Source organism: Rutidosis leptorrhynchoides, chromosome 6 (assembly GCF_046630445.1).
Source record: "Rutidosis leptorrhynchoides isolate AG116_Rl617_1_P2 chromosome 6, CSIRO_AGI_Rlap_v1, whole genome shotgun sequence".
NCBI lineage: Eukaryota > Viridiplantae > Streptophyta > Magnoliopsida > Asterales > Asteraceae > Rutidosis > Rutidosis leptorrhynchoides.
The window spans coordinates 138,072,540-138,140,000 of NC_092338.1; the positions used below are offsets into that span (position 1 = coordinate 138,072,540).

General features: G+C 35.5%; 1 long non-coding RNA gene across 1 annotated transcript; it reads right to left on the minus strand.

The window, feature by feature from the left end:
• Positions 1-38,783: 38,783 nt before the first annotated feature.
• Positions 38,784-41,104, minus strand: LOC139856199 (uncharacterized). The gene is made up of 3 exons (XR_011761707.1): positions 40,963-41,104; positions 40,308-40,443; positions 38,784-39,048 (listed from the first exon to the last, which is right to left on the minus strand). It is a non-coding gene; the product is annotated as an uncharacterized lncRNA (long non-coding RNA).
• Positions 41,105-67,461: the final 26,357 nt, after the last annotated feature.

A 67,461-nucleotide genomic window follows, 5' to 3' on the forward strand; every position in this document is an offset into this window, starting at 1 on the left:
AAAATTTCGGGACGAAATTTATTTAACGGGTAGGTACTGTAGTGACCCGAACTTTTCCATGATTTTATATTATATGAGATTAATATTTACATGAATAAATGTTTCCAACATGTTAAGTAATCAAACTTGTTAAGACTTGATTAACTGAAACGGATTTTGTGTTAACGTTTGACCACCCAGTTTGTCCGATGATTCACGAACGTTATAACATGTATATGAAATGATATTATATATATGAACATATATATATATGTTTAACATGATGAAATTATAATTAAGTATCTCATTATGTATTTTAACAATGAACCTTATACATAGAACAAGACTACTAACTTAAGAAATTCAAAATGATATCTATACGTAACGATTATCGTTGTAATAACGTCTTAATATTTATATATCATATTAAGATATATTAGTACATCATGTTATCATTATAATGTAATAATTTAACATCTCATTAGATATAATAATAATGGGATTAATTACATTTAACAAAATCGTTAACTTAAAGGTTTCAAAACAACACTTACATGTAACGACTAACGATGACTTAACGACTTAGTTAAAATGAATATACATATAGTGTATCAAGATGTATTAGTACACTTTTTAAAGACTTCATGACACATATCAAAATACTTCTACTTAGCAAAAATGCTTACAATTACATTCTTATTCATTTTCATCAACAATTCTACTCTTATGCACCCGTATTCGTACTCGTACAATACACAGCTCCTAGATGTACATACTATTGGTATATACACTTCAATGATCAGATCTTAGCAGCCCTTAGTGAGTCATCAAACATGTGGGAACCATAATTTAGCAACTAGCATGAAATATCTCACAAAATTACAAACTAATGGAGCCTATATGATACACCAACATTCACGTGAACTTAAACACTCTCAAACACTTTCATTTTTCAATTTTCTTGAACAAAACTCATCTCTATCAAGTTCTCTCTTGGTGTTCTAAGTGTTCTTCATCATCTTCATCAAAATCTAGCTCAATCTAGCTCTTAAATCCATACACAAACCAATTTACAAAACAATAACTCAAGAACACATCAAGAACACTTCCAAGTTTGCTAACTTACTTCCAATCTTGCAAATCCATTTCAAGTGATCATCCAACCTCACTAAATCTTTGTTATTTACAGTAGGTTATCATCCTAATTCAAGGTAATACTCATATTCAAACTTTGATTCAATTTCTATAATTATAACTATCTTAATTCGAGTAGTAATCTTACTTGAAATTGTTTTTGTGTCATGATTCTACTTCAAGAACTTCCAAGACATCCAAGATCCTTTGAAGCTAGATCATTTCTTATCACTTCCAATAGGTTTACCTACTATACTTGAGGTAGTAATGATGTTCATAACATCATTCGATTCATATGTATATAACTATATTATTCGAAGATTTCAACTTGTAATCACTAGAACATAGTTTAGTTAATTCTAAACTTGTTCTCAAACAAAGTTAATCCTTCTAACTTAACTTTTAAAATCAACTAAACACATATTCTATATCTATGTGATATGCTAACTTAATGATTTAAAATTTGAAAACACGAAGAACACCGTAAAACCGGACATACGCCGTCGTAGTTAAACCGGAGGCTGTTTTGGGTTGAATAATTAAAAACTATGATAATCTTTGAATTAAAAGTTGTTCTTCTGGGAAAATGATATTTCTTATGAACATGAAACTATATCTAAAAATCATGGTTAAACTCAAAGTGGAAGTATGTTTTTCAAAATGGTCATCAAGATGTCGTTCTTTCGACGGAAATGACTACCTCTTTCAAAAACGACTTGTAACCTGCATTTCCGACTATAAACTTATACTTTTTCTATTTAGTTTCATAAATTTCAGTTCATTATGAAACCATAGCAACTTGATTCACTCAAAACGGATTTAAAACGAAGAAGTTATAGGTAAAACAAAATTGGATATTTTTGCTTGTTTTAGCTACGTGAAACTTTGTAACAAAATTTACTAACCATAACTTAACTAACATATATTGTATTATATATGTATTCTAACATATATTATGTAATCTTGATAGACCATAGACACGTATACAATGTTTTGACATATCATATCGACTTCATCTATATATATTATTTGGAACAACCATAGACACTCTATATGCGGTAATGCTCAAGTTAGCTATACAGGGTTGAGGTTGATTCCAAAATAATATATATACTTTGAGTTATGATCGAGTGAGACTTGTATACACTGGGTCGTGGATTGATTCGAGATAATATATCAATTTATTTCTGTACTACTAACTGTGGACAACTAATTATAGACTACTAACGTTGGACTGTTAACTTAACAAACTTAAATCGTTAAAACGTAATAAAAAATGTTGTGAATATATTTCGAACATACTTTGATATATATGTATATATTTTTTATAGGTTCGTGAATCGACCCGTGGCCAAGTCTAATTCTCAACGAATTAGAAATCTGTGAAAGTGAGTTATAGTCCCACTTTTATTATCTAATATCTTTTTGGGATGAGAATACATGCAGTTTTATAAATGTTTTACAAAATAGGCGCAAGTAATTGAAACTACATTCTATGTTGAATTGCTATACCGGATATCACCCTTGTTGAACTTGGTAGCTCATGAATTAGTGTTCATTATAATTGCCACTAATTGACTCGAATCCTAAAGGTAGATCTACGGGCTTTGACATGCCCCAGTCAGAGAATTTGAACTGCTTTAGTACTTCAATTTTTCTCTACATACGAGTGGTTCTGTTTTGGGGATATTCTAGATGCATTTTGTTAATGTCAGTTACCAGGTGTTCAAACATATAAATAATTTTTATACAGTAGGCTATTTATGAGAAAGGAAATCTTGTGGCCTATTATTACGATTTGAAAAATATATAGGATAAACCTATAACTCACCAACATTTTTGTTGACGTTTAAAGCATGTTTATTCTCAGATGATTATTAAGAGCTTCCGCTGTTGCATGCTAATTTAAGGACAAGAATTGGAGTCAGCATGCTTGTAATATATTGTTTAAAAACTGCATCAGTGATTTAAATCGATGTGTAATATTATTGTAAACCATTATGTAATGGTCGTGTGTAAAACGTTATCTTTTAGATTATCATTACTTGATAATTTATGTTATAGTTTTAAACCTTTATCGATAAAATAAAGGTTATGGTTTGTTTTAAAAACGAATGCAGTCTTTGTTAAACGTCTCATATAGAGGTCAAAACCTAGCAACGAAATCAATTAATATGAAACGTTTATAATTATTATGAACGGGACATTTCACTACTGAGGTGAGTTTTATTATTCCTTCATTTTTTTTATAGGTTTTTGTTTATTTGTGATGTATATATCTATGGTATTCTCTTTAGTAAGGAATCCTTGGTAAGTTTAGGGGTATGTTTTATTCCCGAATCATAGCTAGTGTTATGACACTGCTTTCTCTTTTTTTTTTGTACCAATAGTTCCCTCACTCCTTCTAGTAAGAGAATCCCGAGAAGTCAAACTTCACTAGCATATTTGCCCCCTCTCATCCCTCATGCTTATCCATTATAACCATACCTCTATCTCCAACGGACATTCATTAAAGCATTGGGGCACTTCACTCGCTTAAAGGCTCTGCGCTCCCGCATTATGATTGATCCTGTGCAATGTTGTAATCCTGATGTTCCTTTATCCCCCGCTCCGCAGCTGCTGGAGACTTAGTCATATTTTGAGCCTTTTACGGTACTGATTATTAGGGTGCTTATATAGGTTATTCCTTGCTTTAGGTTGCCTTCGAGACTTTTGCTCTAGCCACTTTTAGCTTTTGAATGTTAACCCTTTGTGTATTCTAAAGCGTTTACTTTTTTGTTTTAGTGTTACCTTGTCAGTACTGGTACACTTAACGATGTCTCTTCTACATATTATATTTAATGTAGTTTGACACATGTTTATCAAAATTTGTAGGAAGTGTATTGATTATGGTAGGAAGTTTATAGGCTTCAACTACATTCTACATTTACTTCAACCACAAACTTTATTGACATAGTTAGGATTTTAATGATAAACTCTCCTTAGGTTCATTGCATTCCAAGCACGTGGGATAGGTTTCCCTTCCGCTGTTTCGTGCATTTTTGATCCTTTACCAAGCACTTTCGAGATTACACAGGGGCCCTCCCAAATAGGTCCCAATTTTTCTTGATATTCGGCTTTACTTGTGCTGTTGAGTCGTAGGACATAATCTCCCACTTTGAAAGTCGAAGGTTTGACACGTTTATTGTAGTATTTTTCGGCCACTTTTTTGTATGAGGCTTCGCGTATCAGTGCGGCTTCCCTTCGTTCTTTCAGCAAGTCTAGGTTGACTCGAAGATTCTCTTCGTTATCCTTTGATTGGTAGTCTGATCAGTTAGCACTTGTATCTCTGCTAGGAGCATTGCTTCTGTTTCATAGGCTAAACTATACGACGATTCGTCGTTACTCCTCTTCAAAGTGGTTCGGTGAGACCATAGTACCAAAGGTAGCTCGTCTATCCATCCCTTTTTGCATTTCCCCAACCATTTCTCTAATCCTTTCATGATGTCTCGGTTAGTGACCTCTACTTGCCCATTTCCTTGGGGTGGTATACGGAGGTGAAGTTCTGCTGAATGCTTAATCTCTTGCAGAATTTTTGGGAATGCTCCTTCTGCGAATTGCTTCCCATTATCAGATACTATCTCATGAGGTATTTTAAACCAGCAGACGATGAATTCCCAAACGAAATTTTCTACGTGTTTCCCCGTTATTGTTGCCAGTGATTTTCCTTCGTTCCACTTGGTAAAATAGTCGACGACCACAAGCAGGATCTGATTTTTCCTGGTGTTTTAAGCAATGATCCTACTATATCGATTCCTCACTTCATGAATGGCCAAGCAGATGTCACGAAGACTAGTTCTTGCATAGATTTTTTTTGCACTTTCGCATGGATTTGGCAGGATTCGCACATTTACAGTATTGACACTGTATCTTGATGCATGGTTGGCTAGTAATATCATGTTCTCATGATCTTTGTTACAATTGACCGGGGGTCTGCGTGTAGGCCGCATATCCCTTCATGCATTTCCTGTATGATGATCAAAGCTTGGCTGAGCCCAACATCTCGAAGCCACGATGTCACCCTCTCATGCATTAGCTTGTACTTTGGTGCTTTTACTCGGATCATTCTAGCTTTGATTTTATCATCCGGCAGGATTCTGTATTCCAGGTATTCCCTTATCAGAGTCATCCATGTTTTTTCATCTTCTTGGATTAGATCATCTACCTCTTTTTCTGAAATTGATTTCTCTTCGAGTACTTCCACTAGCACCTTCTTTTCCAGATATTAGAATGTAAGCGAAGCGAGCTTGCTCAGTGCATCGGCCTTTTTATTTTGGCTCTGTCGTACGTGTTCGATGGCAAAGCTGTTAAAGCCCCCAATCAGTTCTTTCGCTTTGGCAAGGTATTGTTGGATGGATTGCTGTCTAGCTTTAAATGTACCCATGACTTAGTTTGCAACTAACTATGAATCGACAAAAGCTCGTAGGAGAATGTTCATCTCCTTTGACAATCTTAGGCCCTCGAGCAGCTCTTCGTATTCGGCTTCGTTGTTAGTGGTTTGAAACTCGAAGTGTAGAGCGTATGTGAACTCTTGTCCTTCGGGGTTGACTAACATTATCCCTGCTCCTGATCCATCGGAACTCGATGCTTTAATGTACAGTTTCCATTCTTCTTTCTCTACCGTTTGCACGATGACTTGGGTTGTAATTGCAATTTCTTCTGCATCGTTTATGGCTATTTCGGCCATGAAATCTGCTAATACCTGCCCTTTGATTGAGCACCTTTCTTGGAATTCAATATCGTGCTCTCCTAATTCGATTGCCCACTTGTCCATTCTTCCTAACTTTTCGGGTTTTGCAAGTATCTGACAGATTGGTTTGTCGGTGAGTACCACTATGGGGTGAGCTTGGAAATACCTCTGCAGGTTTCTTGCTATATGTACTAATGCCAGCATAAGCTTCTCCAGTTCAGGATAATTTACTTCAGCATTTTGGAGAACTCGGCTGACGAAGTATATTGGTGTTTGTCTTCGTTCTCGTTCAGACACTAAGACTGCACTTATGCACTCCCTTGAGGCGGCTTAGTATACATATAGAGTTTCCCCTTTTAAGGGTGATGTCAACTTCCTCGCTCTAAACTATTTTCTCCTTATTGAGGCACCCCTTTAACGTTTTGAAGAAAGGAAACTGTGTGTCTACTCCAGGGGAAAGAAATTGACTTAACAAAGCGAGCTTTCCATTTAGGTTTTGCATTTCTTTGACGATGGTTAGGGGTTGCAACTGTTTTAGTTTATCGACCCTTTCCGGATTTGCTTGAATTGCCTTTTGGGTGATGTAGTATCCTAGGAACTTTCCCTCCTCAACACCAAAAGAACACTTTTTTGGGTTGAGTTTCATACAAATTGATCGAAGCGTATTAAAGGTCTCCTGTATGTCTTTCAATAAATCCGTCTCTTCCCGACTCTTAATGACCATGTCATTGACGTAAGCTTCAAGATTCCAACCAAATTGTTTATGAAACACTTTAGGTCCACTAGTCTCTAGTACGTTGCTCCGGCATTCTTTAGCCCGAATGGCATCTTTTGGTAGCAGTAGATTCCCTTGCTTGTAAAGAATGATGTTTTCTCTTCGTCTTCTTCGACCATTTGTATTTGATGATAGCCTTTGTATGTATCTAGGAAACATTTGAATTTATATCCGTTTATGAACTCTACTTTCTAATCAATCTCCGGCAGGGGGTAGCAATCCTTAGGGCACGCTTTGTTGATATTTTTGGAGTCCACACACATCCGCCATCCTCCGTCGGATTTCTTTACCATCACCGGGTTTGCTACCCAAGATGGGAATTTGGCCTCCCGGATTATTCCTGCTTTCAACAGTTCTTCCACTTCTTTGCATGCATCTTCATCTCTTTCGGTTGCTAAATTCCTTTTCTTTTGATGCACAGGCTTGGTGTTTGTGTTCGTTGAGACAATGTTCCATGAAAAATAGTAATCCCAGTATGCTGATGGATCTTGGGATCCCCTTCATATCGCTATATTCCCATGTGAATATGTCGAAATTCTCTTGTAGCAGTTTTCGAAGCTTTTGCTTCAGTTCTGGGGGCAGACTACTTCATATGCTAACTTGTTGTTCGGGGAACATGGGGTTAATGAATATTTTTTCCTCCTGTGTTTCCTCTACAGGTTCCTTCCCGAATCTTTCATTGGGTTCCTTTGTTAATTTTTAGATAGATAGGACTACTTTTTCTTGGTCATAGGTGGAGACAAGTGTCCCAATTCCTACGGAGGTATGGAATTTGACTAGATGGTGCACCGTTGACACTATCATTCTCATTTTCCTCATATCCCCCTTCCCCAGCAGGATATTGTGTGGGGAAGTAGATCGTACTACAACGAGATCTAGGGTTTCCGTTCTTGTGTAAGGCGGATCCCCATCGTAAAATCTAGTTCAATCTCTCCGAGCGGCCAACACCATTCTCCTAAGAATCCTATCAAGGGGGTCCGAGGAGGTGTCAAACGAGCCTTAATATTTATACTAAGCTGGACGAATCAGTGCTCATACATAACATCGCAGGCACTTCCCCCGTGTAGGTATACCCTATGAACTGTTCTATTGAAATTTTTTCCACTTATGGTGACAGGCAGTTCCGACGGGATGACCGTGTCTAGGGATGGGAAGGTTATGTCTTCATGTTCCCTCGCTCCATACCTTCTTTGTCTTTTTAGGTAAGGTGTATGGGAGTCTATTGCTAATATAGCCTTTTCTTTGCATTGTTTTTTCTGGGGAGACTCTAGTCCATGTTTGTCATTTATTCGCTCCCTCTTTTTATTGTTTCGGTCTGGCTTATTTGCAGATGGTTGGTAATGGGTGAAGGGAGTCTCCAAGTCTTCCCAAGGATTTGCTATGTTTTGCTTTTTATCATTTCAGTACAGTTCTTTCGATGATGTGTCCACTCAGTTGATTGGTAATTTGACATGTTCTAAGCTGGGCTATGGCCCGGATAAGCTTCGAGTGCTAACAGGATGTCTTGTAGGAGAAGCGTGGGCATTATTCCTACAAAGGTGGGGTTTTGGTACATGGATGATAGGATCTGGGGTTCTATATATTGATTTTGGGACGTCAATCAATTCCAGCTTGGAGGCTAAAATAAGGCGAAAGTTCTTAGTGCCCGGGATAAGTCAGCTGTAGGAATTTCTGAGGTTACCCGATGCTACAAATTATGTGTTATTCCTATATATTGCTAAGTTGGCATCTTCGTTTCTATTTCCTTGTTTCTTACTTCAATTTCGTATGTGAGAGCTCTCCTACTCTGAAGGATTCCCGTAGCTCTTAGCTCTTTCATGATTGTTCTGATGTGATCATAGTTGTTCAGGACGAATGTTCTATTTATGAGCGGTAGTGGTTCCTCAGATTTGTGAATCATGATTGTGGATAGGGTAGATGTGATCGATGTGGGTGGTAGTTGTGTAAACATCCTCACTGTTACAGATTCCACTTGTGGTTGATTTTAGGTTGGTGTTTCTCTGGGTGGCATGGACCCAGGTGATGTGTGACTGGAGTTGTTCATGGTGCCGACTTTGTACATTTTCAAACAGAGTATATATTTTTGTGTCATACCGGGTGTGCCAATTGTTTGTACAATTCTTGGCGGATCTTATCGAAGGGATAAGTATGCCAACGCCAGGTCATGAAGAAGATAAAATGTGGGTGAATTTCTCTTTGTTGGCGATTCCCCGAAGTTAGCAAGTGTGGTAACTGCTTTACGCCACCGATAAAGAGTTGATAGTATGAGGATATGACATCCGATTGATTAAATTCTATGAGAACATCTCTCATTTGGTTTTCCTATTTATAGAAGAGTTTTGCCTTCCTTTGAGGTTACTAGTTTCCATGCAATTTGGAGGGATTAGTTGAATTTCTCCTTTTGACTTCTTACAAAGTGAAAGTCATGTTGTCTACTTTCCTTCTTTGTTGGGCCGCCGGTCTAGTAATGGTGGATAACTATTTCTTGATTTCACTGCAATTGAGATTTGGTGCGTGATATTCAATGCCACTGCTCCGTCATGGTGTGGCTTCGTATCCTTTCTTCGTAATTTACTTCGTAGGGGATGGAGTACACTATCATTGTTGAATGTATGTTGATTTTTCACTACAACAAATAAGCTTATTCTTCACGCTAATTTCTTCACGCTTATGTTGATTGTACAATATTTTTTAACTTTGCTCACTTCTATAAATGTAATGATTTATTATCACAGTTTTAAATGAATAGTAATAATTTTTCACATATATAAGTGATTAAAAATAATTACATAATCACGATCGTGGAAATTCTATTCACTTTCCTCTCGCCTATAAACTATATACGCTTTTAAGTGATTAATAATACTACTACATCTTCTATACGTAAGAGAATGGGCATTTAAAAGCGTGAGTAAATTGAAGTAAAGTACACATGCAAAAGAGTGAGTTTTTGTATGAATTGAATCATTAATCTTTATTCAACATACGAATAGCATGGATATGTACGGAAAAAGGAGGTCCCCAAATGAAGTTAAAAATTTCATCCCAATTTATTAGACCAATTCCATTGGCAAGCCCTCACAGCCTCCATCTGAGATGTCATTTGAGGGCACCGTTGGCAATTGCCATGCCCTAGGCCGCCCTCCGAGAACCAACCCCAGTTCGTCCTGGTCAATTTCTTCCACATGCATGTTCGAGGACGCTGTTTATACCTTTTTTTTCTTTTTTATTGTATTATTTTGTGTGGGTGAAACTAAAGATGGAGTTACAGTGGAGTAGAAGATGGCATTTTAATGGGTTTGTTGCAAATGTATAAAGAAGAAGATGAAGTGTGAATTGCAGTATGTGTTTATTATTATTTTAGCAACCTCAACCACACATCAAATTGTGGTATACAAAGATACACGTACATTTTTTTATTTTTAATTAGTAATATTAAATAAATATTTAATAATAGTTGATAATTAATAATGATAATAGTATTTAATAATTATTACATGTAATCACTATTATTATTTATTAGTTATTTAATAATAATAATAATAATAATAATAATAATAATAATAATAATAATAATAATAATAAAAATAATAATAATAATAATAATAATAATAATAATAATAATAATAATAATAATAATAATAATAATAATAAATAATAAAATTTGAGAAAGTATGTCATGGTTGGCAATGATGTATTATGGGAGTGTTATAGGGAGAAGTGGTGAGGAATGATGAGAGAGAAAGCTGATGTGTCACTGAGGAAGTGTTGAGGAAGGTGTTGATCAAACCAAAATCGTTTAGTTATGAATAGATTTCGGGTTTGAGTGCTTGATTTGGGGAAAAGAGTGGATCGAATGTTTTAACTCCAATAATTGTGCGAACTCCAATTTGAAATCTGGATTTCAAGGGCGTAAAACAATCGATTTGATTAACCTTACTCGATCGAAATTGAATAAGTTAATATCTTAAGGTGATGATTAATTTCGATAATGACCGGAGTATTAATCGGAATTGTATTAACGATCGGAGAGATGCTACTGTAATTAATTTGGGCAGAGTAACATTAATGCATCCAGTGTTGTGGAATAAATGATCTTGTTTACTTATTTATGGATGTTATGAGGGAATGGTGATGTGGCACCTGTCCCTTTCATGGTTGTAACAAACTTTGCCAATCCCGAGGGGTGATGTGGCACCTGTCTTTTTCATGGGAATGATCGAGCAGATCCTAACAAACTTTCCTAGATTCGTGGGCTGACATGGCATGAAGCTTGTCAGTATGTTCATTCTGGGATCAAGTACTCGTTCTGGGACAGTGCACTCACTCCGGGGTGAAGTGGCTGCTCCAGGATAATGCACTTGCTCCGAGACAAGTGCTTGTCCTGGGACGTTATCCTTGTACCGGGTCGAAATATTAAACCGTGAAGCTGTAGTAGTTCCAGTAGCATGGTGGCCCTGACTAGGTCATTACGAGTGAATGCCTTGATTAGTCGGGAGGGGCTTTGCTTCGTATTTAATCCAAGTGTTTCTTCACGGTGTTTGTCATGATCGGGCAAACTTGCTGTCGGTTTATTAACAGGCTAGGTGATGCCTCTGCATCCGGCTAGGTGATTCCGGTAGTGTGTATGCTTTTCTGGGATGGATGGCGTTCCCAGCTAGCCGTTTGTCCGCCGTAGTCCTTCCCGGGTGCATGCATAAGTTACCTTCTAGTCAGGTGTGACGACCCGGAAATTTCCGACCAAATTTAAACTTAATCTTTATATAATTCTGACTTGATAAGCAATGAATTTAAATAAAACTTGAACCTCCAGAAAGAGTTTTACATAAGCTTTTGGTCACCATTTTATTCCGACGATTCACGAACGTCATAACTTGATTTAATTGTTTAATTGCTTAATTATTGTGTATATATATGGATTTATATATATTTAACTTGAAAATATGATAATTAAATATCTCATTAAGTATATTAACAAAGTATTATATATATATATATATATATATATATATATATATATATATATATATATATATATATATATATATTTCATACTATACTAATTTAAAGAATTTTTGAACAATATATATGTTACTATTTAAACGACGTAATTAACTTATGTTAAAATGTATTTACATATAATGTATTACGAGTGTAAATACATCTTTATAAGTATTGAATACACATTATAATATACCAATACATATAAAGGATATCTATACTCGTATTTCCGTTCAATTTCCTCAAGAATTCTACTCGCATTCATATGGTATTTTTACACGTATTATACACAACTTCTAGAAGTATTTACTATTGGTATATACCAATAGAAATCTGCAATTATTATTGTAATATGTCATCCATGACCTAATCAATTTAATATGTCATGCATGACTTAATACAATTTAACTTATCTTAGATATTTTCACTAAAAGCCAAAATTATAAGCTTATAAATAAGGACCATTTTAACTCATTTTTACTCCACATTTTCTTAAACTAAAAACACACACTTGAATGCTCTCATATCATACTTCAATCTCAACAACTTTCCTCTTCATAATCAAGGTAAAATACTTCTCAAAATCCTTATTCAATTCCTTGTATAGTTGCTATCTTATTATACTTATAAAACTTGTAAAAACTAGAACTTGTTTTGGTGAACACCAAGCTTGTTTGAAAACCTAATCTAATCTTTCTAACTTAACTCTAATAACACTTATTTATATTCATTATGATGTTATATTAAGTTAATATAAGAACTTATAACTTGTACATATGAAGAACACCTTGAAACTTAACATATATCGTTTAATCTCCATTCGGTAATAAGCGGGCTGTTTTGGGTTGGGAATTAAAAACCTATCTTAGACTTTGAGTTCGATGCTAAGACTTTGGAAATATGTTAATATATGTAAATAAGACTTCCAGTATTTTTTTATGATTTTAGACAAAGTGAAAGTATTTTATCAAAAATCATATATTGGGTGGATGCCGGGATTTTTCCAAATCTGTCCACCGACACAAAAAGAGGGTAAAGCTCTAAAAATTACTACTTGGGATGAACTTTTCGAATTGGTTTTGTAAAATTTACTTCTTAAGAAATCCATAGCAATTTTATTCACTTTAAACATAGTTGTAATGAATATTTGACGAGCAAAACAAAATCTGCTAAAATTAACGTTGTATGGACGAAATTTATATTATAAAAACTATATTAACCATATCCTTGTTAAATTTTCCTATATCCTATATATATATATTTGGACATGTTATCAGTATTATAACAAAATATTATAATCTTGGTTAATTATGTGATTGTATATATGTATAATAATATTCTTGGTACGTCCTAACAAAATAAGTATACGATACGTTTTGATAAATCCTAACACAATACGTACACAATACGTCTTAGTTAATTCTAAGACAATACGTATACAATACGTCTCTGGGTTGATGCAAAGACAATACGTATACAATACATCGTGGGGTAATTCTAAGATTATATATATATATATATATATATATATATATATATATATATATATATATATATATATATATATATATATATATATATATATATATATATAACGATTATTGGACTGTTGGACTTTTTGGATTATTTTGGACTACTAACAAAGGACTACTAACAATGGACTACTAACATAAAATGTTAAAAATTATTATATAAGTATTCTATGAACTTGCTTTATTTTATTCATATGTCGTATTATTATCTGAATCGTTATTATTGTTATAGGTTCGTGAATCCAAGGACGACGGTTATATTTTTAATAAGTTGAAAACTTATTATTATTATACTTTTACTATTGTGAGTATATAGTCCCATTTTAAACTCTAAAAATATTTTGGGATGAGAATACATGCATTTTATGTTTTACGCCATGGACACAAGTACTTAAAATATATTCTACGTTGAGTTGTACCACCTTGCATATCTTCCCTAATAGCTTGGTAACTAATATTTACATGTTGTAAGAACATGTAAGCACGAATCCTATTGATAGATCTATCGGGTTTGACAATCCCAACCGAGCTAGTCTCTCTAGTATCGTAAATGGTTGCATAGTACTTCATTTTTACTACACTTGGTACAGTGTAGGGAGATTTCATAATATAGGGAATATGCCACATTTATGGTTAAGTATGGTTACTGAAGCGCTCAACAACTTATAGAATACTTTTATACACTTGCGAGTGTACATATATTTATAACTATGAAATCTTGTGGTCTATATTTATATCGATGCTAAACCTATATATCTCACCAACCTTTGTGTTGACCGTTTACGCATGTTTATTCTCAGGTCCTTAAGAAAGTCTTCCGCTGTTGCATTATCTGAGCAAGATGTGCATGGAGTCTCATGCTTTTGTTTAAATGAAGTGTTGCATTCAATAAAACCTTTGTCATGTATTATATTCGAAAGTTATGTCATGTGTGTAGTATTTGATAACCGATGTATCATGGGGATTATTTCTTAAATAATCGCCCACTTGTTTAAGACATGCATTATGTATAATAATGGTGTGCTTTTTATGAAACGAATGCAATATTTTTCTAAAACGTATCATATAGAGGTCAAATACCTCGCTATGGGACCAATGAATAACGTACTGCGTTTATAGTAATATGGATGGGTCGTTTCAGTTGGTATCAGAGCAGTGGTCTTAGCGAACCAGGTCTTGCATTAGTGTGTCTAACTGATAGTTGTTAGAATGCATTAGTGGGTCTGGACTTCGACCTTAGCTATATGTCAAAAGTTTTGCTTATCAATTTTTGTCGGAAATTACTTGCTTATCATCTTAAGTCTAGACGCATCTTAGTGCATTCATTGCATAGATAGTGTATAGACAAATTCATATCTTTGCATATCTATTACAGTAAACTTTGTCTGACATCTTTTGAAAAATCCTCCGTAACTTATGGGATTCTGGTATTATAAATACATATGTAAATTATGTATTGAGGAATACCAAACTAGTCCTATAATTTATTTCATTTCACAAATCTTTTCCCTACTCTGTATGAGATGGATCCTTCAACTGGTTCAAGTTCATCGGATTCCGACAGCTATTCTGATATGGATATTCACCTGAGCTCCGAAAGCAGTGTAATCGGAATGGATCAGCCAATTATCCATCATCTATTCTGAATGGATTGGGGATGGGTTCGTAGTAGACTCAGTCAATGGAGATGAGAAGAAAACGATCCTTTCCACCCACCAAATTTCCCTCTCGGCGAAGAACCTGAAGCACTTACCGGCGAACCAGTCCGAAACACCATTTTCACCCTCATTTCCAGAGTATCTCGCCAAGATTATATATTATCTAAACTTCTAGATCTTATTCATCCTCTCGTTCCAACCGCCAATCATCCCGGTGTATTAGAAGAAGTCAATGAGCTTCGCGCTAGAGTGGTGGCTTTAGAGAATATGATGTAGAATTTACATGCATCACAAGCCCCACAAGGACCAACTGCACCACCTGCATCTACACTAATGGTACCATTACCACCACTAACAACATCCGCAACACAAGCCCCAACATTACAATCTGTCCCACGAGCATCAACGTCATACACCCTGTAGATATCAAGGAATACCAACAACATCAAACGATGAAGTATTGATTCATAACTTCATCGGAGAGATATTCTACGGTGATTATGTAATCTCTAAAGTTTTAGATATTATTTATTCTAATCATAACCATAAATCAAGATGAGTGGATGGATAGAGATGATAGAGGGGAGAATAGAAACTCTGACAGGAATGGTGCGTGCGTTACAAAATAGACTTGTTATACAAGCAGCACCAGCAGTACCGACAACATCACCAGTACCAGCACCACCTACAACATCACAAGCTCCGCCAGTTCCATAATCACCGACATCATCACAAATCAAGAACGAGCATATTGTATCAACGAGTTATGATCCTCTTCGATTTAATGCAATAATCTGTCTCGATTTCTCTGTCGGATATTTTACTATAAATCAACCTCCTACGTTTCCTTATTTCCACATCTCCCATCTTTTATACTTTCTTCCTTTCTTCGTACTTCAAAAACATTCGTCGATATGCTTCACTCATATATTATTGCATTAGATTACAAAGATTTTCTTTAATCCAGAGATCAACCATGATGACGTCAAAAGATAAGACGAATCCCTATTTTCTCATTACACTCTTTTACGATAGCTTCACTCATACATTTCGAGTAATCGAATTATTTTATCCATATTTCTCAATCATGATAAAACCCTATGAATCAACTTATATTCGTCATAATAACATTCTTATTGTTAGCCATGACGACCTCGATCAAATTTCGGGACGAAATTTCTTTAACGGGTAGGTACTGTGACGACCCGGAAATTTCCGACCAAATTTAAACCTAATCTTTATATAATTCTGACTTGATAAGCAATGAATTTTAATAAATCTTGAACCTCCGGAAAGAGTTTTACACAAGCTTTTGGTCACCCTTTTATTCCGATGATTCACGAACGTCATAACTTGATTTAATTGTTTAATTGTTTAATTATTGTGTATATATATGGATTTATATATATTTAGCTTGAAAATATGATAATTAAATATCTCATTAAGTATATTAACAAAGTATTATATATATATATATATATATATATATATATATATATATATATATATCCATACTATACTAATTTAAAGAATTTTTGAACAATATATATGTTACTATTTAAATGACGTAATTAACTTATGTTAAAATGTATTTACATATAATGTTATATATATTTGGACATGTTATCAGTATTATAACAAAATATTATAATCTTGGTTAATTATGTGATTGTATATATGTATAATAATATTCTTGGTACGTCCTAACACAATAAGTATACAATACATTTTGATAAATCCTAAGACAATACGTACACAATACGTCTTAGTTAATTCAAAGACAATACGTATACAATACGTCTCTGGGTTGATGCAAAGATGATACGTATACAATACGTCGTGGGATAATTCTAAGATTATATATATATATATATACCGATTATTGGACTGTTGGACTTTTCGGACTATTTTGGACTACTAACAAAGGACTACTAACAATGGACTACTAACATAAAATGTTAAAAATTATTATATAAGTATTCTATGAACTTGCTTTATTTTATTCATATGTCGTATTATTATCTGAATCGTTATTATTGTTATAGGTTCGTGAATCCAAGGACGACAGCCATATTTTTTAAAAGTTGAAAACTTATTATTAATATACTTTTACTACTGTGAGTATATTGTCCCATTTTAAACTCTAAAAATATTTTGGGATGAGAATACATGCATTTTATGTTTTACGCCATGGACACAAGTACTTAAAATATATTCTACGTTGAGTTGTACCACCTTGCATATCTTCCCTAATAGCTTGGTAACTAATATTTACATGTTGTAAGAACATGTAAGCACGAATCCTATTGATAGATCTATCGGGTTTGACAACCCCAACCGGGCTAGTCTCTCTAGTATCATAAACTGTTGCATAGTACTTCGTTTTTACTACACTTGGTACAGTGTAGGGAGATTTTATAATATAGGGAATATGCCACATTTATGGTTAAGTATGGTTACTGAAGCGCTCAACAACTTATAGAATACTTTTATACATTTGCGAGTGTACATATATTTATAACTATGAAATCTTGTGGTCTATATTTATATCGATGCTAAACCTATATATCTCACCAACCTTTGTGTTGACTGTTTAAGCATGTTTATTCTCAGGTCCTTAAGAAAGTCTTCCGCTGTTGCATTATCTGAGCAAGATGTGCATGGAGTCTCATGCTTTTGTTTAAATGAAGTGTTGCATTCAATAAAACCCTTGTCATGTATTATATTAGACAGTTATGTCATGTGTGTAGTATTTGGTAACCGATGTATCATGGGGATTATTTCTTAAATAATCGCCCACTTGTTTAAGACATGCATTATGTATAATAATGGTGTGCTTTTTATGAAACGAATGCAATATTTTTCTAAAACGTATCATATTGAGGTCAAATACCTCGCTATGAGACCAATGAATAACGTACTGTGTTTATAGTAATATGGACGGGTCGTTTCATCAGGTTACTGAGGTGATGCTGGGAAAACGTCCTTTTCCAGGATAGGCTTATGACGGATAAAAAACCCTAGCCGGGATGCTGCTAATTAGTGTCTTTTTGAGGCAGATCATTATACGTATCATGAAGTCCCCCCAGTTTGGTGAGGTCAGCTGGACAGCTGCGTTGCCAAACTTAAAGTGTCATACCCCATGCACGTGATTTGAGATGTAATTAATGCGCGTTGCATGCTGTCTTAATCGTAGTAAAGTGCTTTGCATGTTTCGATGCATCTTTTTGAGTTTTGTGGGGCCCGCGTAGAATACTTGCCTATATAAACGACCACTTATCTTCACTTAAATTTTTCCACTTTCGATAATCTTCATTTTGCATAATACAGAGAGAGTTTTCTTATCTTCCTTGATTTTAATCTTTCTTTATTCTCTTCTTCGTTCAGTATGCCTCCCGGACCGGCTAATATTCTTCATGACGTGTTGCGTGCACCTAGTAACGTTGATCAAGCCTATCTTGATATGGTTTATTATGTATGCCCTCGATTACGAGAGCTGGGGCTGATGATACCCAGATCGCAATAGCGTGCGTGTGAGCCCCCACCAAATCATTGTGCTATTTATTTAAGACCGTTTGAGGTCTCAAATCTTAGGTATCCATTCACACGTTTCTTCATGAAGGTCCTTAATTTTTATAACCTCGGCGTTGCGCGTTTGTATCCCAATGGCGTTCGTTCAATCGTTTTGTTCGAAATGTATTTCAATGGTTTGGGGATGGTCCTGAGTTTGAACATTTTTCGGAGTATATTCTGACTGACATCATACCGTAAAGGGTGGTATACATTTACTGATGAGATTGGTTTCCTTGGGGAGCCATCAATGATTGCAGATAACTGGGTGCAATCATTTGTGTTTGCGAAGTGTGTCGATTTTTCGATGATGGACGCGTAGTCGTATTTGTTTAGATCCGTGACTGTGTAGGAACTGAGATAGCTATCAGAATTAGGTGAGGAGATGGTTGACCAATTGAGGGATCTAAAAATCCCTCGAAGGATGTATAACGAGAATGTGTTGGTGATGGCAAATGTCAGCAATAATTGGAGTCATTTAGACAGGATTCATGTTGCTCGTAGAGGTGGAAGAGGTATGCATCCTGTGATTTTCCTACCTTTTCATAATTGTGATTTATGGAATGACATATATGAGTTTTGCAGAGTTGACCGTGTCGGAGATTCTACGTGCGACGAGCTGAACGGGATGGTCTTTACCGACAAAGTGGTAGAGGGTGCACCCCGACATCTACCAGTCATCAACGGGCACCGAGGGTGGCCTCGGTGACTACCAATCTTCGCCGGGCGCCATCTCCTGATGACTTGGAGTCTTCTAATGGCGGATCTTCAGATGGTGGATTGATTCATCGTATGAGGCATCGGGTTAAACCGATTACTGCGAATGAGGGTATGTATTTGACGTATTGTTGTCGTCTTCTTTTTACTCAAATGTTGTTTACTGACCATGCCTTTTGTGTAGGTTGTGCTGCTGTTGTTTCGGCAGAGGCACGGGCATCTGCTCCCACGATACCTCTGCTAGAGGGGGCTGTTTCCCGAGAGGCAGTTGAGCCTGTTGAGAGGGTTGAGCCGGTTGCTAAGGAGGGCGGGTGACCGGTGGAGAACCGGTTGTTGAGAGGGAGTCGGTACAAGGACACCATCCCGGTAAGGAGCCTGCCAGGGAAAGGTCAGACTCTCGCCCCCGGTTAATGACAAATGCCTGGGAGAATGTGTATATCCTGCCCGACTTCAATGTTGAGCCGTTTCACGATCTTCTTCGTTGTGAATCGTCAGACTATCCAATTTTTAGGGAGTATCTGGATTTTATCACTTTTCCAGCTCTGTAAACAGCTCTGGCTTCTCTTTCTGTGACACATACGTGTCATCTGCGTTCCCAATTTGCCGTGTTTGCACAACATCTTACGGCGGATGAGCTAAGCCGAAGTGAGGCTGATACTCAACGCATAAATGAGCATAGTGCGATGTTTGAGAGTGTCAACTGGCATATGGCGGAGGTATCGAGCGACAATGCCCGTCTTGAGAGAGAGCTTGCGTTGGCAAGGGAGGCGTTGGCCTCATCCCGGGATGAGTTACGGGCTTCCCGGGATGCACTGGAGGCCTCTAAAGCAGCATTGGCCCGGGAGGAGGAAACGGTCTCCCTTCTCACTGATGATAATAAGAAGTTATCAGAGAAAGTGTCAGCAACGCTGGGTGAGCTTACCCGCCAGCAACATGGTATACCCGTACTTTTTTCGCGCCTACTGAAGTCCTCCATTGTTCATCAACCGTTCAACGCCTTTATCGAGGCTATCAAAAAGTTAACTACTTTTGAGGTGTTAAGGTGAGTGCAGTGTTTCTTGCCGGCTGCTAGCGTGGCCGAAAAAATGAAGAATGATTTATGCGCTACTTGTGTTCAAAATTTCCGGCGAGCGCATGAGGCTCTCGGCCAGATTAGTTTTGATGATTTGAACAAGATCTGTAGGGATGAGAACTCCTCCGTGGAGGATATTGTAAATTACCAACCGTAGAGATATGCACTCGGTTGTGTTTTGTTATGAATGTAATGTTTTCACATGTTGTTATTTTTCGTGTGCAAACTAGTTTATTTTCATTTGAGTTGTATGTGGTGTCATGTCAAAAACGTAGATATCTAGACTACGCGTGAGTATGGTCGAGATGTTTATACGGTAAAACCGGACCATCAATGATATGGTCGGACACTCTCATCATCCGAGAAGGTTCTTGGAGAGGTGCCCTCCTACCAACGAAAGCTAGAAGTCATTTCTTCTGGCGGTAGGTCTGAAATATGCCAAAAGACTTTTGATTGTGTTTGTGTCATATTCAGAGTCGGTACAGTGTATAAGTATATAAAATGAAACTTTATTGATGACTTATACATAAAAGTAATTTAAGTACATAAGTGTGCTGTATCGCTGCTATCCGGGTGGGTGATCAGTCCTCCCGGTTAAAGGCAAGTTGCACATGGTATTTCTTTAAATGAAAAGCGTGCCAAGCGCTTTGTATCAGAATTTCGTCTGGTGTTTCCAGCATAGTCAGTTACGCCGACAACCTTGTAAGGTCCTTCCCATCGTGGGCCCAGTTTTCCGACGTCGTGCTGTCGGTTGGCCTCATTGCTTCGTAACACTAAGTCATTTAGCTGAAAGTCCAGTGGTTTGACTTTTTTTTCATAGTGGTTTTCAATTTTTTGCTTCTTTTTGGCTTGCCGGATATACGCTATTGTCTGCCGTTCTTCGAGAGCATCCAATTTTTCTCGTAATGCTTCATCATTTTGTTGTTCGTCGAATGTTGTTATTCGGTTGGTTGGGACAAGCACTTCAGCCGGGATAACCGCTTCAGTGCCGTATACCAGACTGAAGGGTGTTTCGTTTGTACTATCTTTGGGTATTGTTCGGTGCCTTTATTCCGGCTACGATGTCCCTGTTAGTGACTTCAACTTGACCGTTAGCCTATGGATATGCCACGAAAGTGAACAACTGCTGTATATCCATGTCTACGCACCAATCTTTAAAAGGATTGTGTGCAAATTGTGTGATGTTGTCGCTGACTATCTCGCGTGGCATGCCCAAACGACAAACGATGTCTTCTCATACAAAGGTTAGGATTTTTCTTCTGTAATAGTGCTTAGTGGTCTTGCTTCGACCCACTTTGTAAAGTAATCAATTGCGACGACTAGGAACTTGACATTTCCAACACCTCATGGGAATAGACAGACAATGTCGATTCACCATTTGCAGAACGACCAAGCAGCATATATTGGGACCATGTTGCGGCGAGGGGATCGGTTGACGCGAGCATGTATTTGACATGCCTCACAGTTTACGATTAGATCGTATGCGTCTTGGTACATGTGTGGCCAAAAATAACCCATTCTTCTGATCCTGCTGACTATTGTTCTGTAGCCGGAGTGTGTCGAGCAGGCTCCTTCGTGCATTTCATGTATGATCTCTTTGGCCTGCGTTGGACCAACGCATCTTAAATAAGGCTCTGTGAACGATTTTCTATATAGGATGCCATTTTTAAAGTAATACATTAGTGCTCGCATTCGTATTCTACGGGCTTGTTGCTTGTCTTTCGGGAGGGTACCATCGGCAAGGTATTTTATGAAAGGTGTCATCCAACATTCTTCTTCTGTTGTGATTGTTTCCATGAGGTTATCCTCGTCGGTTGACTTTCTTTCTAGTACTTCCACCATGAACTTTTTGGTGAAGGGATCATAAAGCAAATAGGCAAGCTTGATCAAAGCATCTACTTTCTTGTTATGGTTACGGGGGATTTGCTTTATTTCAAATGCCGCGAAGGTTTTGGTTAATGTCTTTGTAAGCTCTAGGTATTTTTGCATCGATGTGTCTCTTGACTCGAAACTGCCATTTAACTGGCTTGCTACCAGTTACAAATCGACATAGGCCGTGAGTTGCTATACATCAATGCTTTTTTTCAAGCGTAATCCGGCTATTAGAGCTTCATACTCGGCCTCATTGTTTGAGGAGGTGAACTTTAGCCGGATGGCGTAGGTTATTTCTTCTCCGTTCGGGGAAACGAGAAGTAGACCTATGCCGACCCCTTCCTCGCTTGATGCTCCGTCTGTGTATAACTCCTAGATTTCGTCTGTTTCCCTTCTCGTAACGGTAGTTACTTTGTTTGACCATATCAGAAGGGAGCTCTACCAGACAGTCAGCGACGACCTGGCCCTTGACTGAATGTATCGGGAGGAAGGTGATTTCGTGCTCGCCAAGTTCTATTTGCCCATTTCGCCATTCTCCCGTAAATCTCCGGTCTAGTCAGGACGTGTTTGATCGGTTGGTCCGTGAAAACTTGAATCGGATGTGCTTGAAAATAGCGCCGTAACCGCCTTGCCGTGTGCACTAAGGCGTAAATTAACTTTTCCATAGTTGGGTAGTTTACTTCCCCGTTCTGTAACACTTTGCTTACGAAGTATACCGACATCTGAATTTTACCACTGTCGGCAATTAGTACTGAGCTGATTACCTCGGAGGAGGCGGCAAGGTCTATCCTGAGAGTTTCTCCCGGTATTGGTACTGAGCTGATTACCACTGGAAGGCCTTCTCGGCTTCGTCCGTCCAAACAAAGTCTTTCTTGCTCAATCAACCCTTTAATGTTTGGAAGAATGGGAGTGATCTGTCGGTAGCCTGTGACAGGAATCTTGTTAGTGCCGCTAGCTTCCCGTTTAAGCTTTGCACGTCTTTTTTTCTCCTGGGCGACTGCATGTTTTTGCTTGCTTGGAGTTTCTTTGGGTTTGCCTTGGTTCCTCTCGGAGTAACCGTGAAGTCTAAGAAACGGCCTTCCTCCATTCCAAAGAGCATTTTGACGGATTTAACTTCATATTGATTTTGCGTAGTGAACCAAACATTTCGATGATATCTAAAATCATTTGTTCTTCTGTTTTACTTTTGATGATGATATCGTCTACGTATGCTTCGATGTTTCGTCCGATTTGGTCCTGGAATGCTATGTCTATTACCTGTTGGTACGTTGCTCCGGCATTCTTTAATCCGAATGGCATTTTGGTATAGCAAAAGATGCCTTTGTTTGTGAAGAATGCGGTTTTTTCTTCGTCGGCCTCTGCCATTGGGATTTGTTGGTAGCCCCTGTACGCATCCAGGAAGCTCATAAATCTGAAACCAGATGTGACGACCTGGAAATTTTCGACCAAATTTAAACTTTAATCTTTATATTATTCCGACACGATAAGCAAAGTTTGTTAAGTTAAATCTCAAGAATTTTAAACTGTGTTCATACATTCATTATAACCTCGACTAAATTCCGAAAATTCCGACGATTCGCGAAGGCACCGGACTTTTGACGGGCCAGCCCTGATGTATATATATATTATAACTTGAGAATATTAATAAAGTATTAAACGTATAATACCTTACACGAACGTATTTGTTTCAATATGATTTTCGATGAAATTAAAAAAAATATATTAAATGATTGAATTATCAGAAACATTGAATTATGATTACAAGTCTCTGTTGAGAGGTCCACTATGATTTGAGAAAATCTATTCCTCTTAACGATATTCAGAATAATTTGTAAAGCTATTTATAAATAAAAACAAAAAGTGTCATTTACGAAAGTTAGACAAAAGTTAGTGGAGAATTGGTTTCCATAATATTCTATTAATTTAGTTTCAAAAGTACAAAAAACGTTTTTAGTTTAAAAAGAACTTTATTATTAAAACGTATATATCTTTTATAAATATCTAGAACCACTTTTGACAACTCATTACTTAACCAGTATGATAAAGATAAAGATATTTATATTTTATTTTATTAAATATATATAACGATTTAAATTAATATTATATATACTTATACGCGTATTATACGTATATAGTTTTATACTTTTACTATACTTTAACTTTACCTTTACTTTACTTTTATTTTACTTTAACTTTAATAATTTATACTTTAATAATTCATACTTTAATAATTCACTTTAATAATTCATACTTTAATAATTTACTTTAATAATTCACTTTAATAATTTATACTTTAATAATTCACTTTAATAATTCACTTTAATAATTCATACTTTAATAATTCACTTTAATAATTCACTTTAATAATTCATTTTAATAATTCATACTTTAATAATTCACTTTAATAATTCAAAAATCTGTTATAAATAGAATTCAATAGGTTTCATTATTTCATAGAAACTTGAAAATATATTTCTCTAAACTCTCTCAATCGAATTACATATATATATTTTTTTTGTATTATTTCAAGATATTATTAGTATACATAAAATATTACGACGGAGTGCTGTCCGAGTGATTTCAAAATAGTTTTTTTGAATGAGTCGAAGCTAAGGAAATTATGGGTTATAGCTATGGAGGTGATGGGTATGGTTCATGGGTATGCTCGTGAGGTCAATCTAGTGTTTATCATCTCCGTTGCGTCTACGTACTTTCCTGCAATATTGAATCTCAATATTGATACGTTCGTGAATCCGAGTCCAACCTTGCACTTGTTAAATGACGTTATATGTATTTTTACTACGAAATACAGTATTGTGAGTTTCATTTGCTCCCTTTTTAATTGCTTTTGCAATATATATTTTTGGGCTGAGAATACATGCGCTGTTTTATAAATGCTTTACGAAATAGGCACAAGTACTAAAACTAATTCTACGTGGGTTTAAACCAGAAACATACCCTTAGCTTGTTAACATTAAACTACTTGTCTATGTACGGTAGGCGCGAATCCTAAAGATAGATCTATTGGGCCTAACAAACCCCATCCTGACTATGGGATGCTTTAGTACTTCGAGGTTATTTTAAACACACCTGATCTGGTGTACTTCAGAGGGTAAAACATGAACGTTAAGGCTTGTTACCGGTTCCTACAACTTATAGAATACTTTTATACACTTGCGAGTGTACATATATTTATAAACGGAAATCTTGTGGTCTATTAATATATTGAAATGATTGTTATGATAAACCTATGAACTCACCAACCTTTTGGTTGACACTTTAAAGCATGTTTATTCTCAGGTATTAAAGAAATCTTCCGCTGTGCATTAGCTCATTTTAAGGATATTACTTGGAGTCATTCATGGCATATTTTGAAAGACGTTGCATTCGAGTCATTGAGTTCATCAAGATTATTATTAAGCCAATTATAGTTGGATGTATTATGAAATGGTGTGCATGCCGTCAACTTTCGTTGTAAAGAAAGCTTGTCTTTTAAAAACGAATGCAATGTTTGTAAAATGTATCATATAGAGGTCAAATACCTTGCGATGTAATCAACTATTGTGAATCGTTTATAATGTATATGAACGGGTCCTTTCAGTTGGTATCAGAGCGGTGGTCTTAGCGAACCAGGTTTGCATTAGTGTGTCTAACTGATAGTCGTTAGGATGCATTAGTGAGTCTGGACTTCGACCGTGTCTGCATGTCAAAAGTTTTGCTCATCATTTTTTGTCGGAAATTATCTGCTTATCATTCTTAGTTTAGACACATCTTATTGCATTGATTGCATGAATAGTGTATAGACAAAATTCATATCTTAGCGTATCTGCTAATTCATATCTTAGCGTATATGTTACTGTAAACTTTGCTTGACATATTCCGTAAATTCCTCCGTAATCTACGAAACCTTTTGCTCTATATAATTAGAATACCACCTGATAGCCGGAAAATTATTTCATATCGAAAAATTTTTTATTCAATCGTACGAAATGGAATTCATCATTAGTTCAAATCCATCGGATTCCAAAATGGAATCCCACTCAAGTTCCGAAAGCAGTGTGACCGGAATGGATCTACCAATTAGTCATCATCTATTCTGGATGAATTGGGAATGGGTTCGTAGCCTCCTTAATCATTGGAGACAAGAAGAAGGTGATCCCTTCCATCCACACATTTCCCTCTTGGCGAAGAACCTGAAGCACTTACCGGCGAACCTATTCGAAACACCATTTTCTCTCTCATTTCCAGAGTATCTCGTCATGATTATATACTACACCAAATTCTAGATCTTATTTATCCGCTCGTCCGAACCAACAATCACCCCGGTGTAATAGAAGAAGTCAACAAGCTTCGCGCTCGGGTAGTGACTTTGGAGAATATGGTGCAAAGGTTACAAACACCAGCAGCAGCACCAACAACATAACCAGTACCACCAGCAACAACATCAACAGTACCATTACCACCACCAACAACAACCGCATCGCAAACCTCAACTTCACAATCTGTCTCATGAGCATCGACGTCATACGCCCTGTAGATACTAAGGAGTACCACAACGATGAAGTATTGATTCATAACTTCATTGGGAAAACATTCTATGACGATTATGTAATTTCTAAAGTTTAGAAATTATCTATCCTAGCCTTAACCATAAATTAAGTGAGTTTAATTTAATATTAACTCATTAAATCAATATTACATCTGAAGAAATATACACATATATTTCCATAAAGACTGTAATAAAATTCTTTTGTACAAAATATTAATTGTGAATTTTTTTTAACGGGTAGGTAATACCCGAGAGATATATAAATTCACAATTAATATGTTACATTCTTCGAATCTGATTCAGCAAATCATCCATTATACTCCCTACTTTCACAACAATATACATTCTTTTATAGAAATCAAAACAACCATACTCATTCAAAAATCTAATTACATATTCTGATTTTGAAATCGCCGAATTCAATTCAAGTTATAACCGGTATCATCACTCTTAGATTCTTACATCTTTCAAAGCTATACTTTAACTTCAAAACTGTGTTAGAACATCGTATGTATATTAATGATTATAATCTGTGTTCAAGCCCTTCGAAATACCTGAAGACACTTCAAATAATGAACAATCGAGATGATGATCCAACCACATGTTATCCACAGTTACGTACCTGAAAAACTCTTGAAACCAAAGTCATAATTTAACATGTATCCATGTCAGACCTTTTGGCATTTACTAGCTAAAATAACTTTTCAATCCCTTCTAAAAATAGACGGTTTTGTCACAGCTCCAGCAAACCAACTTCAATTGTTCAATCGAATAAGCCTTATTATAATGATTACCTCTTCATCAATATTACCGGGGAACCTTTCATATCTCGCCACATTAGCAGTAAACTTATTAATAACTTCATCGATCTTTGACTTTCCGAAAAATCTTTATATTTATCAAAAACCCATCATTTACTCATCTGCATCTTGTAACGAGAATTGCCATACGAATCATCGGAAATTAGCAATCAGTATTTTGAAATCTCGCAGCATGTCTACGCCAACAATTATATGTGTCTATCTTCTGGACTTATATACTTTGAATGTGAAGTTTCTGAAAAACACCCTAAACTGCGAACTAGTTCTCGAAATACTGATGAAGCAGCAAAAACTATAAACGACCTTAACAGTAAAAAGTTTGATGATAAAGAGCAGTGTGTTGGCAAAGCTCAGAAAAAGAGAATATTTGGTACTGGAAAATACGGATTGAGCAAACCATGAAGAAGGCTGTGGATAAATCACAAGGACGAAATCTACCTTCAAAGAATCTAAATGATTCCGTGTCTGCTGAAGTCATTATCGAATACCTTGCTCCTGACTCTAAACCCTTACGGACAATATTCTTCATCATCCTCTGATATTAGAAATTTTAAGATATCATCGTATCTTTCATTATAAATATTCTCCATATTTCTGAAGATATTTCCATAATTATTCTTATCTGAAATCATTTACCTCTTCGTGCTGTCTATATTACATCATAAAAGAAACTATTTTAGTTTCTAAATTCTTAAACTTTAAAATTTAAAATAGGAATATTTTTGAAGTAGTGTTGTGAACTGAAGCATGAACTAGTATAATATAATGACACTTGATCAATGTGATTATATTACAGTAAATCATGCTGAGTTTCTAAATGGAACGTGATGATTCACAGATCATAACGTCATCATGTGCTATGTTACACGACTCTTGTATTCTCTTTAACCTCTAAAATATCAAGAAAATATTTCTTGATGATTCGGCCTTTTTCGAGGTATTCTAGTAATTTGACAAGTCAAGATCGTGCCATTACAATTTACTTCTTAGAACATTAACAATGTTCATTCCGAAATTCATATATGCGAATTCTGGACCATTACAAGCGGTGCATGATCGCAAGAAGAAGAAACGAAAGGACAAAACTCCGAAATAGAAATTGGGGTATAAATCGCAGCAAATAAAAGAGAGCATTAATTGGGGATGACAATGATTATAGAAGAAGCAAGGACTTTGAAATATAAGGGAAGATATAAAACCCAACAACAATCCAGAAATCACAAACCTTATATATCAATGCATATAGCAATATAAAGACACGGGAGAACTAAAAACACTATAAAACCAAGAGTATAGTAGAAGTAAATAGATTCTTTCGGAGGCAGATGAAAAAGAAGAGCGACAGATATGAAAGTGAGGAGTATATCAAGAATCAGCACTGGATGAAGCATATTGACAAATACTTTAAAATATGAGTTGAGAAGGTGTGAGTTGTAAGAAAACAAATGAGGTGGATTTATAGTGAAATATCCGACAGAGAAATCAAAATGGATTATCGCATTAATTCGAAGAGGATCATAATTTCCTTAATCGCCGAATAATCAAATCCAATATAGATTACAAAGATTTTCTTTTCAGAGATCAATCGTGATGACGTCAAAAGATACGACGAATCAATATTATCTTATTTCATTCATTTACGATAACTTCACTCACACGTTTCTATTAATCGAATTATTTTATCCATTCTTCTTGAACATGATAAAACTCTATAATCGTTATAATAACATTCTCATTGTTAGTCATGACGACCTCTATCAAATTTCGGGGACGAAATTTCTTTAACGGGTAGGTACTGTGACGACCTGGAAATTTCCGACCAAATTTAAACTTTAATCTTTATATTATTCCGACACGATAAGCAAAGTTTGTTAAGTTAAATCTCAAGAATTTTAAACTGTGTTCATACATTCATTATAACCTCGACTAAATTCCGAAAATTCCGACGATTCGCGAAGGCACCGGACTTTTGACGGGCCAGCCCTAATGTATATATATATATTATAACTTGAGAATATTAATAAAGTATTAAACGTATAATACCTTACACGAACGTATTTGTTTCAATATGATTTTCAATGAAATTAAAAAAAATATATTAAATGATTGAATTATCAGAAACATTGAATTATGATTACAAGTCTCTGTTGAGAGGTCCACTATGATTTGAGAAAATCTATTCCTCTTAACGATATTCAGAATAATTTGTAAAGCTATTTGTAAATAAAAACAAAAAGTGTCATTTACGAAAGTTAGACAAAAGTTAGTGGAGAATTGGTTTCCATAATATTCTATTAATTTAGTTTCAAAAGTACAAAAAACGTTTTCAGTTTAAAAAGAACTTTATTATTAAAACGTATATATCTTTTATAAATATCTAGAACCACTTTTGACAACTCATTACTTAACCAGTATGATAAAGATAACGATATTTATATTTTATTTTATTAAATATATATAACGATTTAAATTAATATTATATATACTTATACGCGTATTATACGTATATAGTTTTATACTTTTACTATACTTTAACTTTACCTTTACTTTACTTTTATTTTACTTTAACTTTAATAATTCATACTTTAATAATTCAATTTAATAATTCATACTTTAATAATTCACTTTAATAATTCATACTTTAATAATTTACTTTAATAATTCACTTTAATAATTTATACTTTAATAATTCACTTTAATAATTTACTTTAATAATTCATACTTTAATAATTCACTTTAATAATTCACTTTAATAATTCATACTTTAATAATTCATTTTAATAATTCATACTTTAATAATTCACTTTAATAATTCAAAAATCTGTTATAAATAGAATTCAATAGGTTTCATTATTTCATAGAAACTTGAAAATATATTTCTCTAAACTCTCTCAATCGAATTACATATATATATTTTTTTGTATTATTTCAAGATATTATTAGTATACATAAAATATTACGACAGAGTGCTGTCCGAGTGATTTCAAAATAGTTTTTTTGAATGCGTCGAAGCTTAGGAAATTATGGGTTATAGCTATGGAGGTGATGGGTATGGTTCATGGGTATGCTCGTGAGGTCAATCTAGTGTTTATCATCTCCGTTGCGTCTACGTACTTTCCTGCAATATTGAATCTCAATATTGATACGTTCGTGAATCCGAGTCCAACCTTGCACTTGTTAAATGACGTTATATGTATTTTTACTACGAAATACAGTATTGTGAGTTTCATTTGCTCCCTTTTTAATTGCTTTTGCAATATATATTTTTGGGCTGAGAATACATGCGCTGTTTTATAAATGCTTTACGAAATAGGCACAAGTACTAAAACTAATTCTACGTGGGTTTAAACCAGAAATATACCCTTAGCTTGTTAACATTAAACTACTTGTCTATGTACGGTAGGCGCGAATCCTAAAGATAGATCTATTGGGCCTAACAAACCCCATCCTGACTATGGGATGCTTTAGTACTTCGAGGTTATTTTAAACACACCTGATCTGGTGTACTTCAGAGGGTAAAACATGAACGTTAAGGCTTGTTACCGGGTGCCTACAACTTATAGAATACTTTTATACACTTGCGAGTGTACATATATTTATAAACGGAAATCTTGTGGTCTATTAATATATTGAAATGATTGTTATGATAAACCTATGAACTCACCAACCTTTTGGTTGACACTTTAAAGCATGTTTATTCTCAGGTATTAAAGAAATCTTCCGCTGTGCATTAGCTCATTTTAAGGATATTACTTGGAGTCATTCATGGCATATTTTGAAATACGTTGCATTCGAGTCATTGAGTTCATCAAGATTATTATTAAGCCAATTATAGTTGGATGTATTATGAAATGGTGTGCATGCCGTCAACTTTCGTTGTAAAGAAAGCTTGTCTTTTAAAAACGAATGCAATGTTTGTAAAATGTATCATATAGAGGTCAAATACCTTGCGATGTAATCAACTATTGTGAATCGTTTATAATGTATATGAACGGGTCCTTTCACCAGAGAGGGATTCAACTTTCCAGTCGATTTCCGGCAATGGGTAGTTGTCCTTTGAGCATGTTTTGTTAATGTCTTTGTAGTCGATGCACTTGTGCCAAGAGCCATCTGCCTTTTTTACCATCACGGGATTTGCCACTCATGTTTGATATTTTACTTTCTTCATTATGCCGGCGTGAACCAGGCGTTGTACCTTGTCATCCAGGAATTTACTTCGTTTGAATGACATTGCCCTTTTCTTTTGGACAACCGGTGAAACATTTGGGTTCACATTTAGCCGATGTTGTGCTATCTCGCAAGGGACCCCGGTCATGTCAAACGGCTCCCAAGAAAAGACATCGATGTTTTTCGCTAGGAGTTTGGAAAGTGTGTCCATTGCGTTAGCACTCAAAGTCACTCCGATCTGGATTCTTTGTTCCGGGTATTTAGGATTTGGTGACACATAGCCGTCATCATGCACTATGATGTGGTCTGCACCTTTAAATATTTGCAAACACTAAACTGGCTCCATTTCTTGTGTCCGGATAGTTGCTATGCCGACTGGAGATTTTAGCATGTCGTGTACTGTGGACGTGATTGCTCCAAATTTTTGCATGGCATTACGCCCAAGGATGACGTTGTACCGTGAGTCTATTTTGACGATAGAGAATTCTATGTCCGCAGTGCTTTGAAAAGGTAGTTTACCTAGTACAATTTCCAGTGTGATGGAACCTACTGGCCAGGTTGCAGCACTTTTGAATCCTGCTAACGGTGATGTCGCGGCTTTCTTTAATCGGCGAATGCTCTCTGGTAACTGCAGAAAGCAGTGTTCAAACATGACCTCTGCTCCTGCACCGGTGTTAGTGTATATTCGTCCAATTTGGCAATTGGAGATGTGTGCCCGAATGATAACAGGATCTGAAGATGGGTTAATATCAAACAATGACGGGAAGACAATTGGTTCGTGCTTCCATTCATCTAACACCCCTGATTTTTGTCGTTGTCCAGCGACCCATGAGTGAATCATGCACACCTTAGCGTCAGCTGTGTTATTTAGGTTTGCTTCTTCGTCTTCTAGCTCGTTATGGTGAGTGGGGATTAATTTCGTACCTTTAGATAGCGCCATTTGATCACACCAAAATCGTCTAGTTATGAATAGATTTCGGGTTTGAGTGCTTGATTTGGGGAAAAGAGTGGATCGGATGTTTTAACTCCAATAATTGTGCGAACCACGATTTGAAATCTAGATTTTAAGGGCGTAAAACAATCAATTTGATTAACCTTACTCGATCGGAATCGAATAAGTTAATATCTTAAGGTGAGGATTAATTCCGATAATGACTGGAGTATTAATCAGAATTGTATTAACGACTGGAGAGATGCTACTGTAATTAATTTGGGCAGAGTAAGATTAATGCATCCAGTATTGTGGAATAAATGATCTGGTTTACGTATTTATAGATGTTATGAGAGAATGGTGATGTGGCACCTGTCCATTTCATGGTTGTAACAAACTTTGCCAATCCCGAGGGGTGATGTGGCACCTGTCCTTTTCATAGGAGTAATCGAGCAGATCCTAACAAACTTTCCTAGATTCATGGGATGACGTGGCGTGCAACTTGTCTGTATGTTCGTTCTGGGATCAAGTACTCATTCTGGGACAGTGCACTCACTTCGGGGTGAAGTGACTGCTCCGGGATAATGCACTTGCTCCGAGACAGGTGCTTGTCCTAGGACGTTATCCTTGTACCGGGTCGAAATATTAAACAGGGAAGCTGTGGTAGTTCCGGTAGCATGGTGGCCCCGACTAGGTCATTACGGGTGAATGGCTTGATTAGTCGGGAGGGGCTTTGCTTCGTATTTACTCCAAGTGTTTCTTCACGGTGTTTGTCATGATCGGGCAAAATTGCTGTCGGTTTATCAACAGGCTTATTTGTGTTGATATAATCCTTATCTTCTTAATGCCTCTACATCCGGCTAGGTGATGCCAGTAGCGTGTATGCTTATCCGGGATAGATGGCGTTCCTGGCTAGCCGATTGTCCGTCGTAGTCCTTCTCGGGTGCATGCATAAGTAACCTTCTGGTCCGGTTACTGAGGTGATGCCGGGAAAACGTCCTTTTCCAGGACAGGCTTATGCCGGGAAAAAACCCTAGCCTGGATGCTGCTAATTAGTATCTTTATGAAGCGGATCATTATACGTATCATCAGGCGTCATGGTTGAGATTGGTCTTACAGCTCTCAGTTTTAGGTCATATCTTCCCAATTCAGTTAACAAAAAAATTACACATCTTTTCCAATTTATTACAGCTCTCGATACTTTCTTCCAATGTTCTCAAATCTGACCTATTGAAAATCATATATGTCGGGCATAATGCAAGCTATGTATGTTTTTCCTCTTAAAGTGGGATCTCCGTTATCCCTGTGTACTGATGTTTATGAGTTTAAATTAACTCCACTTCAGTCGCCCACCATACTTACTGACAACAATGGAATGAGCATGCTTTAAGCATCTTTCAACTTTCCAGCTACATCCATTAATCTACTCCTAATCCTCTACTAACTTTATGATTTTTTATATCTTAGGGTTTTCATTTCATAAATTTGAACACTTGAATACCTCAGAACTTCAATTTGCATTTTGTTATTAGGTCAACAATCAGTAATCCCTCTTTCTTATTAACTTTTATCGCATTGCATTTTATGAATGATTACCGATCCACTTCGAATTTGCAAAATCTTGTGAGTTTTTGACTAGTTGACCGTATTTGACCGATGTTTGACTTTGTTTTTATCGCTTATCAACTATTTTGTTGAAGAAAGTGTTGTTGTTTGAATGGATAGTTTTGGGTTTACTGTTAATTTGCATTATGAATGTAATTTGTTAAAGTTATGTGATGACTTTATTGTTATTATTTTGAATTATTACCTGAATTAGTACTCACTTTTATAGTCTGAAAATTTGAATAACATACAGACTGAGTATATAGGAAGTTCTATGCATTAGGAAGTTGTAATTGTATAGTTTTAACTACTAAATTATACATAGAGTTTATTCTATAGTACGGAGTATCTCTTAATATGCACATGTTTGTATATGTATTTGTAAAATTCTTTATGACTTCTTATTCCATATTGTTCCTATGATAGGGGATGACAAAATATTTGTTGACATTTGCTACAATTGGCTCTGAAAAGATAGCAATATATTGATGATATCGCTGATATATAATCTTAAAATGCATAAAACTTGGATTAATGCTCAAGAACAAGCAAAGCCTTTATAGATGGAGTCAACTCCTTTATTGATTTTGCTCGTGTTGGAGCTATAAGAGGGCGGATTGCATGTCCCTGCCATAGATGTTGTAATGATAAATGGTTCAGTTTGGATGTTGTACAAGTGCATATACTGACTTATGGTTTTTTACCGGGTTACACAACACGGATGTTTCATGGAGAGAATTATAAACATTCGTCGCTATCTCCATCTACTTATATACAAGAAACTTTATGCGTTGAAGATGACATAAGAGGCATAGTTCGAGATACTATTGGTGTTAATGACCAAAACTCTCAAGAATGCGATGGTAATGACCCAAACTCACAAGAGTGCGATGATAAGGACCCAAACTCACAAGAATGTGATGATGGTCACCCTAACTCACAACAAGGCAATGATAAGTTAATTAAATTCGATATATGAATTTATTATATCCAGGTTGTAAATATTCTAATTTATCATTCACTCTACATATATATCACATCAAGTGTTTAGGTGGAATATCTAATAAGTGTTTTGAGATGTTGCTAGAGCTTCTACGGGATGCTTTTCCTCACTTGACATCACTACCGTCACCTGTTAACGAAGCTAAGAAATTGACTAATGATTTAGGACTTGGTTATCATAAAAATACATGCATGTCCTAATGATTGTATAATTTATTGGCGTGAGATGGAAACTCAACAATCATGTCATATATGTGGTGCTTCTAGACATGAAAATGAATTGGGTGACGAACAGGGCCAAAGTTCTAACTCACGAAAGTTAAATAAGCCTGCAAAAGTCTTGCGTTACTTTCCTTTGATTCCAAGGCTGAAAAGAATATACATGTGTGAAAAAACAGCACAGGAAATGAGGTGTCACGATACAGGTCTTACGAATGATGGGAAATTAAGGCACCATGCAGATGGCCTTGCTTGGAAGGAATTTACTGTTCGGTATCCGAAGTTTGCCTCAGACCCTCGAAATGTTAGACTCGACCTTGTGAGTGACGGATTTAATCCTTTTCCTACGATGAGTACATCATATAGCACATGGCCAGTGTTGTTAATTCCTTACAATTTACCACCTTGGTTATGTATGAAACGACAGTCTTTTATTCTTTCAGCAATTATTCCGGGGGAGAAGGCCCTGGAAATGATATACATGTCTATTTACAACCTTTAATTGAAGAGCTTAAATTGTTATGGGAGGGTGTGGATGCCTACGATGCTTTTTCTGATCAACGATTTAATTTGAAAGCTTCACTTTTATGGACCGTGAATGATTTTCCCGCTTATGGAAACTTATCAGGTTAGAGCGTGAAGGGTCGTGTGGCATGACCGGTTTGTACAGAGTCAGCTCGTTCGATTTGGTTAAAGCGTAGCAGAAGATTTAGTTCTATGGGACATCGTAGATGGCTTGAGCGAAATTACAATTGATGGTAACTCCTGCTGCTATATTACAGTTCTGCTACTCAATCGATCTCTCTTTTCGCAACAAATTAATTCAACTACTCGATCGATTCTTTCAGTAAGTATGCCGATTCATTCATTAGTAGCTTTTCGATAATTTGTTCAAAAATTGTCGATTCATTTAATTTTTTGATATGTATGCGTTAGTTTTTATCTAGTGATACTGATCGTGATTTGTTATTTGATGATAATTGATGTTTGATTCAATCATTATTTGGTATTTGATGATAATTAATGTTTGATTCATTTAATTTATTGATATGTATGCGTTAGTTTTTATCTAGTGATACTGATTGTGATTTGTTACTTTTTCTGATTATTATTTGATTTCCAATTTATAAACTATAAAAGTCTGTGATATACATTGTAATATAGTGAAGCGTTTGTATCTAGCCCCATTATAGGTAGTTAGAGGATGTTCGGGTCTGGAAGTCGTCTGCAAAAGTATGAAACACAAAAACTTCAACATAATCCCCAACCTCCATTATCTAAATCAAATCCTTCTTCTCCTGCCTTTCAATCTTTCTTACATACACCATTTCGGCCTTTTAATTCACAAATGTCCTTGTCTAAAAAACAATTCCATACATTTAATCCCCAAGTTTCCTTGTCTAAAACACCATTTGCATGTTGTAGCCAGCAATCGTCTTTTACTAACATACAATTTCGACATTTTCTTGCTCCTGATCATGATAACTCATCATCATCAAGTTATAACCATGAACAATCCTCATCCTCTAAAGAAAAACGTTTTGAGTCAACTTTGAATGCAGAAAATAATCAACTTAATGAACATGATAACGAGGAGGTTGAGATAATAGGTAAGTTTTCGTATTTTATTACTAAAATGAACTTTTGCTTTTCTAATATTATTGCTAATAATGACTTGAAATTGTGTAGATACGAATGGAAATTTTATTAGAAAACAAAGAATGACAGAGAAAGATGTAGCTAAGCTAGTAACTGGTGAAAAAGTGTTGGTTTATCTCAATGAATTTGAGCAGCAAACCAAGTATGGAGTATAACATCCCGTTTTCCTTATACGTGTTCAAAGGTGCGTATTTTAACCTTGTGAATGTTTAAATCTTAACCGTGGTCGATCAAAATGATTTAAATGTGGGAAATGGGACCAAACTGGCAAGTTATTGTGTTCGGGTTAAATGTATCGCGTTTGGGCTCGTCGCGATACGCGTCACGTTTGACTGAAATGCGACATCTTGAAACCCCCACTTCTATCATTTTATTGCGTCTGAGTCATCGCATAACGCGACAGGGTGTTGCGAGACTCGACAAAGTCGCTGAACTAACCATTTTAACCCGTTTTTAAGGGTATCTTTTTGGGTGTTTTGTTCTTTTCACTTGGTGAACGGTTTAAGGACTTAAAAAATGATACAAGCTTATCCTCAACTCATTAAACACTCTTTCACCTACACCAATTAAATTCTAGAGAGAGAGTTAGAGTTTTAGAGTGAGAGATCTCACTTTGGGGAAGAAGAAGACCAAATCTTGCCCGAGTCCGAGTTTTAGAGTTGTCCCTACATCTCTAGCTACGTTTTGATAGTGTTGGTAAGTTTTAACTCTGAATTTCGAGTTCAATTTGATTTATAGCTAGGGTTTGTTCATTTAAAGCTTATAAGACCCATTTTAGGGTTAAATGGGTGAATTTGGTTAAACTTGATGTATGAAAACCCTAAGGTTTGTAATCTAGGGTTGGTCATCTAAATTGGGGTTTGTAAGTGTTAAATGTGTTGTTCAATCATTAACATACATATGTGTTAGTGAAAGAATTGTTAATGGGTTCAAGTTTGACCCAATTGTGAGTCTTGATGTTAAAATGAGTCAAATGGGTAATGGTTGACCTAGTTGGGCAAGATGGGTATGAAAATACCCTAAATTGGGTTAGTTGGTGTTATTGGACTTTAATCACTAGCTTTTAGTGATTAATGATAAGTCTTGACCTTGAATGGGCGGTTTTGGTGTAAATGGGCCATTTAATGCAATTGGGTCATTAAATGCACAAGTGTTAAGTACCGGTGTCTAGTCCAACTAGTTTATGTGCTGATTAGGTACTTAATGTATTAGGTACTTTGCTTTGAAGCTTATGGAAGTGCTAAATCATCACCGAAGTGATAAGGTGAGTGGAATAATTATACATGTGTGTATGTAATGTATTTATTTGTACAAAATTCGATGTGGGACTCAAGTTCAGGCGTGCGATACCACATCGGGTTGACATGTGATATGGGTTTAAAGTTCAGGCATTCTATACCATATCAACATGTGTGTGTGTGTGTGGGCATGAGGTGTGGGATTTAAGTTCGGCGTTCGATACCACATTTCACGTAGCGGGTGGGATTAAAGTTTGGCCTTACGATACCACCTAGGGGTTAGTGATATATGTCATTGTACACTAACGGTTGTTATGAACACCGATGGGAAATGCGAGTACCATTCCCTTGTACGATTGGTTAACCATGGTGGTGTGTTGTAGTGCAGCATATTATATTTGTTCGTGTTATATGCTATTACTAGATTTTAAGAGCCCGTGCGTTGCACGGTAGCTCTAAAAAATAGTTTTCAGAATCATTATTGTTTGTACAGTATTGTTTGTTGTTGATACCAGTTGTACAAACTCCAAAAAAAGGAATCAACATATCACAAGAATTGACTTCATGTACTACATTTCTTGAATTATTCTCACTACCAATACAGGTTAATAGGTCAAATTTTCCACCTTCAACTAAATATACTACTATGTTAGACTAATAAGTAATAAGTAATGCATTAATAGGTAAAAGGACTGCGGTGGCCATGTATTCCAGATATAAGCTATTGCTTTACTTGATATTAGCAAGTTTCCAACCTTGAATACTGCATTTTTAAACTACTGGTCAAGAATTCCTTCGGTTTTTACAAACTTATAACCCTGCAAATAACATTAAAAGTTATGTGTTAACAGTTTTATGAGCTCGTCCATTGAACGGAAGTCGTAAAATTGCATTTTCACATACTCGTGAATATGCGTGTCATATATGATACTACGGGTGTCATGGTAACTTTATGTTGTATGTAGGTTGAATTCTAATACAGTTTCTATAAACCATCATCTTAATAGTATAAACATATGCAGCATATTCGTAAATGGGTCAAAAAAATTTTTAGGATAAGGGGACTTTGCCTCGAAAAAATCTATTAGAGAATATAAAGGTACAACTACAACGGGCTTACAAACGGGCTTACATGGAGTTTTTAGTGAACGCGGGAAACACTTTTACAAATGACACCATGATGACAAAACGAATGACCAAAACAAACTAATGCGGCGAATTAGTGAACGTTCCAAGTTCTACAATCATAAAAATATTGGAGCATACAAATAAAATAATACCACAAAACATAATACAAGATAGTCAATATATGCTTCAAGTTTGTTCCATAATTAATAATTTGCATCCTTCTTTTGGTCTTAAAAGTATGAGTTGTCTCGTACATTTGCCAAAGCCCAAGTGACCCATCTCAAATAACAGCAACAATTGGATAACCCACTCATAATTGGCCCAATTGTAATAAATAGCATAGGAGCCCAATCTATTACCAAAACTATAAAACCGGCCCACGACATGAATATTCAACACTTGTTCATATGGACGCAGCCTTATAACAATTATAATACGGTTGGCCCACACAAAATGAATTGCACCGGCCCACTCATACCCCCTTTTAAAGAACTGGCCCAAATTCGATCTAGTCTTTTTCTTAATCCTTGACCTATGAGCTGAATTTCGCTAAACCAAACCATAATGTCTATACAGCCCAAAGTAATGAAATAATTGGACCCGTAATAACTAATGAATTGTAGGCTATTTTAGGGGCCATTTTCAGACATCAATAAAGAGAAACTCCATTTAAAAACAATAATGTCACTAATTAACTTGGCCTTTTTATGATCTGCTAACATGGTAAATTCCATAAGAAAAGCCAAGGCCATCATAATAACAACATAACACATACAACCATAAGCAATCTCCCATAAACTGAGACTATGACTTTTTATGGTCAAAAAAGCATCATTAAACCAATAATGGGCAACTTGAGACTATGACTTTTTATGGTCAAAAAAGCATCATTAAACCAATAATGGACAACTTGACTGTTAAATTCAACACTGCAACAAATAAAATGAACCTGGAAATCACTTTGGATGTGAAGGCAGCTCTAATGGTAGTTGACATAACCTTTGATTTCAGAGACATTCCAGCAAGATATAACCTTGATAATCCAGTAAGATGAGCTCCAATGGGTCAAAATTGACACCTCTAGTCTAGACAATAAACATAAATATTCCTGAGATTACTTGTTAAAGATGCTTTCTAGAGCGACCCTGAAAGTCACCATGCCAAGACGTTCAGAAGGAAAAACAGCATGCATTAAATAGGTTCTAATTACTAACTTAGAAAGTGGAAAAATATTAAACTACATTAAATATAATAATTACAAAGAGCGAGTAAAATGGGTGGTGAGTGGGTTGATTGTTAACAGAAAAGCTTGAACACAATGTTAAATATAATTAGAAAGTACTTATCCATATTTCAAATTCGATAATCATAAAAGTTTTTTATAGAAAAAATAGTAGGAAGTACTATTAATTTAATACTACTTAAGAGTGACTTTCAACTAACAGTCCTGTTCTTTTTTTTTTTTTTTTTGCAATTCTTTTCAATTTAACTGTAATGTAAAAAAATTGACCTAAAATGACCGACTCGTAAGTTAATGGGTGAAAATTGCCACCCAAATGACTCTATACCCCGTTCGTCAACAAAATATGAACGTAATTAATAACCTCATATTCAAGATCATCAGCTGCAAAAAAACATGTCCGGTTGATGCTCATATTTCTCACCCTGAAGACCACCCGATCTCAAAATATCACAAAGAACCTCCAAACTATTCCCTTGCGGTATCTTCTAGACCTCGTGTAATATAGGATTTACTAACATTTATGTGACTGGTTCTATACCTGCATTATAATGATGAAATTAAATCCTGTATTTTTGGAACAGATGTGTGAATATTACATAAAAATCTGAATATATGATCATCTTACCTTGCGCATAGTAAGGATGGATTGGTAACACACATTTTCAGAAAGCCTTTTACAGTGTATGATGTTTTGCTAATCGTTTGTGAATAACACCATCTTTTTAATCTTTACTAATCGCCAGATTTCGTCTTCTAAGGCGAGTCAATTTATCAAATTTAGTTACAATAGTCTTGTGAAAAAACATTACAATAGTTAGTTAATTTATCAAATTTATTGTTGGGTAATTTAAACTCATTTGCATACAATTAGCTCGACTTGATTTGGGGTTAATCTCATAATGATAATAGAGCGAGTCAAATGGATGGATAAAGTCAAACATGCTAATATAGGTGTTTTTATGTCTAACCTCCTGAATAATATTATATAACTTAATGATAACCATTGTAGTATAATATTGTTTTTGAATTTGAAATTTTAACTAAAGCATAAACTATTTTTAAAACATTTTAAAAGGGAATCCAAAGTGTTTCTGAGTCAATATGAGTTGATGCAGTCTGACCCATTCTAAAATGACCTGTTTCAACCTGAAATAATTTAGACTCGTTTCGACAAGAACTAATTTTGACCAGTTTCAACCTTAACTAATTTTGACCCGTCTTAAACTGAGACAAATTTGACCCGTACTGACGTAAATTAGTTTTGACCCGTTTAACCCGAAACTGCTTTTAACCCATTTTAACCGCAATCACTTTGACACGTTTCAATCTGAACAAATTTTGACAAAAGAAAACTGTCAAGGATGGTTACCATTAATTTCTAAAAGCATTAACATTATCCAAACCCCTTTTGAACCCCCATTCTAATAACCTTAACCTTGATGGCACACTCTATTCTTGATGGGGTAATATCTTGAACCATTACAAGATCGGGTTCTATAATCTGTCAACAAATGGGTAAAGGCTAGTAGAAAATCCAATTAATTTATACAAACCAATGAAGGAAACCAAATCATTAGTTTTAGTTTTTTATACAAAAAGTCGATTTCAACATAAACGAATTAGTAAAAACAAAATACAGTACTTATATGAGAGCAATATAACACAAAGCAAAATCATTTATCCATCATATCTTTCTTCATTTTTATGTTCAAACCCAAAATACAATAATCATCTGGAATCATAATCGAGGAAGAAGTATACAACAACAACAACAACAGACCCAATCCCACATGTGTGAAGTATGGGGGAGGTGGGACGTAGACAATCCTACCTCTATCCTAGAATAAAGATAGATCAAGAGATTGCTTCCAAGTGAAACACTCACAAGAGTAGAGAAAGTCCTCCCTCTCTCTATTCGACAGATAAAGAGATTGCTTCCAAGAGGACCTCCGGCCAAAAAAAGTAGGAAAATCATTAATAAAAAATGCTTAATAGAAGATAAATCAACAAATTCTTTTTATAAAGATTCACTCACTTGCAACAATTTCCAATGCTAGAAAGATACCAAAATGTATTTAATTTATCAGTTCAACCCATGTAGTAAGCTCTGTCAACCAAAGACAACTACAAAAGAACACATTATGTGAATATGTAGATTTGATGCCCTCTAGAAAAACAGTACCCTACACAATGATGTAACCAAAAATTATATTTCAAAGTTGATTATTTTGATGATAACAACAACGTAAAAAAAATCATAAAAAGACAGGTATATGCACATCAAGTCGAAGCCAATAACATCAATGATGGATAGCTTTAAGCTATCATCCAATAAGTCAGTGATAATAAGTTCCCACAGATTTATACAAATGGACATAACATTATATGTAATTTATAAGATAATTGCCAGCATATCATACATCATAACATTTTTTGAATAGTTTACAACATGTTGAATAACGTATCCGCTCATTCTCGTCATATACAAATCCAAAATTTATATAATCATTTATATAACATACTCGAACAAATCTCAAGTTAATAACTAAAAATGTATTATATGTTAAAAATAGTTCCAATCAACTGCCTTTCAAATAAAAAAAAGTTCCAATCAACATAAAAGAATATAAAATCATTGTACAAATTGAAAAATTGGTATTCATGAATGTTAAAAGATGAATTCATTAATACTATTTGAATAGAATAACGAAACTGTTTTTAAGAATAGAAGTTACATACATGGCAAGAATTAATGTAACTAATTTTAAAATTTTGACTAATTTTGAAACTTTAATCAATTAATATAACTAATTTGAAATTACAGAGTTAGGGTTACATACAGTAATGACATGTTTTTGAAGAATCACCAATTTCCGGTGTGATTGTATTCATATTCACCATTACATACATCTATTGACCCATTTCAGTTGTTGTGTAATACATAATGACATTTTTTTTATTGATACGAAACCCTAGAGTTGACGGTGTTTAGCAAACAATTCAATAGAAACGTAGGAGATGAAGATCAGTTTTGCGTTTTGTATGATGAAGATGATTGATGAATCTGACAGATAAACAGATTGTATGAGAGGAAGATGTGAAGCGGTTACTTAGTGAAACTCTAAAACTGATTCAAACCTATACGTATTGCTCAGAAAAATGTCCTGGATTAATTGGTGGTATCGACGATTCGAGTTACGGCCGGTACAGGCCTGCATCGGTGGTGATAATGGTGACTGGGTTTTTTTCTGATAGGAGAAAGAGAAAAGAGATGGTATTTATAGTTGTGAGAATACAGAGTAATTTTATTGGGACATGTGTCCTTTTGTCAATAGGTTTGAAGGGAAAATTGCCACCAATAGGATAATTACACGTGGAAGTGAATGGATGGAGTGATTGACAGCTTTACACGTCAGCAAAACCTTTACGGTTTGTAATATGTAGAGATTGTGCTAGCTTGTGTTATCGGAGATTTAGCGTTTACTTTGCGATGGTATGCTAATTATATTGCTAGCATGTATGCGGTAAATGTGTAAGTGATTGCAAGTATGTAGGTTATATATATATATATATATATATATATATATATATATATATATATATATATATATATATATATATATATATATATATATATATATATATATATATATTGCATTCACGAAACTTTTGATACGAGTTTGGAGAAGGAAAAAGGGGTTGCCGGGAATTAGATATTCCCATGATGATTGTGTAGCCATAGCTTTTGGAAGACGTCCTATTGTTTTGGGTAGTTTAGCCCCAAACCATGCTCGTGTGTCGTTTGGTTTTGGTAAATTATAAAATGTGAAAACTTTGAGGTAAGTTTATAAAAAGCTATAAAGGTAAGCATTAAAAAGGGTGTGCTTGAATTGTGGAAAAATAAAAAGTTTGGGGTGAATTTGTGAAATTTATAATACATTTGATTAAGGGCATTCGTGCCTATGATGTAAACTTTAAACTTGTTGAATGTTTAAACATTTTGTATGAACCGGTTGTCATCATGTAACCAATTAAAGTGGCATGTTATTGGCTTATTATTTTAAAAAAAAATTTCGGGTGTAAAGACGGGTTGGGTTGTTTCAAGTGGTTATTAGAGCATGATCTAAGGGATTTAGGCGACTTGAGATAGGTGCCTAGACTTAGACTTTATTGTGTATGCGCTTTGCGTAGGACTTGTAGGAGGCGGGTCGGACCGGGTTTGGTTAGTGCCTATGTTTAGGTGAACTAACTTTGCGGTAATTGTTTTATTTTGTGTTTGCGATCATCGAGCAAGATAGACGTTGTACTAGCGAGTTGATGCGACGTGTTCGCGTAACAATGACTAGCTACCATTGTTACGAGTGCATATCGTATTAAGCAAGCAATGTACGACAATTTTTGAGCGAGATGGGGTAGTGTGGTGTACTTATGACGTTCTCATTTGTCCCGTTGTTTAACCTATTTCGTTTTATAGAATGAAGATGAGAAACGGTCATGATTCCGATAATGGAGGTACGAGCGAAGACTTCGACTTCACGGCTAAGGTTGAGGCCATCTTTAAAAGTCAAAAAAGCGGAATTTCTTGAAGATGTTAGAAAGGTCTTCCAAGAATTAGTTGATTAGCAAATAACCGAGTTAATCAATGAACGAATGAATGACGCGATAAAAGAGGCATTCGAGGCTAGAAACATTTATCCTCATGGTGAAGGGGGTGAGGGTAATGGTGGACATGGAAGGCGAAACTTCCATTACAAGAATTTCAAGGATGCTCAACCTCCTATGTTCAATGGGGTGAGGGATCCATTGAAAAGCACATGTTGGATCTCCGACATCGAGGGGGCTTTCCGTACCGCCGAATGTCCTTCAGAGAAGAAAACGAGATATGGTTCTAGCATGTTGCGTGAAGAGGCTAAGTTATGGTGGGATGATAAAATTCAATTGTATGGTGAAGAGCAATGTATGAGCTTGTCGTGGGAAGAGTTTAAAAAGGAATTCTTTGATGAATATCGAACTCAAGCCGACATTAATAAAATCCAGGATGAGTTGCGCGATTTGCGACAAGGTTCGATGGACTTGGTTACTCTCAAGTCTACCTTCTTGTCAAAGACTCGTTTCTTTTCGGAGTATGTTGGTGATGACCGAATGTTGATGCTAGATTTTTATCGTACTTTAAGCGATGAGTTGAAACTTAAGATTAGTCGGGGAATGGCTAAGTCTTTTGAAGAGTTGTTTGAGTTGGCTCGGGTTTTGAACCGGAGGTCCCAAAAAGAAGTGATTTCTCTTTCTCTAAGAGAAAATTTGAAGCTACTAGTCATTCTAACAAGAAAAGTAAGGGTGCGAGTGAGAGTGTCGGTAGTGTGAAGAGAGGTGTCTTCGGTGGTCACATGGTCACTTGCTACAATTGTGGGCAAAAAGGTCACATCTCTCGGGATTGCTTAAAGCCGGCTAATAATAAAATCACTTATTTCTATTGTCAAAAAGAACGGCACCGAAAGACGGAGTGTCTCTATTTGCGTACCGACTAAGTTAAGAAGCTAGAGAAAGCGGCGGGTACAGCTAGGGGACGAAATTACTTGATGACCAATGATGAAGCCAAACAATCCAATGAAGTTGTCTCAACTACTTTCATGGTTAACTCTAATCCGGCAAGGATACTTTTTGATAGTGGTGCTAATTTGTCGTTTGTGTCTCCAGGATTTGTGCCTAAACTTAATAAACCGCTAGCTAAGTTAAGGCATCCGGTAGAAGTCGAAATAGCGGATGGAAAGACGGTGCTAGGATTGATGTTTGTAAAGATTGTAATGTTGTGTTTGGTACCGAAACATTTAAAATTGATCTTATCCCGATGACTTTGGGTGAGTTTGATATTGTGGTGGGTATGGATTGGCTCGATCATTATAGAGCCGATATTGCATGCCATGAAAAGTTTATTCGGGTAAAGACCCCAAGTGGGGGAGAGTTAATTATTCATGGTGATAAGCGAAGGAGACTCGTACCATTATGCACTTATGCACGGGCGCGACGTTTCCTTAATAGTGGTGGCATGATTTTTCTTGCCCATGTAGTTAATACCCGTGAAGAGCCACCATCCATTAGTGAAATTCCGGTGGTTAATGAATTCGAAGACGTTTTTCCGAATGAGTTACCGGGTGTTACGGTGGAAAGACAAGTTGAATTTCGCATTGAGTTGGTTCCGGGGGCTACACCCATTGCTAAGACTCCTTATCGTTTAGCGCCAACGGAAATGCAAGAGTTGTTGAACCAAACCCAAGAGTTGCTTGAAAAGGGTTTCATTCGACCGAGTGCCTCGCCATGGGGTGCTCTGGTTTTATTCGTGAAGAAGAAAGATGGTAGCATGCAGATGTGCATTGATTATCGGGAGTTGAACAAAATGACGATCAAAAATTGTTATCCATTGCCTCAGATTGACGATTTGTTTGACCAACTCTAAGGCGCGACGTATTTTTCTAAGATTGACTTACGGTCCGGCTATCACCAAATGCGGGTCCGTGAGGAATATATTGAGAAAAAGGCTTTTCGAACTCATTACTGGTATTTCAAATTCGTAGTTATGTCTTTTGGTCTTACGAATGCACCGGCGGCATTCATGGATCTTATGAACCGAGTGTGCCAACCTATGTTGGACAAGTCGGTGATTGTGTTCATTGACGACATACTTGTCTATTCTAAGAGTATGACGGAACATGAACACCATTTGCGCAAAGTGTTGAAGATGTTGCGAAAGGAGAAGTTGTATGCTAAATTCTCCAAGTATGAATTTTGGCTAAGGGAAGTGCAATTCCTTGGCCATATTGTTAACAAAGAAGGTATTCAAGTAGATCCGGGGAAGATAGAGACGGTGAAGAGTTGGGGACAACCGACTACACCTACGGAAATTCGAAGTTTTCTCGGATTGGCCGGTTATTATCGTCGGTTTATCCAAGACTTTTCTAAGATCGCTTCTCCGTTAACAAAGTTGACGAGGAAGAATGCGAGATTTAATTGGGAAAATGAGCAAGAGATCGCTTTCCAATTGTTAAAAGAGAAGTTGTGTTAAGCTCCGGTTTTGGTGTTACCGAAAGGTGTAGAGGATATGACGGTTTATTGTGATGCCTCATTAAATGGGCTCGGGTGTGTTCTAATGCAACGGGGTAAAGTCATCGCTTATGCCTCTCGACAATTGAAAGAACATGAAAAGAGATACCCGACTCATGATCTTGAATTGGTGGAGGTGGTGCATGCGTTGAAAATTTGGAGCCACTACTTGTATGGTGTCAAGTGTACGATTTATTTGGATCACAAGAGTTTGTAACATCTCTTTAACCAACAAAATTTGAATTATCGTCAACGTAGATGGATGGATGTGGTAAAGGATTATGATTGTGAGATACTTTATCATCCGGGTAGGGCGAATGTGGTCGCGGATGCGTTGAGTCAAAAGAATCAACATCCAGCAATACGAGTAGGATCGTTACACATGATTATTACTAATGATTTTCTTGTAAAGCTTGGTGAGATCCAAATTGAAGCTTTTGTTAACAACAAGCATGAAGAACGAATCATGGGGCAAACGGAGTCTATTACCTTAGGCCCGCATGGTTTGTTGTCTTTTCAAGGAAGAGTGTGGGTGCCTAAGATGGGCGATTACCGACAAGTGCTACTTGATGAAGCACATAAGTCAAAGTATTCCATTTATCCGGGTGCGACAAAGATGTTCCTTGATTTAAAGAAAGAGTATTGGTGGCCCGGCATGAAACGTTATGTTGTTAAGTATGTTGAACAATGCGTCACGTGTTTTCAAGTTAAGGCCGAACACCAAAGGCCGTATGGTATGTTACAACTGTTAGAAATCCCGAAGTGGAAATGGGAGCACATTACCATGGATTTAATTACAAAGTTACCAAAGATGGCGAGAACCCAATTTGATACGATTTGGGCAATAGTTGATCGGTTGACGAAAAGTGATTTGTTTCTTCCTATCCGGGAGATGATATCGTCGGAGACTTTGTTTAAGTTGTTTATCAAGGAGGTGATATCAAGGCATGGGGTTCCTATATCTATTGTTTTGGATCGAGATACTCGTTTCACGTCTCGGTTTTGGAATAAGTTTCATGAAGATATGGGTACTCAATTGAAGATGAGCACGGCGTATCATCCTCAAACGGACGGTCAAACTCAGCGTACGAATCAAACGTTGGAGGATATGTTACAAGCGTGTGTTATTGATTTCGGTGGTAGTTTGGATGAGCACTTACCTTTGGTGGAATTCTCATACAACAATAGCTATCATGCTAGTATTGGAATGCCATCGTATGAGATGCTTTATGGGCGAAGGTGTCGAACTCCTATTTGTTAGGGTGAAGTGGGACAAAGGGAAATCGGGAGTACCGATTTAGTTTTAGACACGAATAGAAAAATTGAGATGATTCGGGCTCGACTTTAGGCGGCGCAAGATAGACAAAAATCCTATGCCGATAAACGAAGGCGACCGATTGAGTTCCAAGAAGGTGACATGGTGATGCTTAAGGTTTCACCATAGAAAGGTATTATTGGGTTTCGAAAATGGGGAAAGTTAGCTCCTCGGTTTATTGGGCCTTTTAAAGTTTTGGCTCGTGTTGGTGAGGTTGCTTATAGGCTAGAGTTACCCGAAGAGCTTACGGGAATTCATAACACATTTCATGTTTCTCATCTCCGTAAGTGTCTTGCGGATGGCTCGACTTGGGTGTCGTTAGATGAGATTGCTCTAAACAACAAATTAGAGTATGTCGAAGAACCGATTGCAGTACTAGATGAGAAGGTAAAGGTGTTGCGAAACAAAGAAGTTAAAACGTACAAGTTGCAATGGCGACATCGAAAAGGTTCCGAGTTTACGTGGGAACCCGAAGAGTTTGTTTTGGTGTATCTTCCGGCTTGTCATGCGGCTTGGATCGTGAGGACGCGCTCCGATTCAAGTAGGGGAGAGTTGTAACATCCCGTTTTCCTTATACGTGTTCAAAGGTGCGTATTTTAACCTTGTGAACGTTTAAATCTTAACCATGGTCGATCTAAATGATTTAAATGTGGGAAATGGGACCAAACTGGAAAATTATCGCGTTCGGGTTAAATGTATTGCGTCTGGGCTCGTCGCGATACGCGACACGTTTGACTGAAACGCGACATCTTGAAAACCCCGAATTCTGTCATTTTATCGCGTTTTGTTTAATGTTATCACGTTTGAGCCTTCGCATAACGCGACAGTTGTCGCGAGACGCGACAGAGTTTCTGAACTGACCATTTTAACTCGTTTTTAAGGGTATCTTTTGGGGTGTTTTGGTCTTTTCACTTGGTGAACGGTTTGGGGACTTAATAACTGATACAAGCTTATCCTCAACTCATTAAACACTCTTTCACCTAGACCAATTAAATTCTAGAGAGAGAGTTAGAGTTTTAGAGTGAGTGAGCTTACTTTGGGGAAGAAGAAGACCAAATCTTGCCCGAGTTCGAGTTTTAAAGTTGTTCCCTACATCTCTAGCTACGTTTTGATTGTGTTGGTAAGTTTTAACTCCGAGTTTCGAGTTCAATTTGATTTATAGCTAGGGTTTGTTCATTTAAAGCTTGTAAGACCCATTTTAGGGTTAAATGGGTGAATTTGGTTAAACTTGATGTATGAAAACCCTAAGGTTTGTAATCTAGGGTTGGTCATCTAAATTGGGGTTTGTAAGTGTTAAATGTGTTATTCAATCACTAACACACATATGTGTTAGTGAAAGAATTGTTAATGGGTTCAAGTTTGACCCAATTGTGAGTCTTGATGTTAAAATGAGTCAAATGGGTAATGGTTGACCTAGTTGGGCAAGATGGGTATGAAAATACCCTAAATTGGGTTAGTTGGTGTTATTGGACTTTAATCACTAGCTTTCAGTGATTAATGATAAGTCTTGGCCTTGAATGGGCGGTTTTGGTGTAAATGGGTCATTTAATGCAATTGGGTCATTAAATGCACAAGTGTTAAGTGTTGGTGTCTAGTACAACTAGTTTATGTGTTGATTGGGTACTTAATGTATTAGATACTTTGCTTTGAAGCTTATGGAAGTGCTAAATCATCACCAAAGTGATAATGTGAGTGGAATAATTATACATGTGTGTATGTAATGTATTTATTTGTACGAAATTCGATGTGGGACTCAAGTTCGGGCGTGCGATACCACATCGGGTTGACATGTGATATGGGTTTAAAGTTCGGGCGTTCGATACCATATCATCATGTGTTTGTGTGTGTGGGCGTTAGGTGTGGGTTTTAAGTTCGGGCGTTCGATACCACATTTCACGTAGCGGGTAGGATTAAAGATCGGGCGTACGATACCACCTAGGGGTTAGTGATATATGTCGTTGTACACTAACGGTTGTTATGAATACCGATGGGAAATGCGAGTACCATTCCCTTGTACGATTGGTTAACCATGGTGGTATGTTATAGTGTAGCATATTATATTTGTTCGTGTTATATGCTATTGTTGTGCTAGCTTGTGTTATCGGAGATTTATCATTATACTTTGCGATGGTATGGTAATTATATTGCTAGCATGTATGCGGTAAATGTGTAAGTGATTGCAAGTATGTAGGTTATATATATGTGTATAATTATTGCATTCACTAAGCTTTTACTTACCCCTCTCGTTGTTTACTTGTTAGGTATGAGTTTGGAGAAGGGAAAAGGGGTTGCCGGGAATTAGATATTCACATGATGATTGTTTAGGCATAGCTTTTGGAAGACGGCCTATTGTTTTGGGTAGTTTAGCCCCAAACCATGATCGTGTGTCGTTTGGTTTAAAACTATAATTTTAAGGTCGAACTTGTAATACATTTGATTAAGGGCCTTTGTGCCTATGATGTAAACTTTAAACTTGTTGAATGTTTAAATGTTTTGCATGAACCGTTCGACATCATGTAACCAATTAAAGTGGCGTGTTATTGGCTTATTATTTTTTTTTAAAAAAAAGTTTCAGCTGTAATGATGAGACGACCCGTCCTAATCCATAACGACGAATACATTTACATATGGATACATTACGAGGTTCTGATCTCTAAATGATACATTTTACAAAACATTGCATTCGTTTTTAAAAGACAAACTTTCATTTACATCAAAAGTTGACAGGCATGCATACCATTTTATAATATATCCAAACTATAAATGACTTAATAGTAATCTTGTTGAACTCAACGACTCGAATGCAACGTCTTTTGAAATATGCCATGAATGACTTCAAGAAATATCTCTAAAATGAGCAAATGCACAGCGGAAGATTTCTTTAATACCTGAGAATAAACATGCTTTCAAGTGTCAACCAAAAGGTTGGTGAGTTCATAAGTTTATCATAAAACAATAAAATTTAGTAATTTCGATAGACCACAAGATTTCAATTTTATAATCAACAAACAGGATTTACACATCTGTATACAAATCCATTCATACGAATAAACACCTGGTAACCGACATTAACAATAATGCATATAGGATATCCCCAAAGACACAGGATTAAGACATCTGTATACATACAGGATTAACACATCTGTACAAAAATTGAAGTACTAAAGCATCCAAACTCTCAGGATGGGGGTCGTTAGTGCCCATAGATCTATCTTTAGGATTCGCGTCAATTAGGGGCCAGTTCCCTAATTCTTAGGTTACCAAGCTATAAGGGGGTGATATCCGGTATAATAATTCAGTCGTAGAATATTTTTAAGTACTCGTGTCTATTTCGTCAAACATTTATAAAAGCAGTTCATGCATTCTCAGTTCAAAAATATAGATTGCAAAAGCATTTAAATAAAACAGTTGTATAGCAGTTATAAAACAGCGCATGTATTCTCAGTCCCAAAAATGTAAAGAGTAAAAGGGAATCAAATGAACTCACAATACTGTATTTCGTAGTAAAAATACATATGATGGTATTGACAAATGCAAGGTTGGCCTCGGATTCACGAACCTATATTAAGTATATATATATATATATATATATATATATATATATATATATATATATATATATATATATATATATATATATATATAATGGTCAAAATCTGTCTAACAATTAAGGTCGAGTCATAGTGTACCATAATCCTAATGCTCGAGACTGATATGCAAAAGTTAACAAAAATCAGTTTGACCCAAAATGACTTTCAAAATCTATACATGTTTATTATATACCTTAAATATAGTCATTTTATATATTTAAATATATTTATCAGATTTTATTAGAGTAAATAATACAAGTCATAAATAAAAATTTATATTAAATTTATATATGATAAAAATATACATTTATATATCTCGAGTAATAAAATTTATAAAATTCACTCAAAATCATAAACATATAGTGATATGTATTATTAATGTAATTATATTACGTGTGGTAAAAATATCTTTGTATCATATATTTATTTGATAAAATAATATTGATAATAATAATAATGAGTAAAAATTGTATTATTTTGTAATAATAATAATGATAATATTAACAAAGATAATGTTATTAAAAGTGTTTAATATAAATAACAAGGGTAATAATAATGATGATATTAATAATACTAATAAAATTGATAATAACGATAATTTTAAATAAAATGGTAGTTTTAAATTCTATACATTTAATAATACTATATTCTTAATAAAAACGATAATTCTTAATAATAATAAGTTTTAATAGAATAATAGTTTTAATAAAAATGATAAATTTTAAATGATAATTGGTACTATCGATACTTTAATATTAGTAAAAAAATTAATATAATTTATCTTAATAATAATATTTACTATATATAATATATAATTATTATAATAAGAATAGTAATAATAATATTTTAAAAATAATTATATCAAAATGATAATTTTTAATAATAATCCTAATATGATAATAATGATAATATTTTATAATAAAAATGATATTTCTATTAGAAATGATAATTTTAATAAAAGTGATAATTTTTAATATTAATGATACTTTTAATAATAATAATAATGATAAAATAATAAAATGATAGTTTTTATAAAAATGTTACTTTTTAATATTAACGATAATTTCAGTAATAATATCAATACTACTACTACTACTACTACTACTACTACTACTACTACTAATAATAATAATAATAATAATAATAATAATAATAATAATAATAATAATAATAATAATAATAATAATACTAATAATAACCTTAGTGATAATAACGATAATGATAATAATAATAATAATTTATAGATAATAATAATAACGACGATAATAATAACGACGATAGTAATAATAATAATAATAATAATAATAATAATAATAATAATAATAATAATAATAATAATAATAATAATATTATTATTATTATTATTATTATTATTATTATTATAGTTAACGATAATTCAGTTGACCATATCTTTAAATCCGTTCCTCGAAATCACACGACTTCTAAATGACAAGTTAATAATTTTTTGACAGCTTTCCAACGACATGTATATCATATAGGTTATATCAGTATTATATGTATTAAATTCATGATTCATCAAACACTATTTAACAACGAAATAAAACATACAAGCATGCATGATCATATATACTCGAGCACTAGTCAGGGATACACTATTAATATATAAAAGATAATATATGAATGCTCACGTATCAATATTGTGATTCAATATTGCAGAAAAGTACGTAAACACAACGGAAATGATAAACACTAGATTGACCTCACGAGCATACCCCTGAACAATACCCATAACCTCCATAGCTATAACCCATAATTTCCTTAGCTCTATCCCGCTCGAAAAACCCGTTTGAAATAACTCGAGCAAAACCTCGTCGTTGTATTTTATGTATAATACTAATAATACTACTACTACTAATAATAATAAGATTAATATTAATCTTAATAATATATATATATATATATATATATATATATATATATATATATATATATATATATATGGAGTAAGATAGAGAGATCGAGTGATATATGATAAATGAAATCGGCCGAACAATGATAGAGCTTTATAGCCTTTTTCTGAACCCATGACTCCGCGATTGTGGAGGTTGTAAAGGTGTGAAGCCCGCGATCGTGGCACTCCAACATCCAGCTCAGACACGATAATCTGGTGGGCTGCCGACAGTTTTTATTATATTTAATATAATATATATAAATTATATAATTAATTATATATTATATTATATTTACGTGCATAGTTAACCTGTAATTTTTGTTCCAACGACTTGTATGATGATGCTCGACTCATGTCCAGCTTCCGATTTTTTAAATGTATATTCGTACGTTAAGAAAACTTGTACTTTACATTTCGTGACTCGTACCCTTGTCAAAATATAGGCTAAAATTATTGATAAACCATATTACTGGAAATATAACTTGAACATTCAAGTGTTTTGGTTAATTGCTTATTTAAATCAACTTTTCATTGTTTATTAAAATATATTTAATAATATATTTAAAATATTAGTTAAATCAAAATGTTTAATATTACACTGTAAATATATATATATATATATATATATATATATATATATATATATATATATATATATATATATATATATATATATATCTTCATATAGGAAAATAATTTATATAATTGGAATATTTATTTAATATAATATTTAGTTTTTCAAAACTAATTCTATTTCAAAGTTCGTTTTATATAATTTAAACTCGTTTAAATAATAGAAGTTATTATATCAAATAATGTTTTTAATAATATGAAAACTTAATAATTAATTTACCAACGCACACGAGGCAATCACTGTAAAGCATGCTTTTGAAAATTAAATAAGAATCTCCAATAACTTTTGACTAACTCTTATTAATGACACTTTTGTTCTTACTTGTAAATCACTTTACCAAAAATTCTGAATACCGTTAAAAATGAAAGGTTTCCTAAATCAAAGTGGACCTCTCAACAGAGACCCGTAATCATATCTCAAAGTATCTGATAATTCAATCATTTGATATTATCTTCTAATTCCATCGATAAACATATTGAAACAAATACGCTCATGTAAAGTATTATACATTTAATATTTTGTTAGCATTTTCAAGTTATAGTATATATATATATATATATATATATATATATATATATATATATAATCATATCCATTTATATAATGGTTCGTGAATCGTCGAAATTTGGTCGAGGTTAAATGAATGTATGAACACAGTTTAAAATTCTTGAAATTCAACTTAACAAACTTTGCTTATCGTTTCGGAATAATATAAAGATAAAGTTTAAATTTGGTCGGAAATTTTCGGGTTGTCACAAAAGACGGGTTGGGTTGTTTCATGGAGGGTCACTATGCGCTAGATTTGTGGGAAAATGTTTAAAACAACAACGTTTTTGCCCCATTGAGTTAAAGTGTAGCGACTCGACCAAATCGACATTGACAGTGCCGTCTACTTAGGTCCCACTACGTGGTCATAAGTCTTTAAAATAACGTTTGACCAAAATATGTCGCATTCATTTCATATGTAAGGATGTTTCAAAGTTTACAAAGTAGTTCAACGACTAAATAAGTTACAACATTTTAAATACAAATGAAACCTATGCGACACAATATAAGTTAAGTCAAAAGACGCTCCATGAATGTATGTATACTCGACATCCAAGCAAGTATCAAAATATAGTGCGGAAGCATGTATCACATAGCGTTCAAGGACCTGAGAAAACATATAGAAAACTGTCAACGAAAAACGTTGGTGAAATCATGGGTGTATTAGTAAACGTTATTTTTGAACCACAAAATTTTGTATTCCAATAACGTTGATTAGCTAAATCGCTTACATTCCAAAGTTGTTATTCGTTTGTGGATCACCCAATTATCAATACTTAACTGTTCACGTACCCCATTATCATAGTGTTAGAACCTACACTATATACTCGAAAATATATTTCATCCGCTAACGGTAGCGAACCGTCCGAATGAAGGCTTGTCAAGCCCATGTGATCACATAACATAAGTTCACGTTTACATCCTGCAAGTGTAACTAATGATAATTGAATTAAGGCCTTTTTGTTCTAACTCTCACGTGGAATGTTTGTTTTTGTACTTGTGTTCAAAGCATAAAAGTATTATATGTATATGTTTCTCATCCCATAGTTTAAAGAGTAAAAGTTGTTGAAAAGGTAGGACTATGATCTCACCTTGTTTGCACGAATATAATGTACTTCACAAGTAAATGTGTGCAAGAACGAATGCTAGTCTTGACCTAAACAAATAGGTTGTATCAATATTGGTAAACACGGTCGGTCAAAGTTGTTCAATTAGTCCTATGGCTCGTTACGACTCAATTATATAGCATGTAAGTCACGTTGTCAAGTTTCATGCAAGATATAAGCATAAAAGAAAGATTATAATGCTTAAACAAAGTATTGGTTAAGTTTGAATAAAAGTCAACTTTGGTCAAAGTCAACGAAAAAGTCAACACGTTCGGGTCAGGTCTCGAACTATTTTTCTAAGCTAATTATTCATATATAAGCATGTTAGAACAAGTTACATGTTAATTGGAGGTGCGTAGCATAGCTAGAATTTTTCATGTAAAAGTCAAGTTAAACAGCCCCCGAACAAGGCATATGTCGCGCCGCGACATTGGGTGGCCACGCCGCGACACTCAACGTGAGTTGGTGCCTGGGTCGTTTCAAATGTCTAAGTCTCAAACCAAAATTCATTCAATCACAAATAACGAACCGTAAACACTTAAAACACGTATCTTATATCGTTGGAAAGGTAATTTAACTAGGAATACAACCAAACATGTTTCATCAATCAAATTCATCATTTGCAATAATCGAATTTCAAGTTGAATGATCAATTAATGCTCATCATAAATGCCTCAAGTTCATAAATGCACATTGATGATTCGGGAATTAAATGCACACATGTGATACGCCATTTCGTAAGTAATTACGCATATAATACAACTAAACACTTATAAACAACATTGCAAAGCATTCAATGCATCAAAAGTTCATTTTATTCCTATCAAACCCTAGCTCAAAATCATAAATTCATCAATGATGTTTATGAAGTTTCTCCAAGTCAACCTACATATTAAATTGAAGCTAGTGATGCTAGTAACACATTTAATACATGCACTTTTAACATCTAACAACATTTAAACAACTAAATCCCAAGATCAAACACACCCATTTCAAGTTCATGCTAGTTACTCAAGATAACAAGATCGAGCATGTAATTCACATATTCATGTTAGGCTTGAGCCATATACACTAATTAACACTTTGATAAGTCAAAAACATCAAGAACAAAGAATCTAGTGTTTTTAGAAAGTTACCCAAAAGAGATGAAATCGGTATGGAATTGAAGAGGAAGATGCAAGGATTCCAAATATGTAATTTGTTTTGAAGAACACTTGCTAGATCGATTATGGATGATGAATCTTTGATTTGAGTTTTTGAGAGCAAAAGTGGAAGTATTAAATGAGATGGGGAGGTGAATGATTGAGTGAAGGAGAAGGGTTTGACTAGTTGACCTAGTCAAATCTTTGGCCTCTTGACAAGTTAAGTCCCTCAAGTTTAAAAGCGGGTGCGTGAATGACCTAAACAAAATATTTTAAAACCGCGTATTAACGGAAGATGTTATAATTATATGACGGACTTTAAAATAATTAAACGGAAAGTAAACGGAAAAAGACGGGATGTTACATTACCTACTCCTTAAAAGAAATTTTGTCCCGAAATTTAAGTAGGCATAGTAGTTGTTGTTTCTTCCTCGAGATCTTACGTTTCCAAATCCACGAATAAATGAGGGTACTTCCTTTTCATTTGATCTTGTCTTTCCCAAGTAAAGTGGGGTCCTCTTTTGGCGTTCCAACGGACTTTGACAATCGAAATTTGGCTTTGTTTTAGCGTTTTGACGGAGTGGTCCACAATTTCAACTGGTTCTTCCACGAAATGCAGTTTGTCATCAACAGTAAGCTCCTCGAGAGGGATGACGAGTTCGGGCTCGGCAAAATACTTATTCAAATTTGATACATGGAAAGTAGGATGTACGGAGCTCAATTGAGGTGGAAGATCTAAACGATAAGCAACAGTTCCAACACGCTCCAAGATTTCGAAAGGGCCAATATACCACGGATTTAGCTTCCCTCATTTCCCGAAACGGATTACACCTTTCCAAGGTGCAACTTTTAACATTACATGATCACCCACTTGGAACTCAAGATCCTTACGTCTAATGTCGGTATAGCTCTTTTGACGACTACGGGCCATCCTGAGCCTATCTCGGATTTGAATAATCTTCTCGGTTGTTTCATGAATGAGTTCGGGACCGGTGATTTTCTTGTCGCCTACTTCGGCCCAACAAAGAGGAGAACGACATTTTCGGCCATATAGAGCTTCGAATGGTTCAACATTAATACTCGTGTGATAACTATTGTTGTAAGAGAATTCGGCGAGAGGCAAGTGCTTGTCCCAAGCTTTTCCGAAATCGATAAGGCAAGCTCGTAACATATCTTCCAAAGTTTGAATTATGCATTCGCTTTGTCCATCGGTTTGTGGATGATATGCCGTGCTCATGTCTAATAGTGTTCCCAACGCTTCTTCTAAGGTACGCCAAAATCTAGAAACAAAACGGTCATCTCGGTCAGAAGTAATCGATAGAGGTACACCGTGACAGGCTACGATCTCTTTAATGTAAAGTTGTGCAAGTTTTTCCATTTTGTCAATTTCCTTCATGGCTAGGAAGTGGGCGGATTTTGTGAGACGGTCAACAATAACCCAAATGGTATCATAACCGCCCGCCATTCTTGGTAGTTTGGTGATAAAATCCATCGTTATTCTTTCCCACTTCCATTGCGGGATTTTGGGTTGTTGAAGCAATCCGTACGGTCTTTGATGTTCGGCTTTGACTTTGGAGCAAGTTAGGCATTTTCCAACATAAGTAGCGACGTCCCTTTTAATGTTCGGCCACCAATATTGTTCTTTGAGGTCGTGGTACATCTTATTGGCACCGGGGTGAATTGAATACCTTGACTTATGGGCTTCGTCTAGAATAAGGCTTCGCAAGTCCCCATAACTAGGCACCCAAATTCTTCCGGCGAAATATCGAAGTGCGGTCTCCTTAACTTCGAATCATGAGGCGAGGACGTTCAAGCGTTCGAGAGAGATATTTTCATCCTTGAGAGCCTCATCTTGGGCTACACCAATTTGGTTATTGAGATTAGTGTGGATGGTGATGTTTAAAGCTTGGACACGAAGAGGCGCCGCTCTTTCTTTTCGACTTAAGGCATCGGCTACTACATTTGCCTTCCCGAGATGGTAACGAATCTCACAATCTTAATCATTCAAAGTTTCAATCAACCGTCATTGTCTTATGTTTAGTTGCTTTTGATCGAAGATGTGTTGGAGGCTTTTGTGATCGGTGAAAATAGTACTTTTGGTCCCATAAAGATAATGTCTCCACATTTTGAGTGCAAAGACGATGGCTCTGAGTTCAAGATCATGTGTCGTGTAGTTCCGTTCATAGATTTTCAATTGTCGGGAAGCATAAGCAATAACCTTCTTTCTTTGCATCAATACGCGCCTAAAACCATGTTTCGAGGCATCGCAATTTACAACAAAATCATCATTGCCTTCAGGAAGCGACAAGATATGGGCAGTGGTTAACTTTTTCTTCAAGATTTGAAACGCGGATTCTTACTCGGTTGCCCAAACGAATTTCCTTCCCTTATGAGTTAATGCGGTTAAAGGACATGCAACCAAAGAGAAATTTTCGATGAATCTACGATAATACCCGGCAAGGCCTAAGAATTGACGAATGTGAGTAGGAGTAGTAGGGGTTTCCCATTTGCCAATGGCTTCGATTTTTGCGGGATCGACCTTAATACCTTGATCGCTTACAACATAACCAAGAAATTGAACTTCCTTCAACCAAAATTCACACTTGGAGAATTTGGCATAGAGTTGTTCTTGTCTCAAGAGTTAAAGAACAAGTCGGAGGTGGTGTTCGTGTTCTTCTTCGCTTTTAGAATAGACCATGATATCATCGATGAATACAATAATGAATTTGTCGAGATACAGTTTGCACACGCGGTTTATAAGATCCATGAACACCGTCGGTGCATTGGTTAATCTGAATGGCATTACAAGAAACTCATAACTACCGTAACGTGTCCGGAAAGCGGTTTTGGAGACATCTTCCCCCTTAACCCTTAGTTGATGATAACTCGAGCGGAGATCGATTTTTGAATATACACAAGATCCTTGTAGTTGATCAAAGAGGTCGTCGATGCGTGGAAGAGGATATCAGTTCTTAACCGTCAATTTGTTTAGTTCATGATAATTGATACACATTCGTAGGGATCCATCTTTCTTCTTAACGAATAAAATCGGAGCACCCCGTGGTGAATGGCTAGGTTGGATAAAACCATGGTCAAGTAGTTCTTGAATTTGACTTTGTAATTTTTGCATTTCAGATGGAGCAAGTCTATATGGTGCACGTGCTACGGGTGCGGCTCCCAGAATAAGATCGATTTGGAATTCTGCTGGTCGATGAGGTGGAAGACCCGGCAATTCGTCAGGAAATACATCAAAAAAGTCACGAACAATTGGCACATCATCGATATGCTTTTCATCGGTCTCGACTTTCTTAACGTGGGCTAGGATCACGAAACAACCTTTACGAAGTAATTTTTCAACTTTAAGGCACGAGATGAGATTGAGTTCGGTGCAACTCTTATCGCCATAGACAATCAAGGGTTCACCATTCTCGATAGAAATTTGGATTGCGTTAAGATCACAAAGGATGTGAGATTTTATTTTTGCTATCCAATTCATACCAATTATTACATCGAAGCACCCTAGTTCCATAGGTATCAAGTCAATTTCAAACTCTTTACCCAATAAGTTTAACGTACACCCCCGATAATATTTTTCGGCACTTAATAGTTTTCCGTTGGCCACTTCAATAGTATAAGTAGTATCTAGGGGGAGTGGTGGAGCGCGAAAAGCGTGAGTCAAAGTCTTGGATACAAAACTCTTATCGGCACCCGAGTTGAATAAACACAAAACATAAGTGTTGTTGAGAAGAAATGTACCCGTGACTAGTTCATTGTCATCTCGGGCCTCTGCGGTGTTAATGTTGAAAGCTCGGCCGCGTGCATTGGGGTTGAATTTCTTCTTTGGGCATGCATTTCTAAAATGACCCGGTTGGCCACATTAAAAAAAGCACCCGTCTTTGGTGCATTGGGCCCCTTTTGAGCGACGGGGGCGGCACTTCTACAATCATTTGCCACATGACCACTTCTTTGACACCGGTGGCAAAATAGCTTGCCACATTCACTATAGTGATTCTTGTGGCATTTGTTGCAAAAAGGTTGAGTTCCGACATAACTTTTCTTGCCGTCGGAGGTGAAAGGCTTCTTGGTGAAGTTGTTGTTGTTGTAGTTGCTTGATTGAGTGACTTCCCATTTTCTTTTGTTGCCACCCGATTTATCCTCGGCCTTAGGTGCCGGCACTTCGATTTCATCCACCGTTTTTATCAATTGGCTGGCCATCTTTAAAGTTTCTTGTAGGTTAGCGGGTTTGGATGACATCACCCCGTGTCTAATGCTCTTAGAGAGGCCATCCATGTAAAGTTCAACCCTTAGGGGCTTAGGAGTCACGAGGACCGAACACATTAGGGCTAGCTCAGAAAACCGTTGATTATAAGTCTTGAGGTCATTTTCGACCGCTTTCAAACTTTTTAGATCGCTTTTGAGCCTTCGAGACTCTTCACGCAGGAACTATTCGGTGATCATCTTTCCTCTTAAGTCGACCCAAGAGAGTGCGTGCACTTCATCGGTACCCACCGATTGTACATATGTATTCCACCATGTGAGAGCAAACCGGTGAAAGTGTGAGTGGAAAACTTGACCTTATCTTGGTCCCGGTAACCGCTTATGCTAAAGACGGCTTCCATTTGTTCGAACCATCGGGTGAGAGTAATCGGTCCCCCGGTTCCATCGAAAGTATGAGATTTGCATCCCATGAAAGTTTTGTAGGAGCACCCCTCATTTGAATTACCGGCTCCGTTGTTGTTGTTGTTGTTGTTGTTGTTGTTGTTGTTGTTGTTGTTGTTGTTGTGGTTGTTGTTATTGTTATTGTTGTTGGAAGAGTGACCGGCCATGGCCGCATCTACAGCGGTGGCTATCATTCATTGAAGAGCTTGTTCGGGAGTTTCATTGCATGGAACTCGGCGAGGTGGCATTGTTCCTTCAAGACACAAGAATATCGTTGATTAGTATTCTTAATAATACTAATCGTGATATGGAATAAAGATAGATAGAAATTTTCCTTGACTCGCCCTAAATTCTTTATGTTATAATGTCGAAACGTCCATATGAGTCACCGTAATATAATACCGGCAATTATATTACCCTAATTCATATGTGCATTCGACATTAACACTTAAGGTCAAGATGGCATGTCAATCAAATTAAACAACATGAGATTAAGATGAAATAGGAGTTAGATACGAATAGAAGAGTTCAAGTATAAATGCACAAGTAGTCAAGCAAGTCCTACTTCAAGTCTATATGCCGGTTGTAGTCTAGACTCACTAATGTACCCTATGACTCGGGGTTGACACCAATGAACTCTAAATCCCTACAACCAACGCTCTGATACCATCTGTAGTGACCCGGCCAAATCGTCATTGATGGGGCCTTCTACTTAGGTCCCGTTACGTGGTTATAAGTCTTTAAATAACGTTTGACCAAAATATGTCGCATTCATTTCATATGTAAGAATGTTTCAAAGTTTACAAAGTAGTTCAACGACTAAATAAGTTACAACGTTTTAAATACAAATGAAACCTATGCGACACAATATAAGTTAAGTCAAAAGACGCTCCATGAATGTATGTATACTCGACATCCAAGCAAGTATCAAAATATAGTGCGGAAGCATGTATCACATAGCGTTCAAGGACCTGAGAAAACATATAGAAAACTGTCAACGAAAAACGTTGGTGAAATCATAGGTGTATTATTAAACGTTCTTTTTGAACCACAAGATTTTGTATTCCTATAACGTTGATTATCTAAATCGCTTACATTCCAAAGTTGTTATTCATTTGTGGAGCACCCAATTATCAAGACTTAACTGTTCACGTACCCCATTATCATAGTGTTAGAACCTACACTATATACTCAAAAATATATTTCATCCGCTAACGGTAGTGAACCATCCGAATGAGGGCTTGTCAAGCCCATGTGATAACATAACATAAGTTCACGTTTACACCCTGCAAGTGTAACTAATGATAATTGAATTGAGGCCTTTTTTTTCTAACTCGCACGTGGAATGTTTGTTTTCGTACTTGTGTTCAAAGCATAAAAGTATAATATATATATGTTTCTCATCCCATAGTTTAAAGAGTAAAAGTTGTTGAAAAGGTGGGACTATGATCTCACCTTGTTTTCACGAATATAATGTACTTCACAAGTAAACGTGTGCAAGAACGAATGCTAGTCTTGACCTAAACAAATAGGTTGTATCAATATTGGTAAACACGGTCGGTCAATGTTGTTCAATTAGTCCTATGGCTCGTTACGACTCAATTATATAACATGTGAGTCACGTTGTCAAGTTTCATGCAAGATATAAGCATAAAAGAAAGATTATAACGCTTAAACAAAGTATTGGTTAAGTTTGAATAAAACTCAACTTTGGTCAAAGTCAATGAAAAAGTCAACACGTTCGGGTCGGGTCTCGAACTATTTTTCTAAGCTAATTATTCATATATAAGCATGTTAGAACAAGTTACATATTAATTGGAGGTGCGTAGCATAGCTAGAATTTTTTCTATAAAAGTTAAGTTGAACAGCCCCTGAACAAGGCATATGTCGCGCCGCGACATTGGGTGGCCGCGCCACGACACTCAACGTGAGCTGGTGCCTGGGTTGTTTCAAATGTCTAAGTCTCAAACCAAAATTCATTCAATCACAAATAACGAACCGTAAACACTTAAAACACGTATCTTATATCGTTGGAAAGGTAATTTAACAAGGAATACAACCAAACACGTTTCATCAATCAAATTCATCATTTGAAATAATGGAATTTCAAGTTGAATGATCAATTAATGCTCATCATAAATGCCTCAAGTTCATAAATGCACATTTTTGATTCGGGAATTAAATGCACACATGTGATACACCGTTTCGTAGGTAATTACGCATAAAATACAACTAAACACTTACAAACAACATTGCAAAGCATTCAATGCTTCAAAAGTTCATTTTATTCCTATCAAACCCTAGCTCAAAATCATAAATTCATCAATGATGTTTATGAAGTTTCTCCAAGTCAACCTACATACTAAATTGAAGCTAGTGATGCTAGTAACACATTTAATACATGCACTTTTAACATCTAACAACATTTAAGCAACTAAATTCCAAGATCAAACGCACCCATTTCAAGTTCATGCTAGTTACTCAAAATAACAAGATCGAGCATGTAATTCACATATTCATGTTAGACTTGAGCCATAGACACTAATTAACACTTTGATAAGTCAAAACATCAAGAACAAATATCTAGTATTTTTAGAAAGTTACCCAAAAGAGATGAAATCAGTATGGAATTGAAGAGGAAGATGCATGAATTCCAAATATGTAATTTGTTTTAAAGAACACTTGCCAGATCGTATATGGATGATGAATCTTTGATTTGGGTTTTTGAGAGCAAAAGTGGAAGTATCAAATGAGATAGGGAGGTGAATGATTGAGTGGAGGAGAAGGGTTTGACTAGTTGACCTAGTCAAATCTTTGACCTCTTGACAAGTTTAGTCCCTCTAGTTTAAAAGCGAGTGCGTGAATGACATAAAAAAAATTTTAAAAACGCGTATTAACGGAAGATGTTATAATTATATAACGGACTTTAAAATAATTAAACGGAAAGTAAACGGAAAAAGGCGGGATGTTACATAAAGGATTGGCGTGAAGTTAAAATGAATTGTGGTGTTAGACTTATGCAACACATCTGGGTAAGATTTATAATTAAATATTTTCATTATCAATATATTTTTTGATTTGTAGTTGTTGATTTTCAGTTTCTTTTGCCTGTCATGCTTTTGATTATTTTGACATGAAAAATTCTCGTTACATCAAAGTGAGAATGTTGATAGAGTTTTGTTTTTAATACTCGGTGATAAGTATAGGGCTCAAAACTATCGAGTCAAAGATGAGTTGTTTAAGTTTGTTACTGAAAAATTGAAAGACGTTGAAGGAGTCGACATGGTACAAGCACAACATATACAATACACGGAAGAACTGATTCTTGAAGGGCTGGACTTGGGAGAAGCACCTGATAACATTCATAATCACTAGTGGAACGAATTAAAAATCATCTTCGATCCTCTCAGTCAAAGGAATAATGGTATATTTGTGTTTATAATTATCTGAAATTAATTGAGTAGTTCTAAAATTAACTGAGTTGTACTAATAATTAATTGTCACTAACGTGTGTTATTTCACTGGGATTATAGAAGTTATCAGAACTTGGGAAAAAGGCAAGAGATGAGAAACTTCATGTTCATACTACAAGTGCTCGTAGCCACGCACAAATAAGAGATGATTTTGTGAGTTTTATTACTATCACCTTGAGTATAGTCGCTAACATGTATTAAAATTTGATCCCTGATCACTGTCTCTTTAATTACAGAGGATGAAAAACAATAGAGAGCCATCTCCCCTTGAGTTTTTTGATATCGTTCATAAATCGAAAGATGGAGCATATGTTAAGGATATATCCAAGGATTTTATGGTAAGTTTTAAACATGAATGAATTTTTCATGATATCTGAAATCATATTAATGCATCATTTGATTGTCCTTATCATAGGATATGGCAAATGGGGAAGTAAAAAAAAGGATTCTAAACCTTAAGGACACAGAATCTGTTGATACTCACAAGAGATCAAAAATTGAGAGAGAAGTTGTGATGGAGCTTATGGGTCCAGATAAGAATGGGCGAGCTCGATTTCATAGGAAAGGAGTAACAGTATCGCAAGTAACAGATTTTAGTTATGACCTAAGAAGAGTTAGAAGCGATACCTCTATGGATAATCGCGATGGAAAACTATTGCTTCAACTTGAATCACAAAGGCTACAACTTGAATCTCAAAGACTACAACTTGAGTCTCAAAATAAACAGATCATGAGTTTGCATGAAATAGTTGATGATGTTAGAGGAGAACTTCAACTATTCGTATGTGTATTTCAAGACTTTTATGCTGATGTCCCACGTGAAAAGTTATCCCGAACACATGTATAATTAATTGTCGTATTTTAGTATTTAATATTTAAGTATGATTTCAGATTTCATGTCTTGTATAATCTTGTTTCCAATCATCAATTAATATTGCAGATCTCTTCAAGGACATCGCGTGAAGAAGTGGATAAAGATTGTTCAACGAATACATGATTGAATGGTTAGGTTATGCAATACATATTAAGTTATATATATATATATATATATATATATATATATATATATTGCTTATTAACATATTTGATTAACTTAGTAATCATGATTTATTTTTTTACTCAATCATAAAACATTATTGTTCAACATGTTATTCATTCTGATTATGTCATCATCAGTTAGAGTTGGTGCCTCAGTATCTGATTCAGCAGACATAGATCCTTCAAGATCTTTTGTTGGAGATAGTTGAACCATGTAACAATAGTTTGCTTGATGATCTTCATTTTCATCATCATTAGCTTGAAGCCATGCTTCTTCTTTAGCTAAAAGTGCAACTCCAGAAACTTCATGTTTGGCCAATAGCATCTTGTGCCGATAGTAGTTTCGTCCT